At 47.4% G+C, this 72,089-nt stretch overlaps 1 protein-coding gene across 1 annotated transcript; it reads right to left on the bottom strand.

Annotated features, from left to right (window-relative positions):
- Nucleotides 1-21,166: 21,166 nt before the first annotated feature.
- On the bottom strand, nt 21,167-49,943 carry LOC146059198 (uncharacterized). The gene is made up of 4 exons (XM_083171320.1): nt 49,830-49,943; nt 48,820-49,040; nt 22,531-22,800; nt 21,167-21,296 (listed from the first exon to the last, which is right to left on the bottom strand). Exons 3-4 carry the CDS (start codon nt 22,727-22,729, stop codon nt 21,187-21,189), a joined length of 309 nt encoding a protein of 102 aa, XP_083027446.1. The 5' UTR covers nt 22,730-22,800; nt 48,820-49,040; nt 49,830-49,943; the 3' UTR covers nt 21,167-21,186.
- Between the last annotated feature and the right edge of the window lie 22,146 nt (nt 49,944-72,089).

Here is a 72,089-nt window from a genome sequence, read left to right as displayed (position 1 = left end):
GCCACTCAACAGGGGGCATGTCCTTGAGTGTAGTGTACAACACCATATACAACTTCTACACATTATGCAACAAAATACTAGACCCCATTATACTTGCCCCTTACACATGATGCCAAATGGAATGAGCCAAAATTCACATAATGCCACACGGATTGTGTCAAAATTCACATAATGCCACACGGATTGAGCCAAAATTTACATAATAACACACGGATTGAGCCAAAATTCACATAATGCCAAATGGATTGAGCCAAAATTCACATAATGCCACATGGATTGTGTCAAAGTTCACATAATGCCACATGGATTGAGCCAAAATTCACATAATGCCACACGGATTGAGCCAAAATTCACATAATGCCAAATGGATTGAGACAAAATTCACATAATGCCACATGGATTGTGTCAAAATTCACATAACGCCACATGGATTGTGTCAAAATTCACATAATGCCACATGGATTGAGCCAAAATTCACATAATGCCAAATGGATTGAGCCAAAATTCACATAATGCCAAATGGATTGTGTCAAAATTTACATAATGCCACACGGATTGAGCTAAAATTCACATAATGCCACACGGATTGAGCCAAAATTCACATAATGCCAAATGGATTGAGCCAAAATTCACATAATGCCAAATGGATTGAGCCAAAATTCACATAATGCCACATGGATTGAGCCAAAATTCACATAATGCCACACGGATTGAGACAAAATTCACATAATGCCACACGGATTGAGCAAGAATTCACATAATGCCACACAGATTAAGACAAAATTCACAATACGCTTCATAAACAGGGACATTGTCCACCAAAGGCTCGCATTAAACATTTACACCATAATGTCCATTACACGTTAAGTTACCCAACATGATGTCCATTATGTATTATGCCAAACACCATAATGCCTATTAAAAATTATGCTACATACAGTAAGTGCTAATTATCTACATGCTCATTACCAAGGGTTCCATGCTCATTGCCAGAGGTTCCATGCTCGTTGCCATGTGGGATTACATGCTCATTGCCAACGGGGAAGACATGCTCGTGGTAAACGGGGGACAGCCGCCGCCAGGCAGAAGTGATAGCTACTGACAGTGGCAGAGCCTGGCTGTATTCCGAGCACTGCAGGTCCCAGCTGTTTGAAATAATACCCATTTCACACCAGAAAATGTATTCCCAGGTTGGCCCCTTTTACACCAGCCTAGTCCCTGCATTTTCTGGTGTGAGGGGGAGAGAAAACCACCCCTCCCCCCCTTTAACCAGTTATCTCATTTAACCGGCTATATCTTCGGAACTAACTGACCCATTTACATGAGACAAGTATCATATTGAAGAACTTTTGAGTGGGCTTTGAATGATTTTGGTGCAGTAAAACGGGAATGTTTGGTTCCAGAGTAATCTGCCCTCAAAGAACATGAACAGCCATGAAATTACATTAAAAAAAAAAAATCGATTTACACGCTATATCTCTGGAACCGATTGACCGATATGGACCATCCGGGTATCATATTGAAGGCCCAGCGATTTGGAATTGAATAACATCAATCACAAGCTCCTGTGATGCCAGGGGGGGATCTGGCAGCTGTCGGAACCGGGTGGGGGTCGGAATTGACGGGTCCCATATTATCCTATGAGGAAAAAATGTTACAGCTTTGCCAGGCGATATCTCTGGTTCCCGGGGGGCTAGAGACATGGGGCTGGGCTCGTTGGAAAGCTCTGGTCCTCATCTACAAAATGAATGACAGGGGGGGCACGTGCCCAGGTGCCCCCCCCCCTGACTCCGCCACTGTCCGGCGGTATCTCCGGTTCCCGGAGGGCTAGGGACGCGGGGCTGGGCTTGTTGGAAATCCCCAGTCCTCCTATTTGGAGTGTGGGCCTGGAGCAACAGCGCCATCAGGCCCATTGTTAATCCGGCCCTGATAGGCACTGGGTGCATTTTTTGAGGCTCTCCCACCCATGGGCCGCAATGTCCCATGGTGTGTGTGTGTGTGTGGGGGGGGGGGGTCACAGAGGAAACCAACGCAAGACTACAGTGTGCAATAAAATAAATCTGCAGTGTGCAATTTGGTACTTGTGTATTATTATCACGGCGCCCACTACGGCATTAGCGTAATGGGCTATTCACGGTAGTGAAATCGCATTGCATGCCATTATTGTATGGCATGCGATGCGATGAGATGCAATTTTAATATATAATGTATTCACTGCTCTGTGTCAGTGAATCCATTAAAAAGAGTGCATCACATCGCATACCATTATTGTATGGCATGCGATGCAATGAGATATCAGTTCTGATTGAACCTATAATAATGCCATTTAATGTCCTATACCATTAAATGACATATGATGTCATTTATTTAGGCCTCCCACAACCCCCACTATCCACGCCGTCCCAAAGCATGGCGAGCGCAGCGAGCCCCGCGAGCTGAGTCAGCAAGTGTCCGCCCGACCTTTTCATACCCCCACTATCCACGTCAGCTGGGAGTTGCATTCATATTCTTAATACGAATTAATACGACAGCATACCTCGTATGCTTTGTCGTGTTCCAGAGGGGGATTTACAAAGCAGTCAAATAGGACTGCTTTGTAACCCTCCGATGGCGTATTAATTCGTATTAGCTGGCCGTATATACGCCCGCTAATACGAATTAGTGTAGGCTGTCTGCACGGATCAGTCAGATCAGTGCAGGCTGCAAGGTGTAAAAAAAAAAGAAAGAAAAATAAATACATTTTAAAAATAAACGGCGTGGGGTCCCCCCCACAGCCATAAACAGCACCAGGCTGACAGAGCCGGGCCGGTAATTAAAAATCAGGGAACCCGACAAATAGGGGTTCCCTGATTTTTAACAACCAGCCCCAGGCTCCAGGTCCGGGGCTGGTTCCCAAAATACGGGGGACAAAATGACTAGGGGTCCCCGGTATTTTAAGAACCAGCCCCAGGCTCAACCAGCCAGCAGGGTAATGCCACAGCCGGGGGGAGACGTTTTATACAAGTCCCCCCGGCCAAAGCATTAACCCTCTGACCAGTCAGCCTGGCCAGGGGCCCTGGGGGAGTGGGGACCCCCCCCAATAAAGGGGTCCTCCCCCTCCAGGACTTACCTGACCAGGCTGAAGCCTGGTGCTGTTCTCAATGCCCCTGGGCGGTGTGTAAAAAAAATAGAATAAACTATTGTTTTTAACTGTGGAACTATGAGTCCCAGCAAGCCTACCCTGCAAGCTGGGACTTGGAGAACCACAAGTCACAGCCTGCAGCATTAAAGGGCCCGCTGGGTCTTGTAGTTCCACAGTTAAAAAAATAGTAAAATAAACACACACTGACACATAAGAAAAATAAAACTTTAATACATACATTACACACATACTGATACTTACCTATCTTGGGGCCTTATTCTGGTTGGTGCGTACTTTCCCGTATACTTTCGGATGGCGTTTTTTAGCCATATGCGCATGCGTGGGGAACGCTATGCGCATGTGCCACGCATGGTCTCCGTACTTGTACTCACTAATACCGTACAGAAATGGGCACCGCAAACACTCGGGAAATATGGGCGTATTATGGGCGTCATTCGGAATGACACAGGGGCGTACTTTCAAAGTGGGCTAAACTGGGCAGAAACATGGGCGGACACGGGGGAGTACACTTATTTTGGTGGGCGTTCATTCGGACAGCACACCGAATGCACGCGAACAAAAAGCCTAGAAATGTGCGGTGTCCATAAGCAAGTATTGCTTTGCGGACACCACTCGGTCATGCGCTAGGCAAACGGAACGCCTAATCACTGAAACCATTGTCAGGTGAACACAATACAATCCCCTACTTTACTCAATCCTTGTTAATTACACGCTTGTCAGTGCTTCAATTGGACCCATTGCAGCTTAAATGGAACATTACTAAGCACACACATATATGCTGCACTTGTCACACACTTTTACACTGCAAATAATGAACACAACTTTATATAAATAATACAAATACACATGTCACTTCTACATGTATCAATTAAACCACACATTTGGGGGAATCAAAAAAACATTTATTAAAGGAACTTATAAAATAAATTAGAATTCAAAACAAAATAAAAGGTACCATAGCAGGAAGACAATGAAATCATATATACAAAATCCATGTATTATAGACATACATAGCCACAGCAGAATCATTAGGAACACATCAGGTGGCTTCACAACAAAAGTACAGCACCAACACTTCAAGTACAGCACACAGTAATGCTAGCCGAAACAGGGCAACAGGGGAACCAAACATGACATTTGAACCGAGGGCAAATGTGGTGACCCTCGGCACGGAATTTGACACAGGATGCTGACACACACAGCTCAATGGAACATTTGGGAAGACATAAGGGTGGAGATTAATGGGGACACAAGTTCATTTGCGGGCACGTTTGCCCCTGGCAGGCTCCTTGCCACGTGCAGCGGCTCTTCTGCCATGGCCACGGCCAGATGGTGGGCCAGGTGGAGCACATGCTGGGGAGGGGGGGGGTCGTCTTCCCCCTCTGGCAGCAGGGAGTGATGATGGTGGGAATGCACCAGAAACGGGTGACATTAGGACCCTATTGGTGGTAACTAGCTCCACCATAAGATCATTATGGCGGAGGAGTTCATTTTGCCGCAGGGCTTGATCAGCCAGCACCTGCAGGCTAGCAGCAATAGATTGCTGGCTGGCACTCATAGCCTGCAGGCTCGCAGCAATACTTTGCTGGCTGCTGGTCAAGCCCTGCAACACCTCCTCGGCCCTACGCACCCGCTATGATGCCAACTCTCCCTGCTGCACAATATTTTCAAGCACATGCCCCCACGTGGCAAATTCAGCCGCGGACATTGGCGGCTGCTGCTGCATGGGCCTGCTACTGGGGCCAGGTGGCACAGACTCCACAACCTCCTCAACAGATTGTTGACCAAGCGGTGGGGATGCTGTTGAAAGAGAAATTTCCAATTAACACACATTCCATGCAAAAATCGAAACATCTACTTATGGCCTGGCAAATAATTACCTTCAAGCAAAGAAGCCATGACTTCCGCTGGGGCCTCGCTGTCCATGGTGCTCACCCCCCGGACCTCCTCCACTGCAATGCAGCACTGTGCCATCTGTTCCAGGGGGGTGAGCTTCAGCTTGGAAGGCATGGGGCCAGCCCCAGAGGTGTGGCTGTGTTCCCACCGCTGGGTCAATTTCTTTTTGAGGTTTGTTTTGAAGTCGTTCCACCTGCAATCAAAGTGTACATATTAATACATGTCACTCCTCATGTTTGCTGTAGCACCCATTGCAATCTGCAACACAATACAACATGTGCCTCATGACACCAATCCTACATTATATTAAATTTGAAAACCAACCCTTAGAAGATACACTCACACTCACCCTACAATAACTATCAATTCAATGACATGGCAAACATGTCTGTGGCTTCAATCAACGTCACAGCACATTGACCACCTCCATCTAATATGTAATGTAAACATTACTGGACTTGTACTGCTCAAATGTAACACACATGAACTTGCCTCTTCTTAACGTGCTCCGCCTCACGAACTTGTGGAGCCACCGTATTAATCTCCGCCGTTATCTCCTCCCAGATCTTCCATCTCCTTGTGTGTGTCAACTTTTCCGGTGGGCACTCGATCAAATCCCGTGCCCGGGTCACCAGGATGTCAAGCTCCTGCGGTTCATATGCCATGTTTCTGGTGGTTGGTTCCTCTGTTGCCCTATTTCGTCCACGGCCACTGGACGACTTTGATGAGTGGGAGGTTCCATCTGAGCCGCAAGACCCGCCCATGCGCCCATCCCACTCCCCGGAAAGCAGACGCGGATACCAGCTGCGGGACTCTGTGGCCCTGAGATACTTCAGGTACATTTCTGATTGTTGTCCAGACCTAACATGTTTTGGATCTATTATCCCCATCAAGTCTTGTTAGCATTACAGAAACATGTTAGCTGGCCACCATTTAACTGACAGATGTTAAACGTGTGTGGCACCATATAATGGTGAACTACATGTCCCAGCATTATTGGATTTGTTTGTATTTAGTTATTGAGCAGATGAGCACACCTGTAATACTTACTTTGTGTTTAGTTGTTACATGTTTAAAATAAATGTGTCTTTAACAAGGTGTGTGGGGAGGTAATATTATTGAAACTTCTTTCTAGATTACTATGGATCTGTAGGACTACACTGGGCGCCCCTGTATTGTACGTATAGTTGCATCAAATGTGTCAAATTTTGAAGTATCACCAATCTTGGCATAGGTGTATCCTTATTTTTTAACCTTTTGTTGTAGCTTGCTGAAGCGGTAATGCATTACATGGCTGAGAGGCTAAGGTCACTTGCGGCTCACCCCACTCGTCGCCCAAGGAGGCCAGGACGTGCTAGAATCTTCCGCACACGGGTGACACTCTTTGGGATGCCCGATGATGAGGTACTTACTAGGTACAGGTTACCCCCACATGTTATTCTAGATATACTCTCTTTAATTGAGAGTGATCTAGAACCTCTTCATGGGCTCATGACAGCAATTCCGCCTCACACTCAGCTGCTGGCGGTGTTGCATTTCTGCACCTCGGGATCCTTTCAACAAGTAGTGGCAGTACTTGCTGGAATATCTCAGCCGGCTTTCAGCCGAATCCTGAGGCGTGTGACGTCAGCCATGTTTAGGTGCAAGGGGCACTTCATGGCCATGTCTTTTGCCCAAGAGACCCTTCACGGAAGCCAGCAGGCATTCCATCAAATTGCTGGCTTCCCTAATGTGATAGGGGCTGTGAATGGCACCCATGTACCATTTGTGCCTCCATCAAGAAGTGAGAAGATCTATAGGAACCGAAAATTGTTCCACTCACTGAACGTGATGGTGGTATGTGGCCCATCCATGGAAATTCTCGCCTTCAACTCAAAGTTTCCCGGAAGTGCCCATGACTCTCATGTTATCCGACAAACCGGGATTTGGCAAAGACTCCAAGAGCTTGAAGGCCGTGATGCGTGGGTTCTGGGTGACTCCGGTTACCCATGTACGCCTGGCTACTTACGCCGTACAGCTCCCCAGAACCAGGCCCACAGGAGGCATTCAATAGGGCGCATGTTGCCACCAGGCAAGTGGTGGAGCGCTCAATTGGCCTGTTGAAGGGTCGATTTAGAGTGCTCCATCGCACTGGTGGTGACCTACAGTATGCGCCTGAAATGGTGTCGAGGATTGTGGGCCTGTGTGTTTGTTTTCACAACATAGCTGTGCGGCGTGAGATACCCTTTGATGAGTGGGAGGTTCCATCTGAGCCGCAAGACCCGCCCATGCGCCCATCCCACTCCCCGGAAAGCAGACGCGGATACCAGCTGCGGGACTCTGTGGCCCTGAGATACTTCAGGTACATTTCTGATTGTTGTCCAGACCTAACATGTTTTGGATCTATTATCCCCATCAAGGTTGACAATGACTTAAATTTTGTGTCCTCCAATTTAAACATTAGGCACCATGGGCTCTTAATGGAAATAGCAATAGCACTACGTATTGTGTTTGATGTGTATTGGTTTAAGGCCAATATTGCACGTATTGTCCATAGATTTGAAATAATAATTTATGTATTAATTTTTTTAGTTGAGCTTATCATCCGAGTCTGTTGAGTACATTGAATTTCTTACTTTTTTCACCATGTATGTGTGGGATGTGGATGTGAATATTTTTGGTTCTGATGTATTTTTGATGATCACATATATATATGTTGATTTTGGGGGGTTAGTTAAAAATATATAAGCAGTAGGAGGTAGGCAGGCAGGCAGCCAGGCAGGCAACCAGGCAGGTGTCCAATGTAATGGCCAAGTGCTAGTATGTGTATGTGTTTTTTTCTCATAAAGGTACGCATACACATAAATGCATACAGTAAGTAATGCGAAGTACAGCTAAGCGATGCCAAGCTATAGCACGCGTTGCTTGGCGGTGCGATGTTATCGCCGATGTTTGGGCGCATACACAACGTCCATGTCAATATGGACAATAAAGTTAATACCAAATAGTGACCTTACCAACCAATCACAGGACATGCTAATTTGTCATACGCCACTCCTAAAATGGCAGCTTACCAGAGAGCACAAGCCTTCAGCACCGCGGAGCTGTTATCTCTGGTGGCTGTGATGGAAAGGAGGCTGGGGCGTGCAGGCCCCTTCATCACAAATACTGACAAGCGCCGGCCGTACCTTTCTGCCCGGCGCAGGATATTCACCCGCACCAATGTGCTGAGGACCGTCGCCCAACTTGAGCTGCGATGGTCCGATCTAAGGAGGCGGCAGCCGGAGCTGCTACAGCGGCTCAGACGCCGAATTGAACGGTGTAAGTTTTTACGCAATTCATTAATCATGAACATTAAGGGCCATCAAGCTTCATAAAGTGATAAAATGGAGAGTGATAAACAACCAGCCAATCAGCTCCTGCCTGACATTTTTCAAACACAACCTGTAGCATGACAGGAAGGAGCTGAATGGCTGCGTGTTTATCACTCTCCATTGTATCACTTTTGAAGCTTAGTGCATCTAGGCCAGTGAGTGTTTGCATTTTCACATTATTGAATAATAACATTACATGAGGTCAGTTGGGTGTTTATGACATAGAAATGCCATATACTATATGTGTGATATATAACACATATATAATGTGGTCACGATATGTACTTGGTCAATTACAATGCCAAATGACACTGACCCATTTTGTTTGGTTAACCCACAGCACGGGAGAGAGCCAGACAGGCCAGAGCTGAGGAGGCCCAGGAGGAGGCTGAGGAGGGCCAGGAGGCGGCCGAGGAGGGGCAGGAGGCCGAAGATGAGGGCCAGGAGGCCGAAGATGCGGGGCAGGAGGTCGGCCAGGAGGAGTCCTCTGACGCCCTGGAGGTCCAGGTTGAGGAGGAGGAGGCGGGACAGGTGGAGATGGAGGTTGAGGGCCACCATGAGGTGGAATACCTCGCCTCCACCACCCCTACACACCCCTCCCCCTAGCCAATCAACAACCTCCACTTTGTACCTCCCCTCCCCCCCCCCCCCCCCCCCCGTGTATCAAGAGGCCGTACCCCTTGAAGACCTGCCACCACCTCCAAGTGGGGAGGAAGAAGAGCCGGTGGAGGTGTCTGGCAGGGGTAAGTAGATGTAATGACTCATGACTAACTTAGGGACAGTTATTTATGTGGCAAAGATGATGCAATTTTGGTATAATAGAGTAAAGAGTAGTCCAAAGAAATGTAAACCAACTGACACACTTTGGCCTTATAGGGCCATGCGGCAACCGTGCAATGTGCAGGCTCATGTAGGTGATGAGTGTTTCTTTAAGCAGGGTCTTTGTATAGAAGACAAACAAAACATCAATGGAATATCGGCAGGCCAGATTTCTAACGGAGTCTCAAGTGTCCAGTTCTCCTGGGCCACCCTGTAGCCAGTGGTCCTGTGTTGTTGCCATGTATTTTTGAATGTACTTATGTAGGATGTATTGAACTTAGAAATTGTTTGGTGTATGGAAGCAGATTAGTGATGCACTTTGACCTGTCTGGCAATGTGACAAGGAATCATGAAGTAATAGGTTAGAGTGAGTAGCTTAGGCTTTTAATGTGTTATCTATTATCTATCTATCTATCTATCTATCTATGTATCTATCTATCTATGTATCTATCTATCATGCAGTTTAGCTATTAAGCAGTAACATGCAGGTATATATGTATGGCTAAATGTGGCATGTTGTAGTGGGTGTATGTTTCGAGTTGAGTGGGGAGTCTTTGGCCAGGACAACTGTGAGTGATCCTCAAGTGTGGTTGTGATTTTGATATATAGATTGTGAAATGTATATGTCACACAAGTGTGTATGTGTGTGTATGTGTATGTGTGTGTGTATCTGTGTATGTGTGTGTATGTGTGGTGGCAGCATCATGATCATATATTTGCTGCCATTACATACAGAATTGGCTAAGTATTTGTTTGTATGTATGATTTCTCATGGTGTAGGTACTTAGGATTGACTGTACAAGGTGTACCTGAGTGAGTAGCATAATTAATGTTGTACCCCCTTTCTCATGCCCACAGATTACCAGGAGGCAGCCCAGGGTGTTCGAGGGGCCCTCATGAGGTTGCGGGAGGACCTCATGAGGATGGCTGGCCATGTCCAGGACCTATGCGACCTGCTCCTCGATTAAGTTTAATTATTTTTATTTTTTTTGTAAATAAAAGTTACCCTTTAATTAAGAAGTTGTCTGTGTGTTATTTTAGTATTTTACATTAAAAGTATAAATAGCATATCAAATAAAATCATGGTGATGTTTAGTTATGTACGCAGCAAAAAAAGCATTTTTATCCCCATAGGGATTGTTAGGGTTAATGTATAGTGCTTGTAAGTGATTAAGGATCAATTAGATAAATAATAGATGACCAGGAGCAACAATCCCTTTTCAAAGTGGTTGGATAATTGCCTAAGTGTGTCATGTGATCTATTTGGGAACTCAGATAAGAGTAGTCTGGTTTTGTGCGTAAGTACACCGCATCTGTGCGTAGTGGCCGGGTCGCGTGCGTTCTGACACGGGAAGGCCGTGCATACGCGGTCAGACCGTGCAGAATCTGAAAAAACATAAAAAGAATATAATCGGGCGCGATCTCTTTTAATAAATCCACTACTCAGTGTATATATATGTACATATACATGCACACATATATACACACAAATACATACACACAAAAAAAGGGGGGGAACAAATCTGGTAAGTTTAGATAATGGCCGCTCCCAGAGACAATTCTGGAAATTGTCAATAAAAATAGTAGAATAAATTATCTAAATTAGTAAATATAACAATGATTTAAATTAATAGAAGATGTTTAGAGAGCGCCACACAATTTTTGAAAAATTGATTACAGTTTATTATAAAAAATACATACATATAAAAATAAATATAAAAATACACAATTAGAAATAACTCATACTGTATAAAAAAAGTCACAATAAATTACCAAGATATAATTAATAGTATCCGGCTCCAAATCACTCAATTTAGGAATATATAATGAGATTTCAAATTTTCTTAGACACACAACCCTGTGCGCACCAGGGTGTGTGTATTAATTGAAAAAAATAGTCCTCCAAATTTCTTTTTAGAAGATACGTGTATGGCAATTTTTTTCAGTGCCAAAAGAACTTTAAAACTTTGATTGGTGAAAATAACAGGACACCCTGAGAGTTGGATAGGTGTCTAATCACCATGAGGTACAGACAGTACAATATATTGGCTGCAATGTTCCTCTGTATGTGAATGTGAAATATACTTTTTTGCCGCAGAAGAAAGGTTTTCAAATAGGTGAGCTCGCTACGACCCGCTTAGGCTCTAGCTGTATGTGGCGAGCCTCTGTTGTGGGTAGAGCGGGGAGCAAGCCTCACTGACCTGTTGATGTTTGTAACAGGACCTTCTTCTCCAGTGTTAAACGGCTTGCAGACACTTTGAGTAGGTGGCAGCTGTGCGTTAGAGAGGATGCAGTCGTTCTCAGGGAAATCAAGATGTGATGAGTGAGGGCTCTGGATAGGTATGGGTCACAAAGTGACAGTCCTTGACGCGTTTCTCCGCAGACGATAACGGCGGTTTCTTCAGAAGGATTGTGGTATACTCCTGGAGTGAAAACCCCGGTTTTTAAATGCATAGTAGCCAATGGGATAGCTTAATTGCTCAAATTGATTGAATAATTGCAGGTGTGCATTCAACTCTATTTAGAGTTAACAAAAAGTAGCAGCGGTAGTGGAGCTCGGTATAGATTCATAATAATACAATACTTAAATCAAAAATGAATATATAAAGAAAAGAAATACATTACAAATCATTAAAAATATTCAAAGAGATATATAAACACATAACAGCGTTTATTAGAGGAATGGCATCATTGATAGCAGTAATAGAAACTACTCTGACAGAGGAATGAGTATGTCTAATTTACCACCCATTGGTTGTATAGGGAGCTATGGCTCAGTAAGTAGGGAAACGGCCTTAGGACTTAACGGGTACCAGGGCAGCACTGGTTCGAGTCCGGCCAGAGACAGAACCCCAACAATTGTTATTATATTTATATTCAGATGATTTTAAATTTTTTCTTTTTTATATATAATACAGTGTCCCATTATAAATTTGTTTCCCCCCGCACACGCATGGTTTGTATGTCGTCCGTAAACACGCCCTGTTCTTAAAGAGTGAGTCCGTCCGAATGCGGAGGACCGGTGGGCGTTTCTACGGACGATATCCGCACACCACCGCACAGCGTGGCGTGCGGACCGCTCCGAAAGAATTCGGAAAAGTACGCACCAACCAGAATAAGGGCCTTGATCCCGTAGGTAGGTCCCAGGGTCTTGATCCGGAGCCTTGTCCTGGTCCGGATCTATTCTTCACCATGTCGATCTCCATGTCCGGTCCGGGGTCCGAAGAAATCCATGGGGGACCTGTGGAAGGAAATCCTACTCACCCACGTCCTCCATGGAAGTTCTTCAGTCTTGATCCGCCGTAGTCCAGGGCTTCTTCCAGGTTCTTCAAGCTGCCGGCGACTCCGGCATCTCCCCGCAGTGGACTGAGAGGCGCAGAGATGTTTCATCTTCCACGCCTCTCATCCGAATGATTCTATTGGCTGCTCAGCGGCCAATCAGAAGCGCCGCTGAGGACAGCACCAGGCTTCAGCCTGGTCAGGTAAGTCCTGAAGGGGGGGGACCCCTTTATTGGGGGGGTCCCCACTCCCCCAGGGCCCCTGGCCAGGCTGACCGGTCAGGGGGTTAATGTTTTGGCCGGGGGAACTTGTATAAAAAGTCTCCCCCCGGCTGTGGCATTACCCTGCTGGCTGGTTTGGCCTGGGGCTGGTTTTTAAAATATGGGGGACCCCTAGTCATTTTGTCCCCCGTATTTTGGGAACCAGCCCCGGACCTGGAGCCTTGGGCTGGTTGTTAAAAACCGGGGAACCCCTATTTGTCGGGTTCCCTGATTTTTAATTACCGGCCCGACTCTTTCAGCCTGGTGCTGGTTACGGCTGTGGGGGGGACCCCACGCTGTTTTTTTAATTTATTTATTTTTCTATTTTTTTTTACACTAAAGCCTGCACGGATCTGACTGATCCGTGCAGGCTAAAGCCAAATACAACAGGAAAATAAGGTGTATTTTCCTGCCGTATTTTCGTGGCTGTTTTATGCCAATTAGCAGCCGTCATAGGCGTGCGCACGGGGGGTGCCAGGGGTGCACAGGCACCTCCTAATGACAGGCACCTCCGTGCGCATGCCTATGGTGCCACAGCACATTGCACCCCCACACCTCGCACGATTGCAGCAGCAGTGAGGATGCTGCTTGCCTGCTTGGACTGGCTGTCTGCTGTCCGATGGTCTCTGACCATGACCAGTGCTAGTGCTGCGGCGCCAGCGTGGACGCGCGGGCACACAGTATGCTGAAAACAATGATGAAAAATGTGCGCCGTGCGGACGGCTTGCGCCTCCTTTCAGTCAGCATAGCAACAGGCAGCCAATCGCGAGGCTGCCTGTTGCTGAATGGGGGGCGGGCCAAAAGACACTGATCCTCAGACACGAGTGATGATCAGTGATCTGTGAGCAGTGCTGTGCTGTTGAGACTCCTGGTTGACGCCGGGAGCAGCAAGTCCAACATTTAGCATCTACCGCAAGTACAAGCCATACCAAAGGTAAACTAAGTTAAGGGGAGGGGGGTGCAGAAATATTAGAACATATGATACAGTATAACAGAAGAACTAAATTATCTAGGGGTGGGTGTTGAGGCTGCCAACATTTAAATAACAGAACTACAAGGAGGGGTTGTTGTATATTAATAAAACTACAGGGAGGTACCAGGGCCTGATAAATAAACAGTGCCTGCTGAGCTGTTCACACTGGTACTGATGAACATTTGAAATATGGCACCTGTCTGCCAGCCTGTCAGAGCTGGCATATCACCAGAGTTAGTAATTGGCTGCCAGACCGCAAACTTTCATTGAGCCAGCGTCATATTTCAAATATCCGTCAGCACTGGTATGAGCCATCAGCAGCATAGGTGCTGAGCGCACACCGCACAGGGCCGTGACATTTCTCCTTAACTCTTCTCTCTCCTCCTGCACTAATATGGAAAATCTGTAAGGGAATTATGTGTAAGGGTCATTACTGGAGGCATTATGTGTGTGGCATAGTGTGTAATGGGCATCACAGTATGTGGCATAATGTTTAACGGACATCACAGTGGGAGGTGTAATGGGCATCACAGTGTGTGGCGCAATGGGGAATGGTCATCACAGTGCGAGGCATTACGGTGTCAATTTTTGGCACACGGTTACTGTGCGCACTGTACCTATTGCCCATATTTTACAAAAATTTCTAAAGCCCTGGTATAATATGTAATGGCCATCATGCGTGATGGGCATTATGGTGTGTGGTATTATGTGTAATGGACATTACAGTGTAAATATTTGCAGTGCGCCTTTGGCACTGTCCCTATTTCTGGTATGTATGTGTGTGTGTGTGGGGTGGGGGAATGATTAATTCTGAAGTGCATATACATAAATATACATATATAAGTCACCTTCTATTAAGTTTGCATTGATGTGTTGATGGACACGCCCAGTAGGCTGTGATGACATGCCCAGTACGTGGAGATAGACAAGCCCCTCCAATGGTGCACCCCCTAAGAAAATGGGCTGCGCACGCCTATGGCAGCCGTATTATCAATACGACCGCTTAGTAAATCAGGAACCACCATTCTTTTGAATGGTGATTCCTGTCGTATTCTATCGATGGTGTAGACATTCGTATTTGTAAATACAAATATGAATGTCCCATCATTAAGAATACGAAAATACGTTTTTTTGGCATAGTAAATGCCAAAAATACGTATACACCAAAAAAAATTGTATTTTCGTATGAAAATATGATTTTTTCCACAAATTTTTGTTAGTAAATTTCCCCCTATATGTAATTTAATGGTATAGTACATTAAATGCCATTATAAGTGTGAAAATCGCATCGCATCACATGCCATACCATAACGGCATGCAATGCGATGCGATTTTACTACGTTTGCTTAAGTAGTAAAATCGGGCGGCCTGATAATACACAAGTACCTGCAATTTATTTTATTTTTACTGTGATATTTATTACAAGACACATATTTGGTAGTGAGGTCTTTTTATTTTTTAAATTCCTTTTTTGTAGATTCAGTCGATCATTGAATATTCTGAATATGGGCATGCAGTTGTTTCTTTGGTGCAAGTAATTTAAAGGGTGCAAGATCAGCTTAATTTGGATGGCGTTTTCAGCATTTAAACCAGGCATGTCCAAACTGTGGCCCTCCAGCTGTTGTGAAACTACAAATCCCAGCATGCATTGCTATAGTTTTAGCATTCCCTAATAGAAAACTTTGGCAAGGCATGATGGGACATGTAGTTTCACAACAGCTGGAGGGCCATAGTTTGGACATCACTGATAAACACATGAAAACGGCACCTAAATGGCACCTGCCACCCTTCAGGCCTAATAGGATCGACCCCTATGTCTGGTCCCATTTGGCCTCGAGCATGCGCAATACGATCCACACACATGTCCAGTCAATCGATAATCGCACACCACCGATAACTCTCAGTCAGGTCCCTTATGCTGATTCTGACATCCCTGAATAAATTGCAGCAAGGTGGTTTAGGAAAACCTGTGAGAGCATCATCTATTACTGAGTGCTTAAAATAACATGCAGTAAGCAGCAAATGCATTATTAGCATACACATCAGCTTCAGGCCTACATAGGTATTTGTATGTAAAGTAACTCAGTAATAGGTGCTTCATCCAAACTAGGTGGCCTGGTGCCATTCATTCCATTACTTGTTGTAACTGTACACTGTGGTGCCAGCTGCGCCTCCTTCACTGTAATTATTGAACCTGCAGGGAAATCTGATTGCCAGAGATATTAACCAACAGAAGCCTGAGGACGGAGTGGATCATACAGCCAGGTGGCTGACCCCAGGGTACAGCTTAGAGTTAAGGATGATGCCGCACCAAGGACCCTTGGGCAAACAGCTTACACAGCAGAAACAAGTCATTTTCTATTGGAAAGATCTACAGTAAAGAACACATAGTGGGGCAGATGTATTAAGCCTTAACAAGAGATAAATGTGAGACAAGGGTGATAAGGAGAGATAAACGTCCAGCCAATCAGCTCCTTACTGACTTTTTTCAAACACAGCCTGTAACATGGCAGTTGGCAGGTGATTGGCTGGACGTTTATCTCTCCTTATCACACTTGGATTTACTGTATCTCTTGTTAAGGCTTAATACATCTGCCCCACTGTATGTCAGGTGCAGTACTCCGGAATGAGGGATCTCATCTACGTGGCTGGGTCTGCTGAACATGTGGATACTGCAGGGTTGCCTATTTTTCAGCTGCCTGGGGGAGGGCAGCCAACTAGCCGACGAAGGGGGCAGAGACGGCAGACATGCCATGAAGGGGCGTGGCCAGAGGTGGGGCTGAAACACTGTGCTGAATTTAGGGGCAATTGCGAACTCATCATCGTGACCATGCCCCCCTCATTGCAATATCGGTATTTCAGGCATTGCAGAGCGGTGGTGGGGCCACAATGACGCTATTCGAAACATCAGGTCCCCGCGGGCTCGGTCAGGAGGCGGACTTGACTTCTGGGAGCCTCCCGGCCATTAAGTAACGGACCCATTGAGCAAGATGGCAACATACCTCCTACCTGACCTGATTTTGGGTGTGGATCATTACGTCATCAAGCATAAGGTCAACAGTCAATAGGTAGACCACATGAAAAGATTGCCATAGTCAATAGGTTGACACAAGCAAAAGATTGACATGGGAAAGGTTGACATGGGGAAAGGTCAACATGATTTTTTAGGGTTTTTTGGTGTCTGTGTCGGCATAGGTAGACATGGACACCGTATTAGGGTACCGCTGCGCACGCTACAGGAGCGGTGCTTCGCAGTGCTCTGCACACTATTTTAGTCTCCCTTTTTTTTTTAAATTGCTGTTTGATTAGCACTGGGAGACGGGGACAGGGGGCATGCCAGCAGCTCTTTGAGCATTGGGCATGTACCCTTAGTGGCAAAAACCTGGGCCTAGCCTCGCGGGAAGTGTTGTGCTCATGTGTCAAACATCTAGCCACGAAGTCAGACGCATTCAACATTTTCGGAGCTTGACTGGGGGCGCTGCGGTCATCTTTCTAAACAGTACGAACTATAGAAGATAGCGCTACCAGGCTAATACACACAAGTGGTGTTATTGTCTCCACAACAGAAGAAACCTACAAATACAGAGTGGATAGTGTCAATATTTTGGTGCTTTTCCTTTAAAACTCTTTAAAACCATAAAGCGCTCACACTTCTGATGAAGATCTCATAGAGCTTGAAACGCAGTGGCATAACTACTGTAAGGCAGCCCCAGCAGCTGCTTGGAAGAGCAAGCAGCAGTAGAGTCTGTGTGGGCGCCGTCACCCGCTCGACGCTCGGACTCAGTGGCAAACGCAGGATTTTCAGAAGGGGGTTTCCAGAGGGGCGGAGCAAAGCACTGAGATGGACACTTAGGTGACCCAGTATATGCCGGGTCATTTAAAGTATTATAGATAGATCAATATATATATATATATATATATATATACAGGGGCGTCAACAGCAGTGTGGACCCCTGGGCATAGCAATGTATTGGGGCCCCTACCGATCCTCCAGTGGTAGGGGTGGGGGAAGCTTTGACATCCCGCGGGTGGTAGGGGGTATTATATCAACCGCTCAGCATGTAGGGCCTGGATCAGTAATTTCCACTAATTACCCCTTTACTGGTGGGAGATGGGGTGGGTGAAGAGGGCATTGGGCTGAATGAAGGGGCCCTGACACATAACTTCCAGGGTGGTAGAGGATGTTTAATATGCAGAGGAGGGGTGTATAGTGGAGTGGGCATATTATCCATAATTTTCTGGTGGGAGGACAACTTGCTTGACTGCAGATATCTCCAGTTCCCAGAAATACATTTATTAGATTTTAATGGAATTAAAAACTAGAGAATCCCACCTACCAAATGGTATTGGGGACTAGGGGATCAGAGTTCAGGAGGCAGAGCAATCTGCCAATGAGTATATAAAACTACATACCAGGTGTGGGGAGCTGGAGCAGTAACCAGCTGCTGGAAGGCTGATATATCTGGTTCTGGGCACAGTAGAGACAAGCTACTAGTGTCCACCAATGGGGGAGAGTCCCAGCTTTTGGAATATACCCTCAGAGAAACTCTGAGTCAGACACAACCTGAAATATCTGACTTGGAATAGCAATTAACAGGCTTGGATGGGGACCACTGCTTTGAAGTCAGATATGTCCGGTTCCCAAGGGCCGATTTTTAAAATTCTTGTACCCATGGAAAGAGAGGACCCTCAGCTTTCAGTCTAGGGCCCTTAAGACTCCTGGGGGGGTTTCTGGGTACCCAGAAACCCCCCCTGCGTGCGCTACTGGGACATGCTGCTGTCGGCCGCTGCCCACTGACTGAGCACTAGAGGCGAGTCAGCCGTAGCGCGGGTGGGGCCATGGCAGAGATGACAAATCCCCCCATTTATTCAATTGACTGTACACAGAGCCAGCTATTGGCTACTGTGTACAGGATGGGCGGGCTGATGGGGCTTGGGATGCATCAGAGCCAAGGGAAGCAGCAGTGTATGCTGGTCTCTCTTCCTTGCTCCTGCTTCAGCTTCTCCGTTATGCATGTGACGTCATCACATCACACGCTGGGGAAACATGCTGGAGGGGGAGGGGGGTGCCACACACTTTTTGGCAGGGGGGAGCAAAATTTATAGTTCCGCCACTGTTGAAACGTGTTAAGTGCGGCTACTTGCCTGTTTCCAGATTTGGCGTATCTGTGTTTGGACTGATTGGAATGACATCCTCCTCCACCGGGCCCACTGCAGAGTCCCAGGGAGATTGAGAATCACCATTGCGGTAGCTGCTTGCCACTGGAAATAATCTTATGCTTTTATATCGTCTTAAATTTGTAAGTGCAATATTGATTAAAGCCTTTTGTTTTACCAAAGGTTCTGCGTTATCACTGTTTTATGTTTTATGGTCTTATGTGATTCCCTGTGGAGGGAAAAAGAACATTATTGTTCAGAACCTGCGTGAACTCATCTGATTCCCAGTGCTACAAAGGGAAAATACTATTTGAGCAGGTCTATGTATTTGGGATGCGGTCATCTATTAGAATGAACTACAGTCATTAGGTCGACCCCACTAGGTCGACTGGCAGGAAGGTCGACCTGACTTAAGGTCGACATGGGCCAAGGTCGACATGACTTAAGGTCGAATTTGCATAAAGGTCGACATGAGGAAGGTCGACTGGTCATAAGGTCGACATGGGGTTTTTCACTGTTTTTTGAGCCGACATGTGCCGACAGGCGGTATTTCATGCCCTACCATCCACTAGGGCGTGGAGGAGGTTATTAAAGCTGTGGCGAGCGAAGCGAGCGATGCGAGGATCCGATTCTCATTGCCAACTGTGTCGACATTCGGATAAAAAAACAGTGAAAAACCCATGTCGACCTTATGACCAGTCGACCTTCCTCATGTCGACCTTTATGCAAATTCGACCTTAAGTCATGTCGACCTTGGCCCATGTCGACCTTAAGTCAGGTCGACCTTCCTGCCAGTCGACCTAGTGGGGTCGACCTAATGACTGTAGACCTAAGTTCATTCTAACAGATGTACCGATTCCATGTCACCAAAGGGTAAAACATATGGGCCCTTATTCTGATCGGTGCGGACTTTCCCGAATTGTTACGGTGCGGTCCGCACGCCACGCTGTGCGGCGGCGTGCGGGCTTCGTCCGTAGAAATGCCCACGTGTCCTCCGCATTCGGACGGACTCACTCTTTAAGAACAGGGCGTGTGTACGGACGACATACAAACCGTGCGTGTGCGGTGGAAACGTACAGATTCTTGCACGGTCTTCCCGCACAAGCACGGTCTTACCGCGTCAGAACGTACGGGAAGCTGTCCGTACGCCCCGATGCGGAGTATTTACGCACAATCCCACACTTTTTTACTGAGTACACACAGCGATCACATGACCCACTTAGGCAATTAGGCAACCTCCTGAAAAAGGGATTGTTATCAATTTCAATCAATTAAATGCTCATCTATACTGACCCACATTCCTACTACATTCATGACACACATTGGGGCAGATGTATTAAGCCTGGTGAAGAGATAAACTGGAGATAAAGTGGAAGGAGATAACGCACCAGCCAATCAGATCCCAACTGTCATATTTCAAACACAGCTGATTGGCTGGTGCGTTATCTCTTCCATGTTATCTCCACTTTATCTCCAGTTTATCTCTTCTCCAGGCTTAATACATCTGCCCCAATAACCCTTACAGCATGTGACCCTAACATATATCTAGATACACTATGTACATTTTGCTTATTTTAAAGATTTTAAACAAGTTACACATATGGTACTTATGTAGTATCTGGGCTGCCGATTTTTTGATTGTATGCCTTAAGTTAAGGCATATAATCAGATGCGATGCGATGCGATATCGCATCGCATCGCATGCGACCATCGGATGCGATGACCCGATTTTTCCATAGGAATCAATGTTAAAATGGACTGAGTCCATTTTAACATGGAATTCAATGGGAAAAAGGGGTCCTTTTCATACCCCTACTATCCAAGTAGGCATGGAGTTGGATATAAACCTGTGGCGAGCGTAGCGAGCCACCGAGCCCGAAGCGTGGCGAGCGAAGTGAGCCCCGCGAGGGGACGGTATTCTGTGTCCCCTCGCGGGGCTCGCTACGCTCGCCACGCTTCGGGCTCGGTGGCTCGCTACGCTTCGGGCTCGGTGGCTCGCTACGCTCGCCACAGGTTTATATCCAACTCCATGCCCACTTGGATAGTAGGGGTATGAAAAGGACCCCTTTTTCCCATTGAATTCCATGTTAAAATGGACATTTTAACATTGATACCTATGGAAAAATCGGGTCATCGCATTGCATCGCATCCGATGGTCGCATGCGATGCGATGTACCCGATTTAGAAATCGGCAGCCCAGATACTACATAAGTACCACACATATACTTTAGCATGTTAGAAAAAAACACTGACAACTTTGAACTTTCAATAACGATTTATTACAAAACACATTTCAAAAACACATAATTAATTTTCGGCATCAATGATGCTGTCCATTAGTGCCAACATTTGGCGCATCAGGCCTCGCAGACGAAGGAGGGCCCCACGGCGACCCTCCTCTGCTTGGGCAGGCTCATCTGTGGAGGAAATTCAAATTGAAAAATGACTAATGATATTCATGCATACATTTAACATAGTCAAACCTACTTTTTAAACATGCATTGTGACAGGTGTGTGTGTATATATATATATATATTTATATATATATATATATATATATATATCTCTATATATATATATATATATATATATATATAGAGATATATATATATATATATATATATATACACACATATATAACTATATAAATGAGATATACACCTATACATACATGCATACATACTACATGGAAAGCCTGATTTTGGCCCTCTACCCTTTACTCTGTCAAACACCTCACAGTCATACTGCTCCTTCTCAATCCAAACCCACCCATGACAAAGCTGTGAGAAGCATGTCACGCGCTGCACCAATCAAAATTCGGCAAACAAAGTTCATTGTCTGTTATATGATGGAGCCTGGCAGGGGAGTTACACAACTCTCAGGAATGCTCAGTACATTTGTGCAATCAAGCATGGCTTGGCTGCTGATGGTCTGCTCCAGAAATCATTGTCAGAATGCCAGTTAGGGGAAGCTGCAGCACTAACCCACTCCCATGCTCAAAAGCATTATTTATTTATTTATTTACAGGTTCTTATATAGCGCAGCAGATTCCGTTGCGCTTTACAATAGTAGACAGTGATAAAACAAACTGGGTAACAACATACAGACTTGGAGGTAGGAGGGCCCTGCTGCAAGCTTACAAGACCAAATCAACACACAATTATGGTGCAAAACATACATGCAGACCGAAGGGGGTGGTTAGCTAGAGGAGGGCCCAGGGGCACTGACCACTTGTTACTCCAGTCTAAGCCACGCCTGTCCATACTCCATTTATGCCATACTGAATCTAGTTTACAAAGAACAATCACCAGTAAACTCTACTCACCTAGATGAGGCTACAGATTGTATGCAACCAGCAGGGACATGTAACCCTTACATGAGCAAGTCATCACTTTCTTCCTGGATACAGATTAACTACACAGGTTCAGTGGCACTTAAAATCGACCTGAAAGCCATCCGCACAACCTGTGTCATTAATATGTGTCCAGGATGAAAGGGATGGTTTGGCCACCCTATCTAACCCCAAAGTGTGTCTGTTGCTACCCAATTTGTTGTTTGCCTTTATAGTATTTTCAAACACATTTGAATCAACAGTGCTACATATCAAATAGTGGATGACAAAAGGAATAATGATTCTTTATGTATACATACCACTTTCGGCCGCCTGCTCCACCTCACAGGCCTCCTCATCCTCCCCCTCTTCCTGGGCCTCCTCGGCTGGCACGACCTCCTCCTCGGCTGCCACCTCGTGGTCGAAAGCCACCACCTCCGCCTCCACTGCCCACACATCCTCCACCACTTCATCCCTTTCCTCCGCCACCCCTTCTTCAGTTTCTCCCTCCTCGCCCATAGCTGGCTCCGCCTCCTCCTGGGCCTGGGACGCCTCTGCCTCCTCCCGGGCCTGTCTTGCTCGATCACGTGCTGTGTTTGGGATAAATAAAAAAAGTGCCAATTAGTGGTAATTTGTATTAAGCCTTATCAACCTAGAAATGCAAAGGTTATAAGTACTGATAATTGTACAGGCAAACAGCTCCTTAGTGGCCTTTACAAAACACAGCCTGTAACATGGCAGGTATGCTGTGACATTTGGCCCATTGTAAGCATCACAAGCATTAATCCTCCCCAATAACATATTTTATGACCATTACAGGGTGTCAAACAGGAAGTAGCACACATATATTTAACTCATGGATCAGGCAGGTTACCTTATTGGTTGAAAAATGGTCATGTCAGCAATATTGTACAATTGGGCATTTAATGGGTAAACACTTACATCGAGCAATGCTGGCCCGTATTTGCTGGAGCTTATCAGGCTGGCGCCGCCTGAGATCAGACCATCGCCGCTCCAGCTGTGCGATGGTCCTGCGCACCTGGGTGCGCGCGAATATGCGCCTGCGGGCCAATGCATATGCCTGGCGCTTCTGCCGGTTTGAAATAAAAGGGCCGGCACGCCCCAGCCTGGTCTCCATAACGGAGACCAGAGTTCGCAGCTCCGCGGAAGAGAATGGGGCTGCTCTCCCATAGGCCGCCATCTTAGCAATGGCACAAATCAAACAATCATGTGCTGTCATTGGTTGATCAGAGTGATATTTGGTATTAACTTTATTGTTCATTTTTACACTAACAGCGTGTATGCGCCAGAACAGACGGCTAACCCATTGCATCGCACACCCATCCTAAACAGACAGTGTAAAATAAGATGGAAACACATTATATATAATCTATACCATCCACCAAACATGGGTAGAAGCACCAGGTGAAATAGTCTGCATCAGTAGACACTTACACCTAACTCCACAAGGTTCTAAACAGCTATTTTATAATGAAAGCTATGCAGCAGAAACATAGCAAATAGTGGCAGACCTTTTACAAAAATTAGCCCATGCTGCCATGTGTACACTTACCTTCTACTGGCCCCTACTACAGAGGTGGAATGAAAAGTAGCTAGCATCCAACCTGAATTTGGAGTGCTTTCACATGTGATTTGGATGCTAGCACTGATTACTTGTGGCTAAGTGGTGGACTGGATTGACATATGGAATGGGTAGTGTCAGTTGTACTACAGTACATACCAAACAAGTGCACAGTACAGATGTACATTCAAATATACAGTTCATGTGTGACCTCTGTTTTATTTTGTAATTGGTGTTGGAATCTGCATTTAGCTACTAAATCTGACTTACTCAGAATTCCTGGTTTTTGAGAAATATTTTTCCACACCAAGGGGCGTCCCGTATGCGCCGCACGGTTGACGCTGGCGTACGGAACGCGGCCGTACGGAACGCAGGTTGCAGCTGATTAACGCCAATTACAGAAATAGTATTTAAAGTTGTCCTAGAAAGGCAAACAGTTGTTGCAAACATGGCTGGCTCAGAGTCAGAGGAAGAACAGGTGGTGCAGAATCTCTTGTCCCGCATGGAAGCCAACACCACCTATGTCACCCTCAACCCAGAGCAGCCCGAAGGGCCATTAACATCAGGCCAATCAGCAGCTGGCCCATCCTCAGCATCAGCAGAATCATTGGGAACACAGCAGGTGGCTTCCCAACAGAGTAGCCAGCCCAGCACTTCAAGTACACCAACCGGTGGCCGTGCCCGTGGCCGTGCCAGTGGCCGTGCCCGTGGCCGCAGTCGGGCAACAGAGGAACCAACCACAAGAAACATGGCATTTGAACCGCAGGAGCTTGACATCCTGGTGACCCGGGCACGTGATTTAATAGAGTGCCCAGCGGTAAAGTTGACACACACAAGGAGATGGAAGATCTGGGAGGAGATAACGGCGGAGATTAATGCAGTGGCTCCACAAGTTCGTGAGGCGGAGCACGTTAAGAAGAGGCAAGTACATGTGTGTTACATTTGAGCAGTACAAGTCCAGTAATGTTTACATTCAATATTAGATGGAGTTGGTCAATGGGTGTTCACGTTGCTTGGAGGCACAGACATGTTGGCCATGACATTGAATTGATAGTTATTGGAGGGTGACTGTTGTTGTATCTTCTAAGGGTTGGTTTTAAAAATGAATATAATGTAAGTTTGGTGTCAGTAGGCACATGTTGTATTATGTTTCATATTGCAATGGGTGCTACAGCAAACATGAGGAGTTACATGTATTAATATGTACACTTTGATTGCAGGTGGCACGACTTCAAAGGCAACCTTAAGAAGAAATTGACCGAGCGGTGGCAACACAGCCACACCTCTGGGGCTGGCCCCATGCCTGGCAAGCTGAAGCTCACCCCCCTGGAAGAGATGGCCCAGTGCTGCATTGCAGTGGAGGAGGTCCGGGGGGTGAGCACCATAGACAGCGAGTCCCCAGTGGAAGTGGTGGCTTCTACGCTTGAAGGTAATTATTTGGCAGGCCATAAGTAGATGTTTTGAATTTGGCATGGAATGTGTGGTAATTGGTAATTTCTCGTTCAACAGCATCCCCACCGCTTGGTCCAGATTCTCTTGAGGAGGTTGTGGAGTCTGTGCCACCTGGCCCCAGTAGCAGGCCCGTGCAGCAGCAGCCGGAAATGTCCGCGGCTGAATTGTCCACGTGGGGCCGTGTGCTAGACAGTATTGTGCAGCAGGGAGACTCGGCATTCGAGCGGGTGCGTGGACGCAGAAGTGACATGTGTATTAGTATTATTAATATTAAGTTGTGTTGATTATTTGCAGTGTAAAAGTGTGTGACAAGTGCAGCATGTAATGTTCCCTTTAAGCTGCAATGCTTCCAATTGTAGCAGTGAGAAGCGTGTCATTAACAAGTAATGAGTAAAGTAGGTGATTGTATTGGGTTCAGCTGACATTGGTTGTGTTGCGTCCGTCCTGATTAGGCATTCCGATTGCCTAGCGCATGACCGAGTGGTGTCCGCAAAGCAATACTAGCCTTTTGGACACCGCACATTTCTACCCTTTTTGTTCGCGTGCATTCGGCGTGCTGTCCGAATGCACGCCTACCCAAATATGTGTACTCCCCCGTGTCCGCCCATGTTTCCGCCCAGTTTAGCCCACTTTGAAACTACGCCCCTGTGTCATTCCGCATGACGCCCATAACACACCCATATTGGCCGAATGATTGCGGTGCACATTTCTGTACGGTATTAGTGAGAACAAGTACGGAGACCATACGTGGCACATGCGCATAGCGTTCCCCACGCATGCGCAGACGGCTAAAAAACGCGATCCGAAAGAATTCGGGAAAGTACGCACCGATCAGAATAAGACCCATGGTTATTTGGGGGTAAATTGAATAGGATGAGAGATTCAGAAAGTGAGAGATTTGGTAAGAATTCTCCAGTTTTTTTAAAGCGGCAATCATTTACACTGCAAAACCAGTGTGATTTTGAAGTGTAAATGATTGCTGCTTTAAAAAAACTGGAGATTTCTTACCAAATCTCTCACTTTCTAAATCTCTCATCCTATTAAATTTCACCCAAAGAGTTTTAAAGAGAACGTGCCACAATATTTACACTATCCAATTTGTATTTGTATCTTTCTTTACAGAAATGAGATCCGGACTTGGGGGGCAATTTACTTACTCCGCTTACCATGGAGATAAAGTCGCTCCTGTTTTGCCTGCTATCACTTTCTTTGCTTTTTTATACTCTTTGATTTTGTTGACATGGAAAAAAAAAGGTACTCTTTACCTAGCACGGCGCCCGCGTGGGCATCGCAGGTAAAAAAATCGCGGGCATCGCGGGCATTGAATGCACTTAAAATCGGGTGTGACGCGACCGACGCGATGCCCGCGATTTCCCATAGGGAACAATGTTAAATGTCTCAATTGACCCGATTTTCATGTTCAATGCCTCAATTGACCCGATTTTTCCATAGGAAACAATGTTAAATGGCCCACAGAGGCCAAATAGCCACCCTGAAGTGTGAAATGGCACCCACAATTGTTAACGCCAACCCACGATCAACGTGAACCCGAAGCGTGGCGAGCGCAGCGAGCCCGCGAGGGGCGGCGGTACGCGTCCTACGACCTTTTCATACCCCCACTATCCACGTCGGCGTGGAGTTGAGAATAGAATAGTGTGGCGAGCGCAGCGAGCCACCGCGCCCGAAGCATGGCGAGCGCAGCGAGCCCCGCGAGGGAACGCGGATACCTTCACAGGTAAACGCATCCCTTTGCGGGCTTCACAGGTATCCGCTTGCGCTCGCCACACTTCGGGCTCGGAGGGCAGTGCACCATGGTAAATAATTATTCCATCCATCCTCACATTGCAGAACAAAAAGGAGAGAATGGTTTAAAGATCAGTTATGTGGAAACTTGCATGAGCTTAGAACATTTGTTACACAGATAAGGATTTTCGGTACTTGTGTATTATCAGGGCGCCTGCGAAATCGGCAGCAAATCGCATGCAAAAATCGGATGCGATTTTTCAAGTTTTTCCGGCCGATTTGCATGCTGTTCCATCATTGCACACCCCCGATTTCCATCGTAGTGCATAGCATTGCATGCAATATAGCGGCATGCGATGCATGTGATGCGATTCGATTTTTAAATGTACAAGCACCCTAATGGGTGCTTACAATGTTAAATGCCCCTCCATTGTCAACGCCACCCCCACTATCAACGCCAACCCGAAGGGTGGCGAGCGGCGGCGGTACGCATCCTTCAACCTTTTCATACCCCCACTATCCACGTCGGCGTGGAGTTGATTTTAGATAGTGTGGCAAGCCCAGCGAGCCACCGAACCCGAAGCGCGGCGAGGGGACGCGGAATACATGTAAAGTGATCTGCGTCTGCTCGCCACGCTTTGGGCTCGGTGGCTCGCTGTGCTCGCCACACTATATATAATAAACTCCACGCCGACGTGGATAGTGGGGGTATGAAAAGGTCAGAGGACGCTTACCGCCGCCCCTCGCAAGCTCGCTGCACTCGCCACGCTTCGGGTTGTCGTTGACAATGGGGGTGCATTTAACATTGCGAATCGCATCACATGCCACTTGCTGGCATGCAATGCTATGCGATATTTAATTGTACAATCAGGGGCATTTTCCCGAAAATCGCATTGCATACCATCGCATAGTACCTGGGGGTGTGCAAGGATGGAATAGCATGCAAATCGGCCAAAAATCGGCGCACGAGAGGCGCGCGCGTCCCCTTCCGACGGTGCTTCCATCCGCTCCCCGCCGGCTTGTCGCGGTAACCCGGGGTCCCCGCCGCCTGCCCGCACCTTCCCCCCCTAACCCTGTCCTTCTCCCTGAGGCGGATACGGACAGGGTTTCCGTCGCCCCGCCGACGGAGACTGAGATGCGCGTGAGATGCACGCGCGTCTCAGTCTGATGGATGGCGAGGCTGCTGGCGGATCGCCAGCGGGGACGTTCTGGCGATCCGCCAGCCAGGATGTAGCCTGCCCCATCTGTATGCTGAGAATTACACCCATTGCCCATTATTAAAGAAGTGGTACTGTGCAATTGTTATATATTTATTTTACCTCCCCCAATATAGGAATTAAATAATATTGCCCCCATGGTATAACTAATAATGGTTGTTGTTTCCTTAGCAGCCTATAATTGCGTACAAAAAGGGGGTGGGGTCACAGCTCATAGGGGCGGGTTCACGGCTCATGGGGTAGTCATGGGTCTACGCCCTCATAGTAAATGTATTGTACCTATTTTTGTGCTGCTTTTGCCAATCGTAAAACTGCTACAAATATCCCAATGTTTTATTAGTATAAAGAGGGTACTGGATGACGGTGTTATGTTATGGTTAGAAGACACTGAGATATATACAGTAATACCCACTAACACTAACTAACTGACTGCATAGCGGCCATCTTGTCCCATGACATCATTATGACATCACAAATGCTCTGTGTCAGAAGACTTTCTACCGGCATCAGGAGAGGAAGCTGAGTTTATTCTCTTGTGCTTCAGCTCTACTCTAATTTTTTGGCCGTTACCTATATAATACAGCTGATATTATGGGCTGCATGTGCAGTAAACTGTGCATCCCTACACCCAGCAGGAAGGTAAGTGCGCTGTTATATTTATGGATTGTACTTTGTACATACAGAGAATTATCATAGGCCGCCATAGGGGGAGCTCAGCCGATATTGGGAGTTTCTGGGCAGATATGGTGGTGATTTGTCCAGTTCTGTAGCCTAAATACGGGGGGATAGGTATATTGTATTGTTATTCTCAATGTGCACACATTTCCACTTTAACTTAAGTTGTTTTTTTCATGTATTGAACATCCATGTAACAAAAAGGGTAACGCTGCTCTTCAACTCTATGGGGGGAATTCAAGTGTTTTTGACACCGGTGGCCACTATTTGCTTCATTGTTATGTAGCATTAGAGGTACACAGGTAGGTGATGCTCCCTGTATGTAGTATTAGGGGTACATGGGTAGGTGGTGCTCCCTGTATAAAGCATTAGGGGTACATGGGTAGATGGTGCTCCCTGTATGTAGTATTAGGGGTATGCACCTTCTCCTTTGCACTGTATAGGTGACCCCAGGAGACCCCCTCTCACCTTTTTGGCTCCCTGCAGTGTGCGCCTTTCTCCTGCCAGTAGCTGCCTCCTGCTCATCCACCTGCCTGACTCTAACTGCCACTAACTGCGCATGCCACTTGGTGACCAGTGTTGCCAGATCATCATTTTAATAAGAGCATATATTAATTACACAGGTCCCAGGTGTCAGAGCTCATGCCAACTGTCATTATGTCCGATGAGTAGTCAAGTTTAGCCCCAAATCCTGTGTTAAAAATATATTGATTGCTCATTGGATGTAATGACAGTTGGTATGAACTCTGACCCCTGGGACCTGTGTAATTCATATGTGCGCTTATTAAAGGGATGATCTGGCACCCCTGCTGGTGACCCTCATACCAGGGGAAACGCAGGATGTAAGATGGGGTTCTCCCAACATGACCCATTCCAGGAGGGACACAATGCTCTGCTCCTGCGCTTCCCTCTGATATTATAATTGCCGTCACCTGTGTTGAACTAGTTGCTTGTTAAGAAAGGTGATAGCAATCCTAAAATAAGTAGGGATGGCCAACAACCATCGTAATTCATAGTCATTGATGGTTTCTGGCTGATGTTGAATAATACATTTTTGCCATCAATGGGGGAGAATCAGATGTTTGCCTTCATCGATGGTGAAACATAACACCTGTGATGCCCTGCCCCTGGAACTGATTGGCCCATGAGCCAGTCTGTCACATAAAACGGATAACCATCAGTTGGTGAAACCACAATTACATACTGTGGAAGGCTACCATCAATGACTACATGCAATATCGCCATCGATGGCAACCACACCGATGGTCATCCCTAATTAAGAGAGAAGTCCAAGAAATCTAGAAAAGAGCATTTTGTCCATTTTGGAGTAGGTCAAGTTGGAAGGTATGTAATATTATATATATGTGGATGTTTCGGTGCTGCGAACTGGCACTCTAGTCGGTAAGGATGACACCAGTTAAAGTTCTCCAGACAGACTAGCTCGTGGGCCAATCAAATCCAGGGACAGGGCATGACACGTGTTATGTTGCACCATCGATGAAGACAAACATCTGATTCTCCCCCCATTGGTGGCAATATATATATATATATATATATATATCTAGAAATGGGCAGAGAGAAGGCGCTTCATGGTGTAATATTTCAAAGTATGAGATTTATTAAAAATATATTCCCGGATGTAGGTAAGATTAGACTCGTACCCAGTCCACAGTGTTTTTATATGTGGTACGAGTCTAATCTTACCTACATCCGGGAATATATTTTTAATAAATCTCATACTTTGAAATATTACACCATGAAGCGCCTTCTTTCTGCCCATTTCTAGATATCTTTTGCTCTGTGGATTCCAGAGCTTTGTGTTTCCTGAGAGAGAAGAGGCTGCAGGTCCTTAGGAATCTGGACTTTGGTGTATCCCTTTCCCTCCGTGATATATACAAGGGACTTTCCATACTGGCACCCAGAGGGACTAACAGCTAAGCGCAGTATTTCAATCACCTATTTCAATATATATATATATATATATTTATTTATTATGTCACTAACACACTCACTGTTACTGTAGTTTAGGGGAGGATGAGGTCAGACCCAGACAGTTTGCATTGTTAGGCTCCACCCATTCCTAGCATAATGCCACAATTCCCAGGTCTGTGTGAAGGGGTGGGGCAAAATTGACGTGATTCTTTTGTATTATGTCATATTATACCCTTCCCCTCACCATAGACCCGCTACTCATTAAATTATGCTGTGAGGAGCGGGGCTTTGCCGGTCCGAGTGCAGATGTTTAAAAGAAAACTGGGGGTGGGGTTTGAAGTTACTGGGTACCCCCCCCCCCCTTTTGTGCGATAGTGCATACCCCCTGGTAGTCACTTTGTACTCTCCAGTGAGTGTTACACTAACAATGGTTATATGTTAGTGACACTATATGAAATTTAGTGAAAATACAGTTAAAAAAAAGCTGGGCGGATCTAATCTCCATCATTATACATTGCTATAATCTTATTATAACTGCTCACGTTATAGTTATAACAATAACTTATAAGCCACAATGGTGACGCTCCAGCTGATTCCACTGGGCGCTGTACGCGGTGCTGAACTCCTGCTTCTACTCAATCTACTGATCTGTGCTAGAGCTTCTATGGTAAAAAGTGACTGCACTGTTATGTAGAGTTATGTAGTCACAGCTCATGGTGTCTCCTCCTCTGCTCCTTATAGACAGGCAAGTCTGCCAAAGTGAGGAGGATCATGGTCCAGCCCATTAGTGCTGAGAAGCCCCCCAACACCAGCGGCACCAGCGGCACCACTCCTCTACGTGTGGTGGACATACCTCTGGCACAGGAGGACATGGTCGTGCCCATTACTGTGAAGTTGGGGACACCTCTGGCGCAGGAGGACATCTACCTGCCCAGTGAGGGTAAGCTTATGTACGGGCTGGATGTAAGCTTCCCCAGGTTTTATGTACGGGCTGGATGTAAGCTTCCCCAGGTGTTATGTATGGGCTGGATGTAGGCTTCCCCAAGTGTTATGTATGGGCTGGATGTAAGCTTCCCCAGGTGTTATGTACGGGCTGAATGTAAGCTTCCCCAGGTGTTATGTACGGGCTGGATGTAAGATTCCCCGGGTGTTATATACGGGCTGGATGTAAGCTTCCCCATGTGTTATGTACGGGCTGGATGTAAGCTTCCCCAGGTGTTATGTAGGGGCTGGAGGTAAGCTTCCCCAGGTGTTATGTAGGGGCTGGATGTAAGCTTCCCCAGGTGTTATGTAGGGGCTGGATGTAAGCTTCCCCAGGTGTTATGTAGGGGCTGGAGGTAAGCTTCCCCAGGTGTTATGTAGGGGCTGGATGTAAGCTTCCCCATGTGTTATGTACGGGCTGGATGTAAGCTTCCCCAGGTGTTATGTAGGGGCTGGAGGTAAGCTTCCCCAGGTGTTATGTACGGGCTGAATGTAAGCTTCCCCGGGTGTTATGTACGGGCTGGATGTAAGCTTCCCCAGGTGTTATGTACGGGCTGGATGTAAGATTCCCCGGGTGTTATATACGGGCTGGATGTAAGCTTCCCCGGGTGTTATATACGGGCTGGATGTAAGCTTCCCCATGTGTTATGTACGGGCTGGATGTAAGCTTCCCCAGGTGTTATGTACGGGCTGGATGTAAGCTTCCCCAGGTGTTATGTAGGGGCTGGATGTAAGCTTCCCCAGGTGTTATGTAGGGGCTGGATGTAAGCTTCCCCAGGTGCTATGTACAGGCTGGATGTAAGCTTCCCCAGGTGTTATGTACAGGCTGGATGTAAGCTTCCCCAGGTGTTATGTACGGGCTGGATGTAAGCTTCCCCAGGTTTTATGTACGGGCTGGATGTAAGCTTCCCCAGGTTTTATGTACGGGCTGGATGTAAGCTTCCCCAGGTGCTATGTACGATCCGGATGTAAGATTCCCCGGGTGTTATCTACGGGCTGCATGTAAGCTTCCCCAGGTTATATGTACGGGCTGGATGTAAGCGTCCCCAGGTGTTATGTACGGGCTGGATGTAAGCTTCCCAGGTGTTATGTACAGGCTGGATGTAAGGTTCCCCAGGTGCTATGTACAGGCTGGATGTAAGCTTCCCCAGGTGTTATGTACGGGCTGGATGTAAGCTTCCCCAGGTTTTATGTACGGGCTGGATGTAAGCTTCCCCAGGTGCTATGTACGATCCGGATGTAAGATTCCCCGGGTGTTATCTACGGGCTGGATGTAAGCTTCCCCAGGTGTTATGTACGGGCTGGATGTAAGCTTCCCAGGTGTTATGTACAGGCTGGATGTAAGCTTCCCCAGGTGTTATGTACAGGCTGGATGTAAGGTTCCCCGGGTTATATGTACGGGCTGGATGTAAGCTTCCCCAGGTTATATGTACGGGCTGGATGTAAGCTTCCCCAGGTGTTATGTACAGGCTGGATGTAAGCATCCCCAGGTGTTATGTACGGGCTGGATGTAAGCTTCCCCAGGTGTTATGTACAGGCTGGATGTAAGCATCCCCAGGTGTTATGTACAGGCCGGATGTAAGCTTCCCCAGGTTATATGTACGGGCCGGATGTAAGCATCCCCAGGTGTTATGTACGGGCCGGATGTAAGCTTCCCCAGGTGTTATGTACGGGCTGGATGTAAGCTTCCCCAGGTGTTATGTACGGGCTGGATGTAAGCTTCCCCAGGTGTTATGTACGGACTGGATGTAAGCTTCCCCAGGTGTTATGTACGGGCTGGATGTAAGCTTCCCCAGGTGTTATGTACGGGCTGGATGTAAGCTTCCCCAGGTGTTATGTACGGGCTGGATGTAAGCTTCCCCAGGTGTTATGTACGGGCTGGATGTAAGACTCCCCAGGTGTTATATACAGACTGGATGTAAGCTTCCCCAGGTGTTATGTACGGGCTGGATGTAAGCTTCCCCAGGTGTTATGTAGGGGCTGGATGTAAGCTTCCCCATGTGTTATGTACGGGCTGGATGTAAGCTTCCCCAGGTGTTATGTACGAGCTGGATGTAAGCTTCCCCATGTGTTATGTACAGGCTGGATGTAAGCTTCCCCAGGTGTTATGTACGGGCTGGATGTAAGCTTCCCCAGGTGTTATGTACGGGCTGGATGTAAGCTTCCCAGGTGTTATGTACGGGCTGGATGTAAGCTTCCCCAGGTGTTATGTACGGGCTGGATATAAGCTTCCCCAGGTGTTATGTACAGGCTGGATGTAAGGTTCCCCGGGTTATATGTACGGGCTGGATGTAAGCGTCCCCAGGTGTTATGTACGGGCTGGATGTAAGCTTCCCCAGGTTATATGTACGGGCTGGATGTAAGCTTCCCCAGGTGTTATGTACAGGCTGGATGTAAGCTTCCCCAGGTGTTATGTACGGACTGGATGTAAGCTTCCCCAGGTGTTATGTACGGGCTGGATGTAAGCTTTTCCCAGGTGTTATGTACGGGCTGGATGTAAGCTTCCCCAGGTGTTATGTACGGGCTGGATGTAAGCTTCCCCAGGTGTTATGTACGGGCTGGATGTAAGACTCCCCAGGTGTTATATACAGACTGGATGTAAGCTTCCCCAGGTGTTATGTACGGGCTGGATGTAAGCTTCCCCAGGTGTTATGTAGGGGCTGGATGTAAGCTTCCTCAGGTGTTATATACAGGCTGGATGTAAGCTTCCCCATGTGTTATGTACGGGCTGGATGTAAGCTTCCCCAGGTGTTATGTACGAGCTAGATGTAAGCTTCCCCAGGTGCTATGTACGGGCTGGATGTAAGCTTCCCCAGGTGTTATGTATGGTCTGGATGTGAGATTCCCCAGGATGTTGCCCATAACAAGCAATCTGATTCTGTCTATCACTTTCTAGCAATATATACAGATTCTTCGGACAGTGACAGCTGTGAATCTGATACCAGCAGCTGTGAATCTGAAACCAGCAGCAGCTCCAGCATAGGGCACCTCACGGCAGCATCACCTCCACCACCAGATGCTGCAGTGGTAGCAGCTGTGAATGCTATTATCTCAGAGAGAGTAGCATTTTACTTGTTCGGTGCAGGTAAGCTTCCACAGGTGTTATGTATGGGTAGTATGTAAACTTCCCCAGGTGTTATGTACGGGCTGGATGTAAGCTTCCCCAGGTGTTATGTATGGGTAGTATGTAAACTTCCCCATGTGTTATGTATGGGCCGGATGTAAGCATCCCCAGGTGTTATGTACAGGCTGGATGTACGCTTCCCCAGGTGTTATGTACGGGCTGGATGTAAGCTTCCCCAGGTGCTATGTACGGGCTGGATGTAAGCTTCCCCAGGTGTTATGTATGGGTAGTATGTAAACTTCCCCATGTGTTATGTATGGGCCGGATGTAAGCTTCCCCAGGTGTTATATACGGGCTGGATGTACGCTTCCCCAGGTGTTATGTACGGGCTGGATGTAAGCTTCCCCCCTGGTGTTATGTACGGGCTGGATGTAAGCGTCCCCAGGTGTTATGTACAGGCTGGATGTAAGCTTCCCAAGGTGTTATGTACGGGCTGGATATAAGCTTCCCCAGGTGTTATGTACGGGCTGGATGTAAGCTTCCCCAGGTGTTATGTACGGGCTGGATGTAAGCTTCCCCAGGTGTTATATACAGGCTGGATGTAAGCTTCCCCAGGTGTTATGTACGGGCTGGATGTAAGCTTCCTCAGGTGTTATATACAGGCTGGATATAAGCTTCCCCAGGTGTTATGTACGGGCTGGATGTAAGCTTCCCCAGGTGTTATGTACGGGCTGGATGTAAGCTTCCCCAGGTGTTATGTACGGGCTGGATGTAAGCTTCCCCAGGTGTTATGTACGGGCTGGATGTAAGCTTCCTCAGGTGTTATATACAGGCTGGATATAAGCTTCCCCAGGTGTTATGTACGGGCTGGATGTAAGCTTCCCCAGGTGTTATGTACGGGCTGGATGTAAGCTTCCCCAGGTGTTATGTACGGGCTGGATGTAAGCTTCCCCAGGTGCTATGTACGGGCTGGATGTAAGCTTCCCCAGGTGTAATATACGGGCTGGATGTAAGCTTCCCCAGGTGTTATGTACGGGCTGGATGTAAGCTTCCCCAGGTGTTATGTACGGGCTGGATGTAAGCTTCCCCAGGTGTTATGTACGGGCTGGATGTAAGCTTCCTCAGGTGTTATATACAGGCTGGATATAAGCTTCCCCAGGTGTTATGTACGGGCTGGATGTAAGCTTCCCCAGGTGTTATGTACGGGCTGGATGTAAGCTTCCCCAGGTGTTATGTACGGGCTGGATGTAAGCTTCCCCAGGTGCTATGTACGGGCTGGATGTAAGCTTCCCCAGGTGTAATATACGGGCTGGATGTAAGCTTCCCCAGGTGTTATGTACGGGCTGGATGTAAGCTTCCCCAGGTGTTATGTACGGGCTGGATGTAAGCCTCCCCATGTGTTTTGTATGGGCTGTTTGTTTCTGATCAGTAGTCTAATTGTAGTGTTACTTTGTTCGGGCACATGCACTGGTGGTGCTGACATTACTGTTATGTTCCGTTAGTGTGACAGGTAGGTTAACTAGTATATATGTAATAGGCTGGGAGTTCTGTGACAGGCTGGTAACTAGTATATATGTAATAAGCTGGGATTTCTGTGACAGGCAGGTAACTAGTATATATATGTAATAAGCTGGGAGTTCTGCGACAGGCAGGTAACTAGTATATATGTAATAAGCTGGGAGTTCTGTGACAGGCTGGTAACTAGTATATATGTAATAAGCTGGGATTTCTGTGACAGGCAGGTAACTAGTATATATGTAATAAGCTGGGAGTTCTGTGACAGGCAGGTAACTAGTATATATGTAATAAGCTGGGGGTTCTGTGACAGGCAGGTAACTAGTATATATGTAATAGGCTGGGAGTTCTGTGACAGGCAGGTAACTAGTATGTATGTAATAAGCTGGGAGTTCTGTGACAGGCTGGTAACTAGTATATATGTAATAGGCTGGGAGTTCTGTGACAGGCAGGTAACTAGTATATATGTAATAAGCTGGGAGTTCTGTGACAGGCAGGTAACTAGTATATATGTAATAAGCTGGGAGTTCTGTGACAGGCTGGTAACTAGTATATATGTAATAAGCTGGGATTTCTGTGACAGGCAGGTAACTAGTATATATGTAATAAGCTGGGAGTTCTGTGACAGGCAGGTAACTAGTATATATGTAATAAGCTGGGAGTTCTGTGACAGGCTGGTAACTAGTATATATGTAATAGGCTGGGAGTTCTGTGACAGGCAGGTAACTAGTATATATGTAATAAGCTGGGAGTTCTGTGACAGGCAGGTAACTAGTATATATGTAATAGGCTGTGAGTTCTGTGACAGGCAGGTAACTAGTATGTATGTAATAGGCTGGGAGTTCTGTGACAAGCAGGTAACTAGTATGTATGTAATAAGCTGGGAGTTCTGTGACAGGCAGGTAACTAGTATATATGTAATAGGCTGTGAGTTCTGTGACAGGCAGGTAACTAGTATGTATGTAATAGGCTGGGAGTTCTGTGACAAGCAGGTAACTAGTATGTATGCAATAAGCTGGGAGCTCTGTGACAGGCAGGTAACTAGTATATATGTAATAGGCTGGGAGTTCTGTGACAGGCAGGTAACTAGTATGTATGTAATAGGCTGGGAGTTCTGTGACAGGCAGGTAACTAGTATATATGTAATAAGCTGGGAGTTCTGTGACAGGCAGGTAACTAGTATGTATGTAATAAGCTGGGAGCTCTGTGACAGGCAGGTAACTAGTATATATGTAATAAGCTGGGGGTTCTGTGACAGGCAGGTAACTAGTATATATGTAATAGGCTGGGAGCTCTGTGACAGGCAGGTAACTAGTATATATGTAATAGGCTGGGAGCTCTGTGACAGGCAGGTAACTAGTATATATGTAATAGGCTGTGAGTTCTGTGACAGGCAGGTAACTAGTATGTATGTAATAGGCTGGGAGTTCTGTGACAAGCAGGTAACTAGTATGTATGTAATAAGCTGGGAGTTCTGTGACAGGCAGGTAACTAGTATGTATGCAATAAGCTGGGAGCTCTGTGACAGGCAGGTAACTAGTATATATGTAATAGGCTGGGAGTTCTGTGACAGGCAGGTAACTAGTATGTATGTAATAGGCTGGGAGTTCTGTGACAGGCAGGTAACTAGTATATATGTAATAAGCTGGGAGTTCTGTGACAGGCAGGTAACTAGTATGTATGTAATAAGCTGGGAGCTCTGTGACAGGCAGGTAACTAGTATATATGTAATAAGCTGGGGGTTCTGTGACAGGCAGGTAACTAGTATATATGTAATAGGCTGGGAGCTCTGTGACAGGCAGGTAACTAGTATATATGTAATAAGCTGGGAGTTCTGTGACAGGCAGGTAACTAGTATATATGTAATAGGCTGGGAGTTCAGTGACAGGCAGGTAACTAGTATATATGTAATAGGCTGGGAGTTCTGTGACAGGCAGGTAACTAGTATATATGTAATAGGCTGGGAGCTCTGTGACAGGCAGGTAACTAGTATATATGTAATAAGCTGGGAGTTCTGTGACAGGCAGTTAACTAGTATATATGTAATAAGCTGGGAGTTCTGTGACAGGCAGGTAACTAGTATATATGTAATAGGCTGGGAGTTCTGTGACAGGCAGGTAACTAATATATATGTAATAAGCTGGGAGTTCTGTGACAGGCAGGTAACTAGTATATATGTAATTGGCTGGGAGTTCTGTGACAGGCAGGTAACTAGTATATATGTAATAGGCTGGGAGCTCTGTGACAGGCAGGTAACTAGTATATATGTAATAAGCTGGGAGTTCTGTGACAGGCAGGTAACTAGTATGTATGTAATAAGCTGGGAGCTCTGTGACAGGCTGGTGACAAGTATATATGTAATAAGCTGGGAGTTCTTTGACAGGCAGGTAACTAGTATATATGGAATAGGCTGGAAGTTCTGTGACAGGCAGGTAACTAGTATGTATGTAATAAGCTGGAAACTCTGTAACAGGCTGGTGACTAGTATATATGTAATAAGCTGGGAGATCTGTGACAGGCAGGTAACTAGTATGTATGTAATAAGCTGGGAGCTCTGTAACAGGCTGGTGACTAGTATATATGTAATAGGCTGGGAGCTCTGTGACAGGCTGGTAACTAGTATATATGTAATAGGCCGGGAGTACTGTGAGTGGACAGGAGCTTGTTATCTCACCAGCCTGATTTCACCTTATACTTTTTACTGCTTTAAATCTACAGCAGTGTTAATTTTGTCAGGGATTTTCAATGTAGTTTTAGTCTTAGTCACTTTCCTAAAATTTGACGAAAATAATGGTCACATTTTAGTCAGATTTTTTAATTTCGACTCTTTAGTCAGGTTTTAGTCAGTGGATCTTGACGAACATTTTCATCTAATTTTAGTCATTGATTTAGTCATAGCTTTGCCCAGTGGGGTAACTATTAAAATATTATATATTAAACATAGAAAGTACAGGGTACGTTTACTACAATGAAAAGAGGTGATGTTGCCTATAGCAACCACTCTGATTCTGTCTCTCATTTTCAGATGATACATCATCTCTGGAGTCAACTGCTGACTGCTCTGATCTGAGGGACATGGCAGAAAGCCCGTCTGATACCAGCAGCACCGGCTCTATTGCGAGCGGAGACTCCTCCCCCAGGTAGGTTGCCGGCACAATATGTGCGTCCTCCCTGCTCTGGTCCCTGGGGTAGATATCAGGTCTCTTGTCTTACAAACATGATATGATGTAGAAACGGTATCTCCATATCTGCCTGCAGTTGGGCCCCTACAGAAGTTCTATCACACAGAGCGCTGATGGGCTGTTATTCTACTTGTATGACATACACGTATATATCATTATACTAACGAGTGTAACAATATAAGAAGGCCAAGATCGCTCAGTGTGTAGCCCCATTAGAGGAATCTCACATCACTGTACGCTGGGCTTTCTGTATGGGGCTGTCCTTGTCATGTCACACCCACAGCATCAGCGCTGTGATTGGTCCAAAAAGGAATCACACAGATAAATGTAGTCAGTAACTAACATGGTGCAGACGCTACATACCAGCAGGCCAGGGAATAATGAGAGGACTTGTACATGGCAAACGTTTGGGTCTTTACAATAACAGTCACTGATCAAAGTCTGTTTTTGTAGGAAGGACGTCTATAACAGCAGCATCTCTGTTGGCCTCATCTGGCAGGAGGAGGACGGCATGCCAAGGGTCGATTGTTAAACATGGACCTCGGACTCATTGAGTCACTTATATTTAATTGTTATTGATTTTGCATCAAACTAAATCATTATAGTTTATGCAGCAGTTAAAAGCCAGTCCTGTTGACGGCTATTCCCCCAAAGCCAGTCCTGTTGACGGCTATTCCCCCAAAGCCAGTCCTGTTGACGGCTATTCCCCCTACCCCTAAAATGCCTGTCCTGTTGATGGGTAATCCCCCTACCCCCAATCTCTGTCTTCACAACTCCCTCTCTCCATATCCAGCAAGTTTGAAGCATCATTTTGCTTTCACTTTCTGGGGAGTAATTTGGTCACTGGGGAGTAATGTATCTGTTATTTCAACAATAAAAAGTCACACAAGTCAATCCGTGTCTGATGTGTTATTTCCCACCTACTACTTTGAATGTTCCCATTGTACTACTGTATTGGTCGGACCCATATTCATGTGTTAAATAGATTTTGGGAATGTAATATGTAATAAAAGAATATGGTAGGTTGGTGCAGTACTGTGGGCTATGAGGATCTGTGCAGCTACGTTGAGCCCCAGAGGTGACTGATGCTTCAACACTTGGGGGCCCATTTACTAAGGACTGCATATACAATACGATCTGGGTCGGTTCATACTGCCCAGGATCGCATACAGTCAGTGGCGTAACTACAAAATATTTGCCCCCATATCCGCCATAATAGTTAATCAGTGCCCCCAACAGTAAAGTGAAGACGCCCAACCCTCACATCCCTTCGCTTGCCGCCGCCGGGTCTGTGGCCGGGACCTGCAGATCTGCTTGTCTGAGGTCCCGGCACTCCTCCTGATAGGCTGCTGCTAATGAAAAATGCCCTATAAAAAATAGCTGCCCCCTTACAGCAGACCATTTTTAAGGATGCTAGAGGAGGCTGCCTACTCTAGCATCCTCAAAAATGGTCTGCTGTAAGGGGGTGGACATTTTGTCAGGGCCATTTTACACTAGCAGTTGTCCAGCAGGAGGAGTGCCGGGTATAGTGGGGAATTAGACACAAATATGAAATGATAAATGGGCCCCTTTGTCTCCTCACTGGGTTATGTATGGTTATCTACTCAGAGGATAGCTGCCATAGTGCTACACACACCCACATACAGCAGGGTACAATCAGGGGTAAAGGCTAAATGGGACAGAACTATAGCCCTGAGATGATGCAGAACCTATTTTGCTGCAGTCATGTGTAACCTTCCCCTCCCCGCAGCCTTTCCTCAGTCCCCCCACTAGTGCCTAAACCTCCTTTCCCCAGCCGCATGCTAGCTAGCCCTCTGTACTTACCGGTTGGGATTCCTGCTGTCAATTTCCCAGCATTGGAATACTGATATATTCAGAGTTTCTGTGTCGCTGTTGTGAGGGCAGCCGGGATGCCGGCATCAGTATACTGGTAACCGCATTCTGTCAAACCACCTGCAACAACACGTGCAGGCCCGGCGACAGGGGGTGCAAAGGGTACACCCGTCCTGGGCCCCGTGATTCAGAGAAACATAAAACAGGGCAGCATTACTTACAAATAATATACATACTGAGTGTGCTGGACGCATATCCGTCTTCGCTCAGTTAGACAAAGAAATCTCAAATGTGCTGAAACCCTGCTCACAGTTAAGGAAGGCTTAACCCCCCGACCTCCATCCCCTGGGCTATGCAAGTCACTATGCTGCATCCGTGGTGTCGGCCCTTCCCTTCTTTTCTGGTCACCGCGTTCACCTAAAAAGAGCAGGACTGCACCAGGAGACACAATCCACAGCAGTTGCCGGATCTGTTGCCTGGCACCCTCTCCACCCATGAGAAGGCTGACACTTGTCCAAATGTATTAAGCCTTAAAAAGAGATAAAGTGGAAGGTGATAAAGAAAGGTAAAGGACCAGCCAAAAAAACCACAAGGAAAAGGAAGCCATTGTGGTTTGCGAAAGATGTAGCAAGTATTGTGAAAGCAAAAAAGTTGGCCTTTAAGAAATTTAAGCAGACGCAGAATAATGAAGACAAAGTGGTGTATCTTGTTAGACAGAAGGAGGCTAAGAAGGTAATCAGATGTGCAAAAGCACAGGTTGAGGAGAAAATGGCCCAGTCACTGGGTAAAGGGGGAAAAACTTTTTTTAGGTATATAAGTGAGAGGAGAAAAACAAAAAGTGTAATAATTAGACTGAAGACAGAGAGTGGAAGTTTTCTTGAGGGGGACAATGTAATGGCAGATCATATTAATAATTATTTCTGCTCAGTATTCACTGCTGAAAGAGAGGAGAAGGGGCCACAGTTAAGTTGCAAGTATAGTCAGAAAACTGAGGGAGAACTCTCAAAACTGAAAGTAGATAAATCAATGGGGCCAGATGGGATGCATCCAAGGATACTAAAAGAGCTTAAAGGGGAGCTGGTAAAACCGTTAACAGAATTATTCAACCAGTCACTAGCTACTGGAGTAATCTCAGAGGACTGGAAAACAGCAAATGTAGTCCCACTGCACAAAAGTGGAAGCAAGGAAGAGGTAAGCAACTATCGACCAGTGAGCCTTACATCCGTAGTAGGAAAATTGATTGAAGCACTTTTAAAACAAAGAGTTGTAGAATATCTCAAAACCAGAAATTTACAGGATCCGAAACAGCATGGGTTTATTAGGGGAAACAAATCTTATTTACTTTTTTGACTAGGTAACTAAAGTAATAGACCAAGGTGGGGCTGTGGATGTAGCTTATCTAGACTTTAGTAAGTCTTTTGACACTGTCCCACATCGCAGACTGTTACATAAACTTGAAAGCTTGGGATTGGATTCTAATACCCCTTTTACACCGCCTCAAAACTCCGGGTCTTCGGTGGGTCAGAGGTGGTGTAATTCTGTCACGCCATGTCCCTTTACACGGGACTTCTAGCCAGGTCCTGACCTGGGTAGAACACGGCTAGGACCTGGGCAGAGGGCGGTGTAAATGGGTACACCGGGTTGGATGACCCGGCTCCCATTTACATGAATGGGGGACGTCCAACCTGCAGACCGCAGCGTCCACAGGTTGGACGGGGGGGGGGGGACGACACAGCCTGCGCTGCTGTCTGCTTAACTCTGCAGACAGCAGCGGCGGCATCGAAGAAGGTGAATGGATGCCTGTGTGCGGCATCCATTCACCTCCCGGACGGTGGCTGGGGAGGTGCACGGGGGCTGGGGGTAGCCCAGCAGCTTACCTTGGTGCTGGGCTGCCCCCAGCACGGCGATCGGTGTATCCGGCGTGGATCACTGCGGTCCCGGCGCTTGGAGATGATGTCATCTCCAAGCTCCACCTCCGTCTACACTGCGGGTGGGCACCGCAGTGTAAATGGAGTAAATCCTGGATCCGACCCGGCTTGGATCCTTCTTCCAAATGCCGGGTCGGATCCGGGATTTTTTGTGTAAAAGGGGTATAAGATAGTTGAATGGATAAGAGCGTGGTTACAGGACAGAAAACAGAAAGTTGTAGTAAACGGAGTACAGTCAAAGGAGGGAAATATTACAAGTGGAGTATCCCAGGGATATGTACTTTTTAATATCTTTAATTGGTGGGTAAAATGTGCCTTTTTGCAGATGACACAAAGGTATGCAACAGGGTAGACGTACCAGGAGGGGTCCACATAGGCCTGGAGCTGAAATTTACAAAGGGCCTATTGTGTGCCACTGCATGGTGTGTGACCAACGTCGCTGAGAAGTCTCCCTGTGTGGGACGGTTGGTTTGGTGGCGCACTACCTCCCTGCATTACATCTCCTCACTACACTACACTACACTACACTACATCTCTGCACTATATCACTCCACACTACACTACATCTCTGCACTATATCACTACACACTACTTATCTGCACTATGGGGCTAATTCAATAAGCCCTGCAGAAGTGCAAAAAAATCGCAATCCGCAATGACTCTCACACTTCTGTGCATGTGCAAAACCTCAAAGAGCGGTCTCATCTAGGATCCAGGAAGGACACAATCGTAGTTTGAGTGTTGGCAGGGGGAGGGGGCATCGATGCGCCATTAATGGCATAAGGTCAGGACAACGCAATGACAATGCAGTGTTATTCTGGATGTTCAGAAGAAGAGTAATGCTGCTTTCCCACTGCAGACCAGTTTAAAGTACTGGTAATCTTAAATGGTATTTAAAACGGTATTAGCATTCCCACTGCAGCAGATTACCGTTTTAAATACCATTTAAGTACCATTCCATTGCAGTGAACCATGTAAAATGTACAGTGCCTAACCCCCCCCCCCCATTACACATTATACCACACACTGTAATGCCATTACACATTGTGTAACACCCATTACACGTTATACCACATACCGTAATACATATTGCAAATTATGCCACATAAGTGCCGCTTACCTACATACAGGAGGTAAATGCTCTTTGCCAGGAGGGATTAAATGCTCGATGCCACGGGAGATTACATGCTTGATGTTTGGTGGAGTTAAATGCTTGTTGCTACGGTGTATTACATGCTCGTTGCCAGGGGGGTTAAATGCTCATTGCCATGGGGGATGGGGAATACATGCTTGATACCAGGGGGAGTTAAATGCTGGTTACCACGGGGGATTACATCCTTTCAGCAGTGCACTTCCTGTCCCCATTACAGCTAAACAGAGTGGTGCACTCGCTGTAATGGGCATATAGCTGTGCAGAGTGGTGGGCAACCCATTGGCTGTATCAGAGCAGGTCAGCGGCTATTTGAAATGTTGTGTTGGCTCACGAGCCAATTGGAGCACACAGTCCAGCAGCCAATCAGGAGCCACCACTGCCTGATTGGTTGCTGAGCACAAGCTCCAATTGGATCCTGAGCCGGAGGGACATTTGAAATAGCCGCTGATCTGCTCTGATACAGCTGCGGCAACAGCAGGACAGCTGTACTGCCGCAGATGCTGTGGGACTATTTTTAAATTAGATTTTCGCGCCGGGGCAGTCAGTATAATCAATCGAGCTCTGGCAATAGAGAAAGAGGAGGGGGTCTGCTACAGCTGGTCGGCTCCTGCTGGAAATGACAGGAGATGGCATGGGCAAATGGCAGCGGCTGAGTGTGTGACCACAGCATCGGCGCCTACGGCATTCAGAGGAGCCGTGGAGCCTGGGCACGTTTATTTTGCTGCACCTCAGTCATGAGGTTTGGCAGCTTCCTCCCTCCCTGCCCCAGCACAGGTTGCGCTTCTAGTAATATGCACGGTGACGTCGACGTCACCACACACACATTTCACATAGACACACTGACAGAGCATAGTGACTGTCTGTCACGGTGACTGTCACCTCCCCACTCCAATGAGGAGATGAGAAGCTAGCTGCCCCGCCTCCTCCCGCCCTTTGTCCTCTATCTGAGCAGAGCTGCTGCTGAGCTGTCCACTGCCCCACATCCTCGAGTCCTCTGTACCAGCAGTGTGTTACTGTATTATACCACCACAGGATGACTTGTTATAAAATACATCCTGTCCTGATGTATAAAATACATGCTGGCGCCGCCCATCACCATGTTGTCATCAAAAAAATAAAAATATGAGTCCGTCCAGTCCCGGGTCCCCGATCAGCAGCAACGCCGCACCCAGTGCCCTGCTACTTTATGCGGCCTCGCCTCCTCCCGCCCGCTGTTCTCTGAGTCCCGGAGAACAGCGGGAGGAGGCAACGCCGCATACAGTAGCAGGGCACTGTGTGCTGCGTTGCCGCTGATCGGGGACCCGGGACTGGAGTGGACGGACTCATATTTTTTTTTTTTGATGACAACATGGTGATGGGCGGCGCCAGCATGAGGATCCTCAGGGAGGCGGGGAAGTGGACACTAGCGCCGCTCGGAGAGAGGCAGTAGAGGCTTTCAAAGAGGACGGAGAACAGCGGGTGGGAGGAGGCGGGCCCGGGCCACTATCTTTGACTGCACTGCAGTCACCAGCAGTGACAGTAGGAGGAGGTAAGGCCTGGCACATGGGGACTTCACTGGGCTGAGCCTGCCACTAGTGACGCCGCCTACTGCTCAGCGGCTGAGCCTGAGGTGAGCTGCGGCCTGCCTGTAGCGCTCAGCTGTATATTTTTTGCTATGTGCTCAGTGCTGCCCCTGCAACTTTAAATTCGGCCTCAGTAGCATCGGCCTCCCGGGAAAGTTCCCGGTAATTATAATGGCCAATCCACCCCTGGTAATGAGTGCACGTGCATACTAAAGAGCCGGTCATTACATATGTGCATATGTAATGAGCGGCACTTTATTATGCACGTGCACTCATTACACATGCACAAAGTGAGAACTACTAGGTCTCATCAGGCACTGGGACTGCCTTGAGGCTAAATAACGTTTAAGAGGCATTCCCACTGCCTCTTAAATGTTATTTAGCCGTGTAGGACTCTGCTTTAAAAACGGGTTGAAATACCATTTAGCTTTAAACGGTATTTCATCTCTGGCACTTTCCCACTGCAGCCTTAGGGGCAGATTTATTAAGCTTGGAGAAGAGATAAACTGGAGATAAAGCGGAGAAAAGGTAAAAGGAGATAAAGCACCAGCCAATCAGCTGTGTTTGAAAAAGACAGTTGGGAGCTGATTGGCTGGTGCTTTATCTCCTTTTACCTTTTCTCCGCTTTATCTCCAGTTTATCTCTTCTCCAAGCTTAATAAATCTGCCCCTTAAAACGGTAAATTGCGCTGAAAATCGGCAATTTACCGGTTTTTAGCTGCAGTGGGAAAAGGGCATAAGCTTTGCTGTTGGTGGTGACAGCTGTGGTGAATTTAGGGCCCTAGGCCAGATACTGGGATGGGGCCCTGCTCCCTCATCCAATCCTTAGCATTATAATTTCTTTCCGGATTCATGCCCCATACATTATTTTTACAAACATGGTGTAATGATTAGCATCACAGAACGAGGACATTGGTTCAATGCCCACCACGGGACTAACTATGGGGGCCACAACTGCATCCCTCAGGCAATGGAGGATGGTGGTGTTGTGGCTGTGTGCATTGCTGCTTCTCTATGTATGTGCAATGTGATATGACATCACACCACCTCTTATTAACAGACAACCCCAAACCTTACCAACAGCTATTACAGTACATCTGACACCGCGCTAACATCACCAGATCTACCAGTCACCAATAACAATGCTGCAATTATTGTACATATTCCCCATCCCATTACACATTGCTGTATATTAATGAAGCATTGTACCTCTATTGTTTCAGTAAATAACATTTCTGATTTAAAATCAGAAATTTTGGTCTACTTTAGAACTACCAGTGACACATGCTTTGTAACTATATACCAGGGATGCAGTCAGCATCCCACCAGACAGGATGTCAGCATTCAGTATAGCGATGCTGGCGTCCCGGAGCCGGAACGTTGAAGAGATTAGGATGCCGATGCCGGAATACTGACTGGCAACTTCCCAATCGGGGAGTATGCAGGGAGCGGTAGTGGGGAAAGTGAGGTTAGGTTTAGACACTAGTGGGGGGACATAGGGTTAGGCTGTTGGGGGGGGGGGGGGATTTAAACACTTACAAGGAGAATATGGTTAGGCACTAGCAGGGAGGGTTAGGGGCAGGCTGCGGGAGGGTTACGGTTTAGGCAGCTACAAGGGATTGTTAGGTAGGCGCTTGTGTCCCCATTACTAGAATTGTATCGCTATTAGAGGTGGGTTATCTTGTACTCCAGCTGCTCCAGAGCAAGGACTGCCGTTCTGCTAACACAGGTATACGGAATATATGTGACGGAGCCTGTGCTTTATCGGTATCGGTCTATGATTTGCAGGGGCTACTCAGTAATGAGTGGTCCAAACTCGAATTGTGGTATATTTGGGGGGTTTTACTGAGCGCTCAGCTAGATACTACAAAGTGTAGGGATACAAAGTGATCAGAAAGATTATGAGACAATGATGTACAGATGGAGCGCCTCTCAGCCAGTGCCGGGGATCGCCAGAATGTCCCTGCTGGCAAACGCTGCCGGAGCGGCGCTCCATCTGACTGGGACGCGAAAGCATCTCACACGCATGCGCCTCCCAGTTTTCAGGCGGCGGGGTATGGGAACCCTGCCCGTTTCCACTTCAGGAAGACGGGCAGGGTTAGTGGGGGTGCGGGGAGGCGGTGGGGCCGGTGGACAGCGACGGGGAGCTCAGTTGGAAGGGGAGGCGTAAGCATATTGTGCGCGCGCATCCTCTTCCAGCGGCTGGTGATCCGACCGCCAGACCCCCGCTAAACGAGAGCGTCTCATATCTGTATAACAGGATGATGGTTACATGTCAATCAGTTCTGTGAGACAAATATGTGCATAAAGATGTATTGTTAAAAAAAAAAAATAATGTGGTGCCTGGGATTTGTAGTCCACAGGTCAGTCCTCGCAGTATGACTCTTAGGGTATGGTATAGCTTAGTGACAGTTGGGATTCCGACATTCGTTTCTCCGACATCAGAATCCCAACTGTCAGGAGCACGACAGAGCTCACCACCTATTCTCTTCCGGCACCCCACTCTTATCGGGTAATCTTTTAGGGACCCAGTACACCATAGGACCCCCCACCTGGGACCTATGTTCCCCTCAGGTGACCACAGCAGACTAAATGGGCAGAACATAAGTTGCCAGTTTTTTGATGAATATTGTGAAATTAACGTTCAGAGTACTAATCCAATCAATAATAAATGAAACAGGACCTGTAGCAAAAATATGGTTCTATTTCCAGTAGGGATATAGGATGAAGTGAAATCAAACTAGTTTGTGAATGACAGCCGGAGTGTGGCGTCCCCCTACCGGGTGCTTACCCTCTCTGTTGTTAGGAGCTGACAGCCCCGCAGTCTAGCCGGTGCTAAGGAGTGTCGGTGCAGTCCCTGGGAGTGCTTATCGGAGGATGTCCTGGTGAGGAGCTGGAGCAGAGGCAGGGGTAAGCGTCCGTGTTCGCTCAATCCCCTGAGTGCACTTACGGGTTAGCAGGGGCTCCCGCCATAGGCAGTGTGATGTTGCAGCTTGATGCTTTCTAACTGCGCTGTGGAATGGATGTAAATAGGAAAGTCTGTGTCTGCCATACAACGCAGGTATATGTCACCTCACATCCTTTGAACATTACCATTGAAACACAGCCGTCACCAACATTACACTGTCAACCCACACTGCCATCACTATCAATGACAGTACATCAGCACACACTGCATCACTACAAGCACACACTGCACCACTACCAGCACATATTGCACCACTACCAGCACACACTGCACCGCTACCATAACACACTGCACCGCTACCATAACACACTACACCGCTACCATAATACACTGCACCGCTACCATAACACACTGCACCGCTACCATAACACACTGCACCGCTACCATCACACACTGCACCGCTACCATCACACACTGCACCGCTACCATCACACATTGCACCGCTACCAGCACACACTGCACCGCTACCAGCACACACTGCAGTGCATCACTATCACTGACATTTCACTCTCTGCACCGCTACCAGCACACACTGCACCGCTACCAGCACACACTGCACCACTACCATAACACACTGCACCACTACCATAACACACTGCACCGCTACCAGCACACACTGCACTGCTACCAGCACACACTGCACTGCATCACTATCACTGACATTTCACTCTCTGCACACACTGCAAACTCACACATCACATTGCATCACTATATACAATCAGGCAATAAGCATACACTGTATAACTGCATACACCCCAAATCAGCACACTGTTATTACAGTCCCTGGCAGCTTGCCTTGCACAGTAACCCTCCTCCATACAACAGTGACTCACCTGTCCTAACTATGGCAGCTATACTTCATTTTCAGCATCTTCTGAGACAGGGACCCAGCATAGTAAAGCCCACTCGTTGCCTGTAGTAGCCGAGGAGCTGGCACAGGAAAAACAGACAGCAGCACAGTAATGAGAAGCTTATTCTCTTAGCTCCCCCTACTGGCACCTGGAGGAAAATGCTTGTAATTTACAAGCAGAGGAAGATACCTATTACTGACGGCTGCTCCTTTTCACCTGCTAGAAGTAACAGCTTCCGCACACCAGGGTCGGATTCCGGGCCCACGGCCAGGGTCCCAAGGGACCCGTGGCTGGGCCTCCAATGCAGACTGTCAACACTGACTGCATAGCAGGACTCTGTGGGCCTATTTTCAGTGGTGGGCCTGGATCTACAGCTCCATTTGACCCATTGTTAATCCGGCCCTGGTCCTAAGATACTTACAGGGTGAGGAGGCACTCCAGTCATAAAAAAAATACTGAAAGCCAAAACTTGGTAGACAACATTTCAGCACCTTTTATGTGGTCACCTAAGTTTACCACACCATATACCCCTTATACAAATCATGCAACACAATCCTAACCCACTTATACTGTATTTGCTTCTTACACAATATGCCACATGGATCGAGCCAAATACACACTATACCAAACGGATTGAGTCAAAATTAACAACATGCTTCATAAACAGGGATAAAAAGGCGCGCATGAAAAATTTACACCATAATGCCCATTACATGTTAAGCCACACACCATAATTTCCATTATGTATTATGCCAAACACCATAATGCCTATTTAAAATTATACTACATAAGTGCTGCTTACCTACATGCTCATTGCCAGGGGTTCAATTACATGCTCATTTCCAAGGGGGAATACATGCTCGCAGTAACTGTGGGACAGCCGCTGCCGGGCAGAAGTGATAGTCATTGACAGCCAGGCAAAGAGCGGGGGGGCTACCCGGCCATATTCAGAGCGCTGCAGGTCCCGACTATTTGAAATAATACCCCTTTCACACCAGAAAATGCAAGGACGTACCCAGGAATATGGTCCCAGGATTCACTTCCGGAAGAGGCCGGGGATGGTCGCATGCACGTGGAGCTCCGTCCCCCATCCACGGAACTCAACCATCCCCGGCCTCAGGAGCAGCGTGCGGCAGAGGGGACGAAGACAGGCAGAGGAGGCGGGCAGGCAGTGGTGGAAGAGGAGGAACCGTGCGCTGCAAGCCGAGGACGATGCAGCCGGAGCTGGGAGAAGGCTGACCGCACGCCCGTTGAAGTTCACCTTCAATGGGCGGGTGTGAGATCATCTCACAGGCGCGACTCACCCCCGGGACCCGCCGAGCACTCGACACGCTCGCCGAGCTGCCTGTGGCCTCTAGAGAATTGAGGCCTGGATCAAGTGGTGCAGTCGCGGCTTCTCCTGCCAGATCTGATGCTGCCGGCACATCACGGGTGACGCGGCTGGCGCATCGAGTAGTGAGCGGATGCCCCCGGCAACACCAACGGCCGGGGGGAAACCCTACGACCACCTTCACTGCCCTATGGATGCAGAAGGCCGGGCAAAAGCAGACCAGCGGACCTGGTCAGAAGGGACCCATCCCCCCAGCTAGGACAGAAGGCAGATCAGCCAGGGGGACCCCCGGCAATACATCCGGAGGCCGGTAGGACCCCCCCCCCAACAGGCCACACCAGCCCCGGGTAACCCTGCGGCAGCTCTGCATCCTCCCCCCTCCACTGACTCTCCCCCGGCCTCACTGAGTCTTTCTACCCCCTCCCCCCCATAGGTGCAGATTTATGATTTTGCTGGTGGGTGCTCAAGCCAAAAATATAGGGGAGTGGCTTCATGGGGAAAGGGTGTGGCCACAAAATAATACCAATTTATATTACGTAGTACAGTTGTCTCTAATATTCAAATTATGGTAGCAGCGTCAAGTACATAAATGCCCCCACAGTGCCAAGTACATAAATGCCCCCACAGTACCTGTGCCGGTAATAAGGGAGGGGTAGGGCCGGCGCCACCACTAGGCAGGTCTAGGCATTTGCCTAGGGCACCAGCCACTGGAGGGCGGTACTGAGCCGCCGAGGAGAGCCGAGAAGCTATACAAACACTAAACTACAACTCCCAGAATGCTCCTTACCAGGAAAAGACCACAGCCTTTACTGATTGGCTATTGCTGTGACTATTGAACACTGATTGGCTGCTGTATGACAGCCAGGGAGTGTAGGCACATCGGCCGCTCAGCTATACACCACCCGGGATATGGCAGCGTGCGGGGCCCTGCGTGCCATCTACTGCTGCAGGGGAATATCCTCCTCGTTAGGCAATGGCGAACTGTCAGGAGGGACTGCACTTCAGAGGCTGCAGGTGAGGCAGTGAGAACGTGCCAGCCTACCGCCCCCCACGCGCCGGACTCCCGTCTGTGATTCCCCCCCCCCCCCTCTGTTCATCCCATAGCAATCTAGCGCTGCACCCCCTCCAGAGCACGTGGGTTGTGTCTGCCCCCTCCTCAGCGGCAATCCCCGTGCTGGACAGCCCCAGGCAACCTACCCCCCCTCCCCAGAGAGGAGCGAGCGGGCGGGCGGGGGGATAGGTTGCCTGGGGCGCTCACAGGGTTTGCACCGGCCCTGGGGAGGGGGAGTGCGATGGGACATGGGCGGAAGGGCTGCTGCTGAGCTACTCAGTCAGTGTGCACTATGTGCACAGCACGCACAGGCTGGCCTGCCTCACATCCACCTATTACTCTGCGGATAGAATACACTCCTCCCGGCATACTGTTTCCCAGGCGTCGGGTCCAGCAATGCGGGTGCTGCAGCCGCAAATTAGCAAGTTAATACAGCGGCCCAGCAGCGGGACTTGGGTCCGTGGGTGCTCATCAATTTCCGTGGGTGCTCGGGCCCTTGAGCACCCACAGAATCGGCACTTATGCCCCCCCCATCCCCACCACCACCCACAGCTCTACCACAGGAAGATTCAAGATGGCGCCGCAATATGGCTGCCTAGGAACTGTGCATATGTATCATGTGTTTAACTGTACTACTGTCCCTGCTTAACTGTACTGTCCCTGCTCAGGGGCAAACGCAGGATTTTCAGAAGGGGGTTTCCAGAGGGGCGGAGCAAAGCCGGGTCAGTTAAAGTATTATAGATAGACCAAATGCATATAAATAATAATAAATATATATAGTGGAGTGGGCTTATTATTCATAATTTTCTGGTGGGAGGACAGCTTGCTTGACTGCAGATATCTCCAGTTCCCAGAAATTGATTTCTTAGATTATAATGGAATTAAAAACTAGAGAATCCCACCAACCAAATGGTATTGGGGACTAGGGGATCAGAGTTCAGGAGGCAGAGCAATCTGCCAACGAGTATATAAAACTACATACCAGGTGTGTGGAGCTGGAGCAGTAACCAGCTACTGGAAGGCTGATATCTCTGGCTCTGGGAACAGTAGAGACAAGCTACTAGTGTCCATCAAAGGGGGAGCATCACAGCTTTTGCAATATACCCTCATAAAAACTCTAAGTCAGAAAGAACCTGAAATATCTGACTGGGAAAGGCAATTAACAGGCTTGGATGGGGACCACTGCTTTAAAGTCAGATATCTCCGGTTCCCAAGGGCCGATTTTTAAAATTCTTGTACCCATGGAAAGAGGGGACCCTCAGCTTTCATCCTAGGGCCCTTAGACTCCTGGGGGGGGGTTTCTGGGTACTCATAAACCCCCCCTGCGTGCGCTACTGCGCTTATATTGATACCTACCTGGCTGCTGCAATGACCAGTGGCGCCGCTGATGGCTGCCTAGGCGCTGTGCAGCTCGGTGGGCATGTGATCCCCGCAAGTGAATGCTCTCAATGTAATGTGTATAATGTCTCAATGGAATGTATGTAATGTCTCCCCCCCCCCCCCCATTTCATCCCTGCTTGATGCTGCACTGTAATCCACAAAAAATTCCTAGAGTGCGCAAGCACACATGGCCAATAAAGTTGATAAAGATAAAGTTGATGAGGGGACATTCCCGGGTTGGCCCCTTTTACACCATTTTCTGGTGTGAGGGGGAGAGAAAACCACCACTCTCCCCCCCCCCCCCCCCCCCCCGCCGCCCCTTAACCGGCTATATCGTTTAACCAGATATATCTTCGGAACCAACTGACCCATTTACATGAGACCAGTATCATATTGAAGAACTTTTAACTGGGCTTCAAATGATTTTGGTCCCATGAAACTGGGCCATTTGGTTCCAGAGAAATCTGCCTTCAAAGTACATAAACAACCATGAAATTACATTTCAGAAATAAATAAAAAACCGGTTAACCCACAATATCCCTGGAACCAATCAACTCATATGGACCAGCCTGGTATCAGATTGAATGCGCAGCGATTTGGGTTTGAATGAGTTCAACCTCGGAACTGGGTGGGGGTCAGAATTAGGGGGTCCCATGTTATCCTATGGGGAAAACGTTCCAGGTTTGTCCGGTGGCAGGGGCGGATCCAGGATAAAATGACAGGGGGGGCACCATGATAAAAGAGGGTTTAGGTGGGGGAGGGCCAGTGTTAGTGGTGACAGTGTACATGCTAAGAGAGCGGCAGAGAGAGGGTGGGAATGGGATTAAAAATAGGCCCTGGCATTTAAAGTACGCAGGCCCACCATGGTGACAAAAGTGAAGGATGTAGTTGTGCGCGCGCCGAAGGTGCACTCTGGAAAAGTGGGTGTGGCCACTCAACAGGGGGCATGTCCTTGAGTGTAGTGTACAACACCATATACAACTTCTACACATTATGCAACAAAATACTAGACCCCATTATACTTGCCCCTTACACATGATGCCAAATGGAATGAGCCAAAATTCACATAATGCCACACGGATTGTGTCAAAATTCACATAATGCCACACGGATTGAGCCAAAATTTACATAATAACACACGGATTGAGCCAAAATTCACATAATGCCAAATGGATTGAGCCAAAATTCACATAATGCCACATGGATTGTGTCAAAGTTCACATAATGCCACATGGATTGAGCCAAAATTCACATAATGCCACACGGATTGAGCCAAAATTCACATAATGCCAAATGGATTGAGACAAAATTCACATAATGCCACATGGATTGTGTCAAAATTCACATAACGCCACATGGATTGTGTCAAAATTCACATAATGCCACATGGATTGAGCCAAAATTCACATAATGCCAAATGGATTGAGCCAAAATTCACATAATGCCAAATGGATTGTGTCAAAATTTACATAATGCCACACGGATTGAGCTAAAATTCACATAATGCCACACGGATTGAGCCAAAATTCACATAATGCCAAATGGATTGAGCCAAAATTCACATAATGCCAAATGGATTGAGCCAAAATTCACATAATGCCACATGGATTGAGCCAAAATTCACATAATGCCACACGGATTGAGACAAAATTCACATAATGCCACACGGATTGAGCAAGAATTCACATAATGCCACACAGATTAAGACAAAATTCACAATACGCTTCATAAACAGGGACATTGTCCACCAAAGGCTAACATTAAACATTTACACCATAATGTCCATTACACGTTAAGTTACCCAACATGATGTCCATTATGTATTATGCCAAACACCATAATGCCTATTAAAAATTATGCTACATACAGTAAGTGCTAATTATCTACATGCTCATTACCAAGGGTTCCATGCTCATTGCCAGAGGTTCCATGCTCGTTGCCATGTGGGATTACATGCTCATTGCCAACGGGGAAGACATGCTCGTGGTAAACGGGGGACAGCCGCCGCCAGGCAGAAGTGATAGCTACTGACAGTGGCAGAGCCTGGCTGTATTCCGAGCACTGCAGGTCCCAGCTGTTTGAAATAATACCCATTTCACACCAGAAAATGTATTCCCAGGTTGGCCCCTTTTACACCAGCCTAGTCCCTGCATTTTCTGGTGTGAGGGGGAGAGAAAACCACCCCTCCCCCCCTTTAACCAGTTATCTCATTTAACCGGCTATATCTTCGGAACTAACTGACCCATTTACATGAGACAAGTATCATATTGAAGAACTTTTGAGTGGGCTTTGAATGATTTTGGTGCAGTAAAACGGGAATGTTTGGTTCCAGAGTAATCTGCCCTCAAAGAACATGAACAGCCATGAAATTACATAAAAAAAAAAAAATCGATTTACACGCTATATCTCTGGAACCGATTGACCGATATGGACCATCCGGGTATCATATTGAAGGCCCAGCGATTTGGAATTGAATAACATCAATCACAAGCTCCTGTGATGCCAGGGGGGGATCTGGCAGCTGTCGGAACCGGGTGGGGGTCGGAATTGACGGGTCCCATATTATCCTATGAGGAAAAAATGTTACAGCTTTGCCAGGCGATATCTCTGGTTCCCGGGGGGCTAGAGACATGGGGCTGGGCTCGTTGGAAAGCTCTGGTCCTCATCTACAAAATGAATGACAGGGGGGGCACGTGCCCAGGTGCCCCCCCCCCCCTGACTCCGCCACTGTCCGGCGGTATCTCCGGTTCCCGGAGGGCTAGGGACGCGGGGCTGGGCTTGTTGGAAATCCCCAGTCCTCCTATTTGGAGTGTGGGCCTGGAGCAACAGCGCCATCAGGCCCATTGTTAATCCGGCCCTGATAGGCACTGGGTGCATTTTTTGAGGCTCTCCCACCCATGGGCCGCAATGTCCCATGGTGTGTGTGTGTGTGGGGGGGGGGGGGGTCACAGAGGAAACCAACGCAAGACTACAGTGTGCAATAAAATAAATCTGCAGTGTGCAATTTGGTACTTGTGTATTATTATCACGGCGCCCACTACGGCATTAGCGTAATGGGCTATTCACGGTAGTGAAATCGCATTGCATGCCATTATTGTATGGCATGCGATGCGATGAGATGCAATTTTAATATATAATGTATTCACTGCTCTGTGTCAGTGAATCCATTAAAAAGAGTGCATCACATCGCATACCATTATTGTATGGCATGCGATGCAATGAGATATCAGTTCTGATTGAACCTATAATAATGCCATTTAATGTCCTATACCATTAAATGACATATGATGTCATTTATTTAGGCCTCCCACAACCCCCACTATCCACGCCGTCCCAAAGCATGGCGAGCGCAGCGAGCCCCGCGAGCTGAGTCAGCAAGTGTCCGCCCGACCTTTTCATACCCCCACTATCCACGTCAGCTGGGAGTTGCATTCATATTCTTAATACGAATTAATACGACAGCATACCTCGTATGCTTTGTCGTGTTCCAGAGGGGGATTTACAAAGCAGTCAAATAGGACTGCTTTGTAACCCTCCGATGGCGTATTAATTCGTATTAGCTGGCCGTATATACGCCCGCTAATACGAATTAGTGTAGGCTGTCTGCACGGATCAGTCAGATCAGTGCAGGCTGCAAGGTGTAAAAAAAAAAGAAAGAAAAATAAATACATTTTAAAAATAAACGGCGTGGGGTCCCCCCCACAGCCATAAACAGCACCAGGCTGACAGAGCCGGGCCGGTAATTAAAAATCAGGGAACCCGACAAATAGGGGTTCCCTGATTTTTAACAACCAGCCCCAGGCTCCAGGTCCGGGGCTGGTTCCCAAAATACGGGGGACAAAATGACTAGGGGTCCCCGGTATTTTAAGAACCAGCCCCAGGCTCAACCAGCCAGCAGGGTAATGCCACAGCCGGGGGGAGACGTTTTATACAAGTCCCCCCGGCCAAAGCATTAACCCTCTGACCAGTCAGCCTGGCCAGGGGCCCTGGGGGAGTGGGGACCCCCCCCAATAAAGGGGTCCTCCCCCTCCAGGACTTACCTGACCAGGCTGAAGCCTGGTGCTGTTCTCGATGCCCCTGGGCGGTGTGTAAAAAAAATAGAATAAACTATTGTTTTTAACTGTGGAACTATGAGTCCCAGCAAGCCTACCCTGCAAGCTGGGACTTGGAGAACCACAAGTCCCAGCCTGCGGCATTAAAGGGCCCGCTGGGTCTTGTAGTTCCACAGTTAAAAAAATAGTAAAATAAACACACACTGACACATAAGAAAAATAAAACTTTAATACATACATTACACACATACTGATACTTACCTATCTTGGGGCCTTATTCTGGTTGGTGCGTACTTTCCCGTATACTTTCGGATGGCGTTTTTTAGCCATCTGCGCATGCGTGGGGAACGCTATGCGCATGTGCCACGCATGGTCTCCGTACTTGTACTCACTAATACCGTACAGAAATGGGCACCGCAAACACTCGGGAAATATGGGCGTATTATGGGCGTCATTCGGAATGACACAGGGGCGTACTTTCAAAGTGGGCTAAACTGGGCAGAAACATGGGCGGACACGGGGGAGTACACTTATTTTGGTGGGCGTTCATTCGGACAGCACACCGAATGCACGCGAACAAAAAGCCTAGAAATGTGCGGTGTCCATAAGCAAGTATTGCTTTGCGGACACCACTCGGTCATGCGCTAGGCAAACGGAACGCCTAATCACTGAAACCATTGTCAGGTGAACACAATACAATCCCCTACTTTACTCAATCCTTGTTAATTACACGCTTGTCAGTGCTTCAATTGGACCCATTGCAGCTTAAATGGAACATTACTAAGCACACACATATATGCTGCACTTGTCACACACTTTTACACTGCAAATAATGAACACAACTTTATATAAATAATACAAATACACATGTCACTTCTACATGTATCAATTAAACCACACATTTGGGGGAATCAAAAAAACATTTATTAAAGGAACTTATAAAATAAATTAGAATTCAAAACAAAATAAAAGGTACCATAGCAGGAAGACAATGAAATCATATATACAAAATCCATGTATTATAGACATACATAGCCACAGCAGAATCATTAGGAACACATCAGGTGGCTTCACAACAAAAGTACAGCACCAACACTTCAAGTACAGCACACAGTAATGCTAGCCGAAACAGGGCAACAGGGGAACCAAACATGACATTTGAACCGAGGGCAAATGTGGTGACCCTCGGCACGGAATTTGACACAGGATGCTGACACACACAGCTCAATGGAACATTTGGGAAGACATAAGGGTGGAGATTAATGGGGACACAAGTTCATTTGCGGGCACGTTTGCCCCTGGCAGGCTCCTTGCCACGTGCAGCGGCTCTTCTGCCATGGCCACGGCCAGATGGTGGGCCAGGTGGAGCACATGCTGGGGAGGGGGGGGGTCGTCTTCCCCCTCTGGCAGCAGGGAGTGATGATGGTGGGAATGCACCAGAAACGGGTGACATTAGGACCCTATTGGTGGTAACTAGCTCCACCATAAGATCATTATGGCGGAGGAGTTCATTTTGCCGCAGGGCTTGATCAGCCAGCACCTGCAGGCTAGCAGCAATAGATTGCTGGCTGGCACTCATAGCCTGCAGGCTCGCAGCAATACTTTGCTGGCTGCTGGTCAAGCCCTGCAACACCTCCTCGGCCCTACGCACCCGCTATGATGCCAACTCTCCCTGCTGCACAATATTTTCAAGCACATGCCCCCACGTGGCAAATTCAGCCGCGGACATTGGCGGCTGCTGCTGCATGGGCCTGCTACTGGGGCCAGGTGGCACAGACTCCACAACCTCCTCAACAGATTGTTGACCAAGCGGTGGGGATGCTGTTGAAAGAGAAATTTCCAATTAACACACATTCCATGCAAAAATCGAAACATCTGCTTATGGCCTGGCAAATAATTACCTTCAAGCAAAGAAGCCATGACTTCCGCTGGGGCCTCGCTGTCCATGGTGCTCACCCCCCGGACCTCCTCCACTGCAATGCAGCACTGTGCCATCTGTTCCAGGGGGGTGAGCTTCAGCTTGGAAGGCATGGGGCCAGCCCCAGAGGTGTGGCTGTGTTCCCACCGCTGGGTCAATTTCTTTTTGAGGTTTGTTTTGAAGTCGTGCCACCTGCAATCAAAGTGTACATATTAATACATGTCACTCCTCATGTTTGCTGTAGCACCCATTGCAATCTGCAACACAATACAACATGTGCCTCATGACACCAATCCTACATTATATTAAATTTGAAAACCAACCCTTAGAAGATACACTCACACTCACCCTACAATAACTATCAATTCAATGACATGGCAAACATGTCTGTGGCTTCAATCAACGTCACAGCACATTGACCACCTCCATCTAATATGTAATGTAAACATTACTGGACTTGTACTGCTCAAATGTAACACACATGAACTTGCCTCTTCTTAACGTGCTCCGCCTCACGAACTTGTGGAGCCACCGTATTAATCTCCGCCGTTATCTCCTCCCAGATCTTCCATCTCCTTGTGTGTGTCAACTTTTCCGGTGGGCACTCGATCAAATCCCGTGCCCGGGTCACCAGGATGTCAAGCTCCTGCGGTTCATATGCCATGTTTCTGGTGGTTGGTTCCTCTGTTGCCCTATTTCGTCCACGGCCACTGGACGACTTTGATGAGTGGGAGGTTCCATCTGAGCCGCAAGACCCGCCCATGCGCCCATCCCACTCCCCGGAAAGCAGACGCGGATACCAGCTGCGGGACTCTGTGGCCCTGAGATACTTCAGGTACATTTCTGATTGTTGTCCAGACCTAACATGTTTTGGATCTATTATCCCCATCAAGTCTTGTTAGCATTACAGAAACATGTTAGCTGGCCACCATTTAACTGACAGATGTTAAACGTGTGTGGCACCATATAATGGTGAACTACATGTCCCAGCATTATTGGATTTGTTTGTATTTAGTTATTGAGCAGATGAGCACACCTGTAATACTTACTTTGTGTTTAGTTGTTACATGTTTAAAATAAATGTGTCTTTAACAAGGTGTGTGGGGAGGTAATATTATTGAAACTTCTTTCTAGATTACTATGGATCTGTAGGACTACACTGGGCGCCCCTGTATTGTACGTATAGTTGCATCAAATGTGTCAAATTTTGAAGTATCACCAATCTTGGCATAGGTGTATCCTTATTTTTTAACCTTTTGTTGTAGCTTGCTGAAGCGGTAATGCATTACATGGCTGAGAGGCTAAGGTCACTTGCGGCTCACCCCACTCGTCGCCCAAGGAGGCCAGGACGTGCTAGAATCTTCCGCACACGGGTGACACTCTTTGGGATGCCCGATGATGAGGTACTTACTAGGTACAGGTTACCCCCACATGTTATTCTAGATATACTCTCTTTAATTGAGAGTGATCTAGAACCTCTTCATGGGCTCATGACAGCAATTCCGCCTCACACTCAGCTGCTGGCGGTGTTGCATTTCTGCACCTCGGGATCCTTCCAACAAGTAGTGGCAGTACTTGCTGGAATATCTCAGCCGGCTTTCAGCCGAATCCTGAGGCGTGTGACGTCAGCTATGTTTAGGCGCAAGGGGCACTTCATGGCCATGTCTTTTGCCCAAGAGACCCTTCACGGAAGCCAGCAGGCATTCCATCAAATTGCTGGCTTCCCTAATGTGATAGGGGCTGTGGATGGCACCCATGTACCATTTGTGCCTCCATCAAGAAGTGAGAAGATCTATAGGAACCGAAAATTGTTCCACTCACTGAACGTGATGGTGGTATGTGGCCCATCCATGGAAATTCTCGCCTTCAACTCGAAGTTTCCCGGAAGTGCCCATGACTCTCATGTTATCCGACAAACCGGGATTTGGCAAAGACTCCAAGAGCTTGAAGGCCGTGATGCGTGGGTTCTGGGTGACTCCGGTTACCCATGTACGCCCTGGCTACTTACGCCGTACAGCTCCCCAGAACCAGGCCCACAGGAGGCATTCAATAGGGCGCATGTTGCCACCAGGCAAGTGGTGGAGCGCTCAATTGGCCTGTTGAAGGGTCGATTTAGAGTGCTCCATCGCACTGGTGGTGACCTACAGTATGCGCCTGAAATGGTGTCGAGGATTGTGGGCCTGTGTGTTTGTTTTCACAACATAGCTGTGCGGCGTGAGATACCCTTTGATGAGTGGGAGGTTCCATCTGAGCCGCAAGACCCGCCCATGCGCCCATCCCACTCCCCGGAAAGCAGACGCGGATACCAGCTGCGGGACTCTGTGGCCCTGAGATACTTCAGGTACATTTCTGATTGTTGTCCAGACCTAACATGTTTTGGATCTATTATCCCCATCAAGGTTGACAATGACTTAAATTTTGTGTCCTCCAATTTAAACATTAGGCACCATGGGCTCTTAATGGCAATAGCAATAGCACTACGTATTGTGTTTGATGTGTATTGGTTTAAGGCCAATATTGCACGTATTGTCCATAGATTTGAAATAATATTTTATGTATTCATTTTTTTAGTTGAGCTTATCATCCGAGTCTGTTGAGTACATTGAATTTCTTACTTTTTTCACCATGTATGTGTGGGATGTGGATGTGAATATTTTTGGTTCTGATGTATTTTTGATGATCACATATATATATATGTTGATTTTGGGGGGTTAGTTAAAAATATATAAGCAGTAGGAGGTAGGCAGGCAGGCAGCCAGGCAGGCAACCAGGCAGGTGTCCAATGTAATGGCCAAGTGCTAGTATGTGTATGTGTTTTTTTCTCATAAAGGTACGCATACACATAAATGCATACAGTAAGTAATGCGAAGTACAGCTAAGCGATGCCAAGCTATAGCACGCGTTGCTTGGCGGTGCGATGTTATCGCCGATGTTTGGGCGCATACACAACGTCCATGTCAATATGGACAATAAAGTTAATACCAAATAGTGACCTTACCAACCAATCACAGGACATGCTAATTTGTCATACGCCACTCCTAAAATGGCAGCTTACCAGAGAGCACAAGCCTTCAGCACCGCGGAGCTGTTATCTCTGGTGGCTGTGATGGAAAGGAGGCTGGGGCGTGCAGGCCCCTTCATCACAAATACTGACAAGCGCCGGCCGTACCTTTCTGCCCGGCGCAGGATATTCGCCCGCACCAATGTGCGGAGGACCGTCGCCCAACTTGAGCTGCGATGGTCCGATCTAAGGAGGCGGCAGCCGGAGCTGCTACAGCGGCTCAGACGCCGAATTGAACGGTGTAAGTTTTTTCGCAATTCATTAATCATGAACATTAAGGGCCATCAAGCTTCATAAAGTGATAAAATGGAGAGTGATAAACAACCAGCCAATCAGCTCCTGCCTGACATTTTTCAAACACAACCTGTAGCATGACAGGAAGGAGCTGAATGGCTGCGTGTTTATCACTCTCCATTGTATCACTTTTGAAGCTTAGTGCATCTAGGCCAGTGAGTGTTTGCATTTTCACATTATTGAATAATAACATTACATGAGGTCAGTTGGGTGTTTATGACATAGAAATGCCATATACTATATGTGTGATATATAACACATATATAATGTGGTTACGATATGTACTTGGTCAATTACAATGCCAAATGACACTGACCCATTTTGTTTGGTTAACCCACAGCACGGGAGAGAGCCAGACAGGCCAGAGCTGAGGAGGCCCAGGAGGAGGCTGAGGAGGGCCAGGAGGCGGCCGAGGAGGGGCAGGAGGCCGAAGATGAGGGCCAGGAGGCCGAAGATGAGGGGCAGGAGGTCGGCCAGGAGGAGTCCTCTGACGCCCTGGAGGTCCAGGTTGAGGTGGAGGAGGCGGGACAGGTGGAGATGGAGGTTGAGGGCCACCATGAGGTGGAATACCTCGCCTCCACCACCCCTACACACTCCTCCCCCTAGCCAATCAACAACCTCCACTTTGTACCTCCCCTCCCCCCCCCCCCCGTGTATCAAGAGGCCGTACCCCTTGAAGACCTGCCACCACCTCCAAGTGGGGAGGAAGAAGAGCCGGTGGAGGTGTCTGGCAGGGGTAAGTAGATGTAATGACTCATGACTAACTTAGGGACAGTTATTTATGTGGCAAAGATGATGCAATTTTGGTATAATAGAGTAAAGAGTAGTCCAAAGAAATGTAAACCAACTGACACACTTTGGCCTTATAGGGCCATGCGGCAACCGTGCAATGTGCAGGCTCATGTAGGTGATGAGTGTTTCTTTAAGCAGGGTCTTTGTATAGAAGACAAACAAAACATCAATGGAATATCGGCAGGCCAGATTTCTAACGGAGTCTCAAGTGTCCAGTTCTCCTGGGCCACCCTGTAGCCAGTGGTCCTGTGTTGTTGCCATGTATTTTTTAATGTACTTATGTAGGATGTATTGAACTTAGAAATTGTTTGGTGTATGGAAGCCGATTAGTGATGCACTTTGACCTGTCTGGCAATGTGACAAGGAATCATGAAGTAATAGGTTAGAGTGAGTAGCTTAGGCTTTTAATGTGTTATCTATTATCTATCTATCTATCTATCTATCTATCTATCTATCTATCTATGTATCTATCTATCTATCTATGTATCTATCTATCATGCAGTTTAGCTATTAAGCAGTAACATGCAGGTATATATGTATGGCTAAATGTGGCATGTTGTAGTGGGTGTATGTTTCGAGTTGAGTGGGGAGTCTTTGGCCAGGACAACTGTGAGTGATCCTCAAGTGTGGTTGTGATTTTGATATATAGATTGTGAAATGTATATGTCACACAAGTGTGTATGTGTATGTGTGTGTGTGTATGTGTGTGTGTGTGTGTGTGTGTGTGTGTATGTGTGGTGGCAGCATCATGATCATATATTTGCTGCCATTACATACAGGATTGGCTAAGTATTTGTTTGTATGTATGATTTCTCATGGTGTAGGTACTTAGGATTGACTGTACAAGGTGTACCTGAGAAGCATAATTAATGTTGTACCACCTTTCTCATGCACACAGATTACCAGGAGGCAGCCCAGGGTGTTCGAGGGGCCCTCATGAGGTTGCGGGAGGACCTCATGAGGATGGCTGGCCATGTCCAGGACCTATGCGACCTGCTCCTCGATTAAGTTTAATTATTTTTATTTTTTTTGTAAATAAAAGTTACCCTTTAATTAAGAAGTTGTCTGTGTGTTATTTTAGTATTTTACATTAAAAGTATAAATAGCATATCAAATAAAATCATGGTGATGTTTAGTTATGTACGCAGCAAAAGGGTAGATCACATTTTTATCCCCATAGGGAATGTTAGGGTTAATGTATAGTGCTTGTAAGTGATTAAGGATCAATTAGATAAATAATAGATGACCAGGAGCAACAATCCCTTTTCAAAGTGGTTTGATAATTGCCTAAGTGTGTCATGTGATCTATTTGGGAACTCAGATAAGAGTAGTCTGGTTTTGTGCGTAAGTACACCGCATCTGTGCGTAGTGGCCGGGTCGCGTGCGTTCTGACACGGGAAGGCCGTGCATACGCGGTCAGACCGTGCAGAATCTGAGTGTTTCCCCCCGCACACGCATGGTTTGTATGTCGTCCGTAAACACGCCCTGTTCTTAAAGAGTGAGTCCGTCCGAATGCGGAGGACCGGTGGGCGTTTCTACGGACGATATCCGCACACCACCGCACAGCGTGGCGTGCGGACCGCTCCGAAAGAATTCGGAAAAGTACGCACCAACCAGAATAAGGGCCTTGATCCCGTAGGTAGGTCCCAGGGTCTTGATCCGGAGCCTTGTCCTGGTCCGGATCTATTCTTCACCATGTCGATCTCCATGTCCGGTCCGGGGTCCGAAGAAATCCATGGGGGACCTGTGGAAGGAAATCCTACTCACCCACGTCCTCCATGGAAGTTCTTCAGTCTTGATCCGCCGTAGTCCAGGGCTTCTTCCAGGTTCTTCAAGCTGCTGGCGACTCCGGCATCTCCCCGCAGTGGACTGAGAGGCGCAGAGATGTTTCATCTTCCACGCCTCTCATCGGAATGATTCTATTGGCTGCTCAGCGGCCAATCAGAAGCGCCGCTGAGGACAGCACCAGGCTTCAGCCTGGTCAGGTAAGTCCTGGAGGGGGGGGACCCCTTTATTGGGGGGGTCCCCACTCCCCCAGGGCCCCTGGCCAGGCTGACCGGTCAGGGGGTTAATGTTTTGGCCGGGGGGACTTGTATAAAAAGTCTCCCCCCGGCTGTGGCATTACCCTGCTGGCTGGTTTGGCCTGGGGCTGGTTTTTAAAATATGGGGGACCCCCTAGTCATTTTGTCCCCCGTATTTTGGGAACCAGCCCCGGACCTGGAGCCTTGGGCTGGTTGTTAAAAATCGGGGAACCCCTATTTGTCGGGTTCCCTGATTTTTAATTACCGGCCCGACTCTTTCAGCCTGGTGCTGGTTACGGCTGTGGGGGGGACCCCACGCTGTTTTTTTAATTTATTTATTTTTCTATTTTTTTTTACACTAAAGCCTGCACGGATCTGACTGATCCGTGCAGGCTAAAGCCAAATACAACAGGAAAATAAGGTGTATTTTCCTGCCGTATTTTCGTGGCTGTTTTATGCCAATTAGCAGCCGTCATAGGCGTGTGCACGGGGGGTGCCAGGGGTGCACAGGCACCTCCTAATGACAGGCACCTCCGTGCGCATGCCTATGGTGCCACAGCACATTGCACCCCCACACCTCGCACGATTGCAGCAGCAGTGAGGATGCTGCTTGTCTGCTGTCCGATGGTCTCTGACCATGACCAGTGCTAGTGCTGCGGCGCCAGCGTGGACGCGCGGGCACACAGTATGCCGAAAACAATGATGAAAAATGTGCGCCGTGCGGACGGCTTGCGCCTCCTTTCAGTCAGCATAGCAACAGGCAGCCAATCGCGAGGCTGCCTGTTGCTGAATGGGGGGCGGGCCAAAAGACACTGATCCTCAGACACGAGTGATGATCAGTGATCTGTGAGCAGTGCTGTGCTGTTGAGACTCCTGGTTGACGCCGGGAGCAGCAAGTCCAACATTTAGCATCTACCGCAAGTACAAGCCATACCAAAGGTAAACTAAGTTAAGGGGAGGGGGGTGCAGAAATATTAGAACATATGATACAGTATAACAGAAGAACTAAATTATCTAGGGGTGGGTGTTGAGGCTGCCAACATTTAAATAACAGAACTACAAGGAGGGGTTGTTGTACATTAATAAAACTACAGGGAGGTACCAGGGCCTGATAAATAAACAGTGCCTGCTGAGCTGTTCACACTGGTACTGATGAACATTTGAAATATGGCACCTGTCTGCCAGCCTGTCAGAGCTGGCATATCACCAGCCAGAGTTAGTAATTGGCTGCCAGACCGCAAACTTTCATTGAGCCAGCGTCATATTTCAAATATCCGTCAGCACTGGTATGAGCCATCAGCAGCATAGGTGCTGAGCGCACACCACACAGGGCCGTGACATTTCTCCTTCACTCTTCTCTCTCCTCCTGCACTAATATGGAAAATCTGTAAGGGAATTATGTGTAAGGGTCATTACTGGAGGCATTATGTGTGTGGCATAGTGTGTAATGGGCATCACAGTATGTGGCATAATGTTTAACGGACATCACAGTGGGAGGTGTAATGGGCATCACAGTGTGTGGCGCAATGGGGAATGGTCATCACAGTGCGAGGCATTACGGTGTCAATTTTTGGCACACGGTTACTGTGCGCACTGTACCTATTGCCCATATTTTACAAAAATTTCTAAAGCCCTGGTATAATATGTAATGGCCATCATGCGTGATGGGCATTATGGTGTGTGGTATTATGTGTAATGGACATTACAGTGTAAATATTTGCAGTGCGCCTTTGGCACTGTCCCTATTTCTGGTATGTATGTGTGTGTGTGTGGGGTGGGGGAATGATTAATTCTGAAGTGCATATACATAAATATACATATATAAGTCACCTTCTATTAAGTTTGCATTGATGTGTTGATGGACACGCCCAGTAGGCTGTGATGACATGCCCAGTACGTGGAGATAGACAAGCCCCTCCAATGGTGCACCCCCTAAGAAAATGGGCTGCGCACGCCTATGGCAGCCGTATTATCAATACGACCGCTTAGTAAATCAGGAACCACCATTCTTTTGAATAGTGATTCCTGTCGTATTCTATCGATGGTGTAGACATTCGTATTTGTAAATACAAATATGAATGTCCCATCATTAAGAATACGAAAATACGTTTTTTTGGCATAGTAAATGCCAAAAATACGTATACACCAAAAAAAATTGTATTTTCGTATGAAAATATGATTTTTTCCACAAATTTTTGTTAGTAAATTTCCCCCTATATGTAATTTAATGGTATAGTACATTAAATGCCATTATAAGTGTGAAAATCGCATCGCATCGCATGCCATACCATAACGGCATGCAATGCGATGCGATTTTACTACGTTTGCTTAAGTAGTAAAATCGGGCGGCCTGATAATACACAAGTACCTGCAATTTATTTTATTTTTACTGTGATATTTATTACAAGACACATATTTGGTAGTGAAGTCTTTTTATTTTTTAAATTCCTTTTTTGTAGATTCAGTCGATCATTGAATATTCTGAATATGGGCATGCAGTTGTTTCTTTGGTGCAAGTAATTTAAAGGGTGCAAGATCAGCTTAATTCGGATGGCGTTTTCAGCATTTAAACCAGGCATGTCCAAACTGTGGCCCTCCAGCTGTTGTGAAACTACAAATCCCAGCATGCATTGCTATAGTTTTAGCATTCCCTAATAGAAAACTTTGGCAAGGCATGATGGGACATGTAGTTTCACAACAGCTGGAGGGCCATAGTTTGGACATCACTGATAAACACATGAAAACGGCACCTAAATGGCACCTGCCACCCTTCAGGCCTAATAGGATCGACCCCTATGTCTGGTCCCATTTGGCCTCGAGCATGCGCAATACGATCCACACACATGTCCAGTCAATCGATAATCGCACACCACCGACAACTCTCAGTCAGGTCCCTTATGCTGATTCTGACATCCCTGAATAAATTGCAGCAAGGTGGTTTAGGAAAACCTGTGAGAGCATCATCTATTACTGAGTGCTTAAAATAACATGCAGTAAGCAGCAAATGCATTATTAGCATACACATCAGCTTCAGGCCTACATAGGTATTTGTATGTAAAGTAACTCAGTAATAGGTGCTTCATCCAAACTAGGTGGCCTGGTGCCATTCATTCCATTACTTGTTGTAACTGTACACTGTGGTGCCAGCTGCGCCTCCTTCACTGTAATTATTGAACCTGCAGGGAAATCTGATTGCCAGAGATATTAACCAACAGAAGCCTGAGGACGGAGTGGATCATACAGCCAGGTGGCTGACCCCAGGGTACAGCTTAGAGTTAAGGATGATGCCGCACCAAGGACCCTTGGGCAAACAGCTTACACAGCAGAAACAAGTCATTTTCTATTGGAAAGATCTACAGTAAAGAACACATAGTGGGGCAGATGTATTAAGCCTTAACAAGAGATAAATGTGAGACAAGGGTGATAAGGAGAGATAAACGTCCAGCCAATCAGCTCCTTACTGACTTTTTTCAAACACAGCCTGTAACATGGCAGTTGGCAGGTGATTGGCTGGACGTTTATCTCTCCTTATCACACTTGGATTTACTGTATCTCTTGTTAAGGCTTAATACATCTGCCCCACTGTATGTCAGGTGCAGTACTCCGGAATGAGGGATCTCATCTACGTGGCTGGGTCTGCTGAACATGTGGATACTGCAGGGTTGCCTATTTTTCAGCTGCCTGGGGGAGGGCAGCCAACTAGCCGACGAAGGAGGCAGAGCCGGCAGACATGCCATGAAGGGGCGTGGCCAGAGGTGGGGCTGAAACACTGTGCTGAATTTAGGGGCAATTGCGAACTCATCATCGTGACCATGCCCCCCTCATTGCAATATCGGTATTTCAGGCATTGCAGAGCGGTGGTGGGGCCACAATGACGCTATTCGAAACATCAGGTCCCCGCGGGCTCGGTCAGGAGGCGGACTTGACTTCTGGGAGCCTCCCGGCCATTAAGTAACGGACCCATTGAGCAAGATGGCAACATACCTCCTACCTGACCTGATTTTGGGTGTGGATCATTACGTCATCAAGCATAAGGTCAACAGTCAATAGGTAGACCACATGAAAAGATTGCCATAGTCAATAGGTTGACACAAGCAAAAGATTGACATGGGAAAGGTTGACATGGGGAAAGGTCAACATGATTTTTTAGGGTTTTTTGGTGTCTGTGTCGGCATAGGTAGACATGGACACCGTATTAGGGTACCGCTGCGCACGCTACAGGAGCGGTGCTTCGCAGTGCTCTGCACACTATTTTAGTCTCCCTTTTTTTTTTAAAAATTGCTGTTTGATTAGCACTGGGGGACGGGGACAGGGGGCATGCCAGCAGCTCTTTGAGCATTGGGCATGTACCCTTAGTGGCAAAAACCTGGGCCTAGCCTCGCGGGAAGTGTTGTGCTCATGTGTCAAACATCTAGCCACGAAGTCAGACGCATTCAACATTTACGGAGCTTGACTGGGGGCGCTGCGGTCATCTTTCTAAACAGTACGAACTATAGAAGATAGCGCTACCAGGCTAATACACACAAGTGGTGTTATTGTCTCCACAACAGAAGAAACCTACAAATACAAAGTGGATAGTGTCAATATTTTGGTGCTTTTCCTTTAAAACTCTTTAAAACCATAAAGTGCTCACACTTCTGATGAAGATCTCATAGATCTTGAAACGCAGTGGCATAACTACTGTAAGGCAGCCCCAGCAGCTGCTTGGAAGAGCAAGCAGCAGTAGAGTCTGTGTGGGCGCCGTCACCCGCTCGACGCTCGGACTCAGTGGCAAACGCAGTATTTTCAGAAGGGGGTTTCCAGAGGGGCGGAGCAAAGCACTGAGATGGACACTTAGGTGACCCAGTATATGCCGGGTCATTTAAAGTATTATAGATAGATCAATATATATATATATATATATATATATATATATATATATACAGGGGCGTCAACAGCAGTGTGGACCCCTGGGCATAGCAATGTATTGGGGCCCCTACCGATCCTCCAGTGGTAGGGGTGGGGGAAGCTTTGACATCCCGCGGGTGGTAGGGGGTATTATATCAACCGCTCAGCATGTAGGGCCTGGATCAGTAATTTCCACTAATTACCCCTTTACTGCACAGATGGTGGGAGATGGGGTGGGTGAAGAGGGCATTGGGCTGAATGAAGGGGCCCTGACACATAAATTCCAGGGTGGTAGAGGATGTTTAATATGCAGAGGAGGGGTGTATAGTGGAGTGGGCATATTATCCATAATTTTCTGGTGGGAGGACAACTTGCTTGACTGCAGATATCTCCAGTTCCCAGAAATACATTTATTAGATTTTAATGGAATTAAAAACTAGAGAATCCCACCTACCAAATGGTATTGGGGACTAGGGGATCAGAGTTCAGGTGGCAGATCAATCTGCCAATGAGTATATAAAACTACATACCAGGTGTGGGGAGCTGGAGCAGTAACCAGCTGCTGGAAGGCTGATACAGTATATCTGGTTCTGGGCACAGTAGAGACAAGCTACTAGTGTCCACCAATGGGGGAGAGTCCCAGCTTTTGGAATATACCCTCAGAGAAACTCTGAGTCAGACACAACCTGAAATATCTGACTTGGAATAGCAATTAACAGGCTTGGATGGGGACCACTGCTTTGAAGTCAGATATGTCCGGTTCCCAAGGGCCGATTTTTAAAATTCTTGTACCCATGGAAAGAGAGGACCCTCAGCTTTCAGTCTAGGGCCCTTAAGACTCCTGGGGGGGTTTCTGGGTACCCAGAAACCCCCCCTGCGTGCGCTACTGGGACATGCTGCTGTCGGCCGCTGCCCACTGACTGAGCACTAGAGGCGAGTCAGCCGTAGCGCGGGTGGGGCCATGGCAGAGATGACAAATCCCCCCATTTATTCAATTGACTGTACACAGAGCCAGCTATTGGCTACTGTGTACAGGATGGGCGGGCTGATGGGGCTTGGGATGCATCAGAGCCAAGGGAAGCAGCAGTGTATGCTGGTCTCTCTTCCTTGCTCCTGCTTCAGCTTCTCCGTTATGCATGTGACGTCATCACATCACACGCTGGGGAAACATGCTGGAGGGGGAGGGGGGTGCCACACACTTTTTGGCAGGGGGGAGCAAAATTTATAGTTCCGCCACTGTTGAAACGTGTTAAGTGCGGCTACTTGCCTGTTTCCAGATTTGGCGTATCTGTGTTTGGACTGATTGGAATGACATCCTCCTCCACCGGGCCCACTGCAGAGTCCCAGGGAGATTGAGAATCACCATTGCGGTAGCTGCTTGCCACTGGAAATAATCTTATGCTTTTATATCGTCTTAAATTTGTAAGTGCAATATTGATTAAAGCCTTTTGTTTTA

This window comes from Crinia signifera, chromosome 2 (assembly GCF_055691185.1).
Source record: "Crinia signifera chromosome 2, ASM5569118v1, whole genome shotgun sequence".
NCBI classification, from domain to species: Eukaryota; Metazoa; Chordata; class Amphibia; order Anura; family Myobatrachidae; genus Crinia; species Crinia signifera.
The sequence above is the reverse complement of the archived record's forward strand: the minus strand, read 5'-3'. Positions and strand labels throughout refer to the sequence as shown.

Coding starts and splice junctions, on each gene's coding strand:
- LOC146059198 (XM_083171320.1), bottom strand. CDS start 22,729: ATGGGCGAGGAGGGAGAAACTGAAGAAGGGGTGGCGGAGGAAAGGGAT. Junction 21,297..22,530: donor GGAGCAGGCGGCCGAAAGTG/GTATGTATACAT, acceptor TTTCCTCCACAG/ATGAGCCTGCCCAAGCAGAG.